Source organism: Ascaphus truei, chromosome 4 (assembly GCF_040206685.1).
Source record: "Ascaphus truei isolate aAscTru1 chromosome 4, aAscTru1.hap1, whole genome shotgun sequence".
Taxonomy (NCBI): domain Eukaryota; kingdom Metazoa; phylum Chordata; class Amphibia; order Anura; family Ascaphidae; genus Ascaphus; species Ascaphus truei.
Window position 1 is genome coordinate 79,996,000 of NC_134486.1, and position 72,089 is coordinate 80,068,088.

The window sequence follows — 72,089 nt, forward strand, 5'->3', positions numbered from 1 at the left end:
TGTCTGACGTTTCAACCAAATCAATGCATGCCCCATCTTGGAATACATTTTTTTTAATGATTAAAAAATTAAACAGTACATCTCATCGGATTCTTGATACAATACATTAAATATTATTTTGCAAATTGTAATGCATTTTCAGGCAATTTACTTTAACCATTTCAGAGAAATTAAATATTTGAATGAAAATAAATTGGTAACCATGGTAACAAACAACGCTACATAAAAACAACACGTAGATTTACTTTGACATCTACTGTAGGTGGCAGTGATAAGAAAATGGCAGGTGAGAAATTATATTTAACTTATTGTGTTCCGGTTATGGATAGAGAACCTATTACAATTTTTCCAAATTCAGAATGTTGAAAATATTGCTTATATAATTTTGTTTCTTGCTAAAAGCTGAACTAAAAACAAGTGCTAAGCACTAATTATAACAAATATAGAGAAATTGCTTGAAATAACAATAAACCTGTGCCAAAAACATACAAAGTGCATATAATTAATGCATATCTGTGTATATCAAACATGTGATAGTCCATGAGCTGCCTGAAAAGATCGTTGATTTTCTTTGGGAAATCAGAATAAAATACAGTGCTGGAAAGAATGACCCTTAGGTAAAAAATATAATGTTACCAAATTAGTGAATGGAATGAAACCCAACATCATCTGGCACTCTGAGAGATCTTGATCTGCGTGGCGGTATGATTAACAATTCCCTAGGTCATGAGCAGGTAAGCAAAGGGCGGCGGAGTTTGTGCTTGATTCCGACTGATCTGCCTGGTGTGCTGCAGATGCGCTGCTCCGTGCTCTTGATTTTCCACTACAGTCGCGTGTGCATACTGGCCTCTACAGATGATGTCACGGAATTTCTCAGATTGAATCTGGGGAACCTCCGGATTACTTCTTCATTAACCCTTCACCCCACGCGTTTCACGACTATGCGTCACTTCCTCAGGGGTTTTGGAGTTGTTGCTAAAAGCTGCTGATTGGGTTTAGAACTCGGCTTGTGATGTTCGGATAAAGCAGAACAGTGACCATGAACACATACTGTAATCAAAGCAAAGTTTACTTGCCCATCCTACAACGTGGGTATACACTAGACCGTTTTCCTAATTATTAAAAAATACACAGAATTCTGTTAAATTAAATTGTATCAATGAGGTATTAATGTTAAACCAACTATGCCTCATCTTTATATGTATGGAGTGCCATAACAACCGTTATACATATTATGTACAGTTTATGAAAGTTTGTTAATCTAAAAGTGTGACGCACAAAAAAACTATTTCAAATATGACTTTAGTACATAGGCACCAAAATGTTTACTAATTGTATATGTGCCTATATAAACAGTATATATACAGTATGAGATACTTTATCAGTATAAAAAGTAGATAACGTTATATTTTCAGTGCAGTGATATTATATTAAAATAGGGGATATTAAGGTTATGAATTTCCTTTCTTTTTTTCAAACAACTTTTCATGTTTCAGCAAAATGCATCACTTCATTATCAGACATAGCCCGCGTAAAGCATAGTACAATTTATTTAGAAGCGCACTATTTCTTCATATACAGTTACTTAGCTTAGTAAATACAGAGGTATCTGGCAGAACATACTGTGTAGCTTGTTTTGAGTCAATCCTTGACTATTTTTTTAAACTTAATGTTTAGTTTCAGCAGCTAGTACAGTATATCTGAGTTTGTTTTTGTTTGTTTGTTTTGACCTTGTCTTGGGAAGATACTGTACTGTATAAACTAAAAGTAAATGCCTTGGGGCTGTTTAGTTCCAGACATAGCACTTGACACATAGAAATAAAGAATTGAATGAACCGTCTTGGTCCCATTGACGCAGTTAACTACTAAATGGAAATCATAAATGAAAATGAGATCATCTACGTACTGGTGAGTTGGAAAAACTTTACTCACAACAAATAATAAATGTTATGAATGTTGTCTGGTTTGCTTTGATGAGCGTGAAGGTGCTGAATGATTCTGTCCACTTGTTTTCTTGAGCAGACACAGATGCAAAGTGTACATGCCAGATTAGTTGTGTGTGGTTTCCATTCTCCTACTAGTCAGCTGTGTTATTATGTTATCAGGACCACTATGGATATAACATTTGTGATTTGTTTATTTCCTAAACTGATGCTTGAAACTTGATGTTTTGTAATGTAGTTAAATTATGATTGATAAGTTTATAAGTATATTGGTGGATAATAAAAAAAATTTCAAACCTTTTTTTCATATGAACATTTATAACTGGCTAATGATAATATTAAATTTGTATTCTCAAGTGACTTATGAGCAAATAACAAAACCACACCTGTTATACACAAAACAGGTTAAAGTACGCTGCAGAACAAAAATGCACTTTAAAAAGCTCACATGAATTTAACCTAGCAGAACAAAAATGTAAAATAAAAACAAACTATTTAATAGCTCTGCCTTCTTTCTCCACTGCAAATATAATTACCTCCAATTATTGCTTAATAAAGATTTAAATCATCTATAAATCTGTTAATCTATAATAATACATTGGATTGTTTGTGTTCCAAAATGTTGAAAGCAAAATGGTACAATTGTTTTATTGCCTGTCTCAATGTGGCCAGAGCACCCACAATACTCCTACCCTTCCATTGCCACATAGAAAACATGTCCAAATAAGTTTATTCACACACAACATCATACATACGTTAACAAGATCTTGCCAGACAAACTTTTATAGTAGCCACAAGCTAAAACCAGCTCCATGGGCCTTTACAAACACCATATCCAACAAGTTAGAGTATCAGAAACCGAGGGGACCCAGAGCTGAAAATAGAGTGGTTTAGCTCGGACATATCCCTCAAATAAAATACTATAAAAAACTAACAAAAACAAGCTGCCAGGATTGTGCTTTCACCCTGTACCTGAAGCCAAAATAAAGGTGAGCTGAAGCAGGAATGCCGTACCAGAAATAGTGGCACTAGCCTTTTTGAACCACAGAGTTCTGGCAGTAAATAGAACAGTCAGAGCACCCTTGGGGCAGCAAGCAGTAGAATACAAGCAACAGATGACTGGGTAATGTAGCAGACGTGACCACGCTTGCCACAAGGAATTGCAACGGGTGGCTAAGTCCTTTGAATACCCGGTTGCATCCAATCCACCATGTTATAAACACAACAAGGGAACAACAGAATGAAATGATAGTACAATTAAACAAATAAAAAAACAATGCTATATACTGTACATTGCAATTGAATAGGGGGCTATGCTGGCAGTGACAGTTGCAGCAAGCTGGGCTGAAACCTTAATTGGAAAAACCCGTTGTCTCCCACTGCCACAGTCACCATTTAACCATCCAAATGTGTAGGATTGTCTCCTGAAAAGTCAATTGGTCACAATTCATGTTTTAAGCAGAATTCATGTGCAAAAATAAATTAAGAATTAAAATATTGGTTCCTGTTTCAACAATGAAGACTAATAAACTCATGAAAAATATTAAATCAGATTTTGATGAATAAACAGTTGAACTTTTTTTGTGTTTAAAGCTACTTAAAACCGTTCACATAAATAGTCACCCTTTGCCAAATGCTTTTAATGGTTGGATAGTATCTCTGTGTAGCCAAATAGTCACAGCTTTAACTTCCAAATAGGGACGATCCACTTTCCTGCATTCCAAATGATAACTCAAAAAATAAATCAGTAAGGGAATATGTGCACCAGAAACCTCTAACCTCTAGCGCTAAAGTCCTCTTACATGGCACAATGTAGAAAATCTGGGCATCCCTGATACACATGCCCTGCTTTGACCATTTACTGAACTTGATAGTTAAGAGTTTGAGGAAGTGCATTAAATATTTTCAGTATCTTGAAAACTCGGTGCTCACTTGAGCCGCTCTTATACAGTTCATAACGCCTGCAGCAGTCTAACAACCTGCCACTTCTCCTGAAGTAGCATACCTGATTTGTGAAACGCATAAGGTGGTCTTTAGAAGGATTATCACACAGAGGAGGACCCAAGCAGTAGCAAGGGAGATGTGGGGATGACCACAGGCTGAGGCGCTGTGTGTGGTAATGTCCCGCACACTAAAATATTTGTTTGTGAGTGTAATTTCAAACATTTCTTCTAAATTGTATAGGTAAACTACAACAACATAAGGATATTTCTCTCTGTCAGTATTTCTAGATCATGGCTTAACAGAAGAAGAAGGAGACTGGCAACTCATATACTGTATAAACATCTGTTTAAAGAGTAACAGATTTTCCCTTTGTGCAGAAAAATCTCTTGGTTGTAGGGTATTCTCTCAATTAAATCCCCGTTGCAGCTCTGTCTCTATGGGCACAATTTAACCCAAAAGGCAAAATCCAGCTGGATCTCAATGAAAAAAAGAAAGAAGGAGACAAGCGCACCAGTGGTAAAAATCTGTGAGGATCGGTCTTAGGTCCCGCCCCCACGACAGGTCCCACGACATCACAGGTGATGCACCGCAAGCTACGGGAGCTTCGCGCAGGCGCTACACCATCAGACAAGGGGATACCACAGGGTTCGGATTTAGGCTCTGCCCCGTAAAACGTCCCGTGATGACACGGGTGATGCGCCACACGCGGAAGAAACTACGCGCAGGCATTGTGCTACCATTATCATGCAGGGGGTTAATCCCAATACACAATGCTTACCCAGGATCACCTTTACTGCCTGCACCTGAGACATACTCCACCTCTGACGACCGATTGGGTGTATGAAGATTGAGTAGACGGATTATGTTAATCTCTGGCCGCTGCTTGTACCGTGCTCATTGGCTACCTGTCCTTTATATGCTCTGCCAGCCCTCTGGCATATTGGCTGAGCATAGATCTTCGTTTTTAACGTAGTGCATCTTGCTGCATTGTCATGTTGCCTTGTGCATTCTGCTCTTGTCTTGTTCTCTTAGTGTTTTGACCTTGGCTTGTACCTGGACCCCCGACTTCTCCAATCCTCGACCTCGTCTTGCATCTGGACCTCTACATTCTCTATCGCTTAAATGACCCCCCGTGTACCCTCAATGACCATCCGACTTCTCCAACCCTTGACCATGGCGAGTATTATGACTATTCTGACCTTCTAACCAGGAATCTAACCCAGGACCTTTAATATGCTAGTACCAATTTTCTACCTGCAAGCCACAGGGTTTGTGTGATATCACAGACTCTAAAAACAAACGTAACATATAGTACACAGTATTGAATGTTTTAAAAAAAAAATCCCACATGGTGTACGGGTGTGTGTGTGTCATGTGACACTCCTCTGTGCTCGAAAGTCTATGTAAGTACTGTGCACATGGACAAGCCTGATGAAGCACGGAGTGCTGCAGATTGGAGAGAGCTGCAGATGCCGGTAAGTCCTCGCGCAGCAAAATGTTATAATGCGATACCGGTTATAACACAGTCTCATTCTGTGGACCCCGAGGACCGCGTTATAACGGTGTTCAGCTGTATTAGCCGACAAATTACATGTACATTACAAATGACATGTGACAAATTCCCGATCTAATCGGTCTCCTCGGTGGATTTGTTCGACTCTTATGTATTTTCAGCAAATGATACATAATAGGAATACTAGGATCCCAAATAAATACGTTTTTGAATTCAGCATAATTTAATGTACTATTTGTTTTAACTCGTATCAGAATATCCTTCAATATTTCTAAGAACTGACTAGTCGGATCTTTCTTTAAAGAGACATGTGAATGCATTACCTATACATTTTAAGGCATCACGTTAATTTAAAAACTACTACACAATATATTTACAATTTTCCTTATTCTTTCCCACTCACTTCCTGTTCTCTGCATTCAATATGTTCCCTGGAGTTATTTTGAACCCTAATCCCTCTGGACTGTACCCTACACCCTGTCACATCACAACTCAAAACAGAGGAACCTACGTGGTGGAATGTAATCCTGTATGTGCTAGAGTGGCTCAGCAGCAGAAATCAGTGAATGATTACAACATGGAGAACTTCAAGCTCATTGGGGGGCATACGTGTGGTCAACCAGTAGCATCTGATGGGGGAGCTGTATGGGCTAATAAGGCTACTTGAGGAGGTCACAGCTGTGGTCAGCAGTGAAAACAAAACTGATATCAGCCAGGTTATTTAACTTATATTCCTACTACTATTAGATAGCAACATTTGTGTGCATTCAGCATGAATCTGAGGTTGATGATAATACAGAATTCGTACTGTATGTGTCTGGTGGTGGAGGATATGCTCAGGTGCCTGAGAAATTATCCCAGTGTTATATCTGTGATACTAAGATTGATGATTTCTCCACAAAACTATCTATCCACCACAAACACCAGTATCCACTGTCCACCCCAACACTACCACCACCACCACCACCACCACCACCACCACCACCACCACCAGTAGTACCACCTGATAATTTGCCAATGTATACCAACATATACTGTACATATAGCTCAGTTGATGAACAGTGTCACTGTGTCACCTGTACTAGTGCCACCACCCCCAACAACCTGTGTCTATTCACCCCCTCGCCCCTTCACACCATTGCCACCACCTGAGACTTTTGGACACACATTTTCCAAGTGGGGATGCCCAACGATATCTACTCTCAGAGCCCGGTGGGAGGAGGGACAGGGGAAAGAACTCATGATGATGATGGAGGATGATGGAGGAGGCTGACCCTGTGTCCCTCTCCCTCATTTGACTGTGTCCCTCATACACTGTGGGATAATACCTGTATGTATTATTTTGCAATTAAAAGCTGTATGTTCAAATATCCATCCACAGAAACTAGGTACCTCTTGTACTCCATACTTCACTTCAGCTTCACCATTACTGGTTTACCAGTGAGGCCACTGAGAGGATTTACAGTTCTATGGTAAACTCATGATGCTGCTGAACTCCGGATAAATTGCGCACAAACAAACACAAAATACCTCCATTGAGCATCCCTTGAACACATCGTCGGTGGCGAGTGAGAACTGGCTCTGCTCATACCAATACCGCTGTCCGGGTTCTACACAACTTATATGCTGCTGTTTTGTGCATTGTCTGGTCATAGCATTTTGCAAGAAACAAACAACAAAATATGCTAAAAATGTTCCTACTGTATTTTGGATAGTTCTGCACACCTTTAGTCTTCCATAACATTGTAAACTGCGGTGGTTCCCAGGACACATTATTACCACTATGACTGCACAGTAGCTTCATTAGGAGTCCACTATCCCTCACCTATCTCTCCTCTCTGTACAAGTTGAGTTGATGAGGGTTGCATAAGTGCTGGTATGAGGGAGTGCTGCTCAGTCTACAACTTGAAGACTTATGTTTGACAGTCTGAATTTAAAGTACAGTAAGCATAAGTATCATTCATGAACATGTCCTCGAAAATATTATTAATGCGCACCACCACCAACAATTTCATCCCTCTAAATCATTGTTGTGAGGGACTGAAGTATTGTTTGTGGTTTGTATTAACATTCTGTACAATTCTGTGTTTTGCATTGAACTGGTGTTTCTGTTATTTATTTTCGTGTTGATTTATTAGTATTCGTAAAAAACAAACAAGGCTGCACAAAGATATAAGAAAAATATTTTACCTCAAATCAAAAATAACTAATTCCTGCAAGGATGGATTATATCATTGGAGTTTTTTCTGACTTCTGCTCAATTCACGCAGCACTATGGATTTTTTTATGGTTTCACATAGCCAGTAACCAACATGGTACTGATTAGACCCAAAAGGTCGAAAAAGCTGTCTGTGAGTACTGTAGGTTACTGGCTATGCTCTTTTTTTTAACCCAGGCTGTGCTAACAAGCTGTGTAATGTAACAGGCATAATCTTATAGGGTTCCATGTTAAAGTGGATAAGAAGTAAAGAGTGACACACTATGCTTATTCGCATGTCATTACCCAGAATCCTTGGTTGCAGTGGAAGCACTGTTTGCTAAAAGATATTTGTGGAAACACAGGGTTGCAAACCTGTCTGAGACATGTAAATGCACCACAAGTGGTATTTTTAATTGCTGTACATTGAATGGTGGAGAGTTTTTGTCACATTTGCAACCCACCATAACTCTTTTAATGTCTGGTAAATTCCTTGAAAATTTCTATAAACTGTTGCCAAAATGGCAATCTTAGTAAATGCTTCTGCAGCAGGTAGTCTTGACCGTTACATAGTTAAATAGTTACATAGTTACATAGTTTCATAGTAGATGAGGTTGAAAAAAGACATAGGTCCATCAAGTTCAACCTATGCTAAATTTAGACAACAGATACTTTATCCTATATCTAGTTTCTCATTATGTGTATTCATATCACAGAGCTATAAAATACTGTACCTTGGATAAGGAGGAGTAAACAAAATGTAGCCCTCATCAATGTCTGAAATTACATAAAGCTGTTGTTGGTCTTTGTAGGGTCTAGTACCGAAGTGGGCAACTCTGTTGCCATTCGCCACTTGTGGCGAATTGGCAGGCAAAGTGTGGCGAATTTTATATTGAATCTAGTCTAGCCCTGCCTTCCCCCTCCAAGAACTCCGTTCTGTGTTCTGCACAGTCTAGCTGTGCGAGGACCCATGCGGGGGAAGCATTCCGTCACCAATCTGTCTCTCTCACCTTCAAGGCGCCGCATCAGGAGGGGGTCAGGTGGGGGTATGGAAGCCGATTGACCAGTTGCGCAAGCGCTGTGGAGGGGAACACAGGTATCACTCCAGCAAAGCATCACTCCATTCAAGATCTTGGAGAAAAGAAGGGGGTAATCCCAAATTGATGTTACAAACACTGAGGTGTCTAGTGATAGCGATGAAACTGTAAATTTGTAGTCATAGATGTAAAGCTGGTATCTGAATAATAAAGGCTTAAAGTCCATTTGCTAAGCCAAGTATGTGTGGACAGGTACAGCAACCACCTCACCTGAACTCCGAGTGGAGATGATCCACATCCAGATGATCCGCACAGCCAGATGATCCACACCCCCGTGACCAGAGTCCTGTGTTGAACAGATCTCCCTTCTCTCACCGGGAATCTGTCTCCTCCCGCGATGTTGGTGCTAGGCTTTGTCCGGGGGTTCATTCCCGTAGTGAACCGCCAGATGGTCCCCACCCTCGTGGCAGAGTCCTGCATAAGCAGATCCCCCCTCTCTCTCTCACCGGGCACCTGTGTCTCCTCCCACGGTGTCACTGCTAGGCTCCATATGGTAATGGCAGCTCATGGGGGACAACCAGATGTCTGCACCCTCGTGATTGGAATCCGGTAAGACAGATCCCCCTTCTCTCACCGGGCGCCTGTGTCTCCTCCCACGGTATTGCTGCTGATGAGTGGAGTACCGTAGCTACACTGGCAAAGAAAGGACCGGGCCGCTGCTGTGGAGGAAATCCTCATGATGGATAGGCAGCTGAATGCCGAGCAAAACCAGACGGCGTGCTTCAATACGAATGGGTAAACAAAATTAGAAAGGGTAGAAAGTAGAGCACTGCAAATATAAGTAAGGGCTGGAGGTAAAAATCTGTATAACTATTTATCGGGCATATATGCCAAAAATGAAGACACACAAATTAAAAATACTAAGTATTTCAGAGTATTTTTAATATGTGTGTCTTCATTTTTGGCACATATGCCCAATAAATAGTTATACGGATTTTTGCTTCCAGGCACTTGCTTATATTTGCAGTGCTCTACATTCTACCCTTTCCATCTCAAGAAATTGCCTGCTGCTGCTCCGTTCCCTGAGCCCAATCTTCTGACTATCAGGTGAGTGCGGCAGCGGCTCTGTTAACCCACCCCCCCTGCTCGCTGCACGGTGTATAGCTGAATGAACATTTGTATTTGTTGCACTGTTTCCCCCTGACCTGTCTCCCCCCTGGTCTCTCTCCCCCCATGGTCTCTCTCTCTCACCCCCCTGGTCCCTCTCTCCCTCCCCCTGGTCTCTCCCTCTCCCCTGGTCTCTCTCCCTCCCCCCTGGTTTCTCTCTCTCTCCCACCCCCTGGTCTCTCTCTCCCGCTGGTCTCTCTCTCTCTCCCCCCCATGGTCTCTCTCTCTCTCTCCCCCCATGGTCTCTCTCTCTCTCCCCCCCTGGTCTCTCTCTCCCTCTCCCCCCCGGTCTCTCTTTCACACCCTCCCCCTGGTGATGAAGGGTGCTGGGGGAGCTGGTGATGAAGGGTGCTGGGGGAGATGGTTATTGTATTGTATTGTATGTCTTTATTTATATAGCGCCATTAGTGTACATAGCGCTGCACAGTAGTAATACATGTGGTAATCAAATAAATAACAGATAATATAAATAACAGATCATGGGAATAAGTGCTTTAGACATAAAAGTAACATTTCGGAAGAGGAGTCCCTGCCCCGAGGAGCTTACAGTCTAATTGGTAGGTAGGGAGAACGTACAGAGAGAGTAGGAGGGAGTTCTGGTGAGTGCGTCTGCAGGGGGCCAAGCATTATGTATCGTGTTCAGAATATCCACAGTGCTATTCATATGCTTCTTTAAGCAAGTGTGTCTTAAGGTGGGTCTTAAAGGTGGATAGAGAGGGTGCTAGTCGGGTACTGAGGGGAAGGGCATTCCAGAGGTGTGGGGCAGTCAGTGAAAAAGGTTTAAGGCGGGAGAGGGCTTTAGATACAAAGGGGGTAGAAAGAAGACATCCTTGAGAAGAACGCAAGAGTCTGGATGGTGCATACCGAGAAATTAGGGATGAGATGTAAGGAGGGGCAGAAGAGTGTAAAGCTTTAAAAGTGAGGAGAAGAATGGAGTGTGAGATGCGGGATTTGATCGGAAGCCAGGAGAGAGATTTCATGAGGGGAGATGCAGAGACAGATCTAGGAAAGAGTAGAGTGATTCTGGCAGCAGCATTTAGGATAGATTGTAGGGGAGACAGGTGAGAGGCAGGAAGGCCGGACAGCAGGAGGTTACAGTAATCAAGACGGGAGAGAATGAGGGCTTGAGTCAGAGTTTTAGCAGTCGAACAACAGAGGAAAGGGCGTATCTTAGTTATATTGCGGAGGAAAAAGCGACAAGTTTTAGAAATGTTTTGAATGTGAGGGGCGAATGTGAGAGAGGAGTCGAGTGTGACCCCTAGGCAGCGTGCTTGGGCTACTGGGTGAATGATTGTAGTTCTAACAGTAATATGGAAGGAGGTAGTAGGGTCAGGTTTGGGAGGAAGTATGAGGAGCTCTGTTTTAGCCATGTTGAGTTTAAGGCGTCGGAGGGCCATCCAGGATGATATAGCAGAGAGACATTCAGAAACTTTGGTTTGTACAGCAGGTGTAAGGTCAGGTGTTGAAAAGTATATTTGTGTGTCGTCGGCATAGAGGTGATAATTAAACCCAAAAGATGTTATTAGTTCACCTAGAGAGAGTGTGTACAGAGAAAAGAGAAGAGGTCCCAGGACAGAGCCCTGGGGTACCCCCACAGAGAGATCAATAGAGGAGGAGGAGGTGTTAGCAGAAGAGACACTAAAAGTACGATGGGAGAGGTAGGATGAGATCCAGGATAGAGCTTTGTTCCGAATACCTAGAGTATGGAGAATGTGGAGGAGAAGAGGGTGGTCCACTGTGTCAAATGCTGCAGAGAGGTCGAGTAATATGAGCAGAGTGTAATGACCTCTGTCTTTGGCAGCATGGAGGTCGTCAGTTATTTTAGTGAGGGCTGTTTCGGTGGAGTGAGCAGTGCGGAAGCCAGATTGTAGAGGGTCTAGGAGAGAATAGGTGTTGAGAAAATGGAGCAAGCGAGAGAATACAAGACGTTCAAGTAGTTTAGAGGCAAAAGGCAGGAGGGAGACAGGTCGATAGTTAGAAAGACAGGTAGGGTCAAGCTTGCTGTTTTTGAGTAATGGTATGACTGTTGCATGTTTGAAGGAACGTTTATGAACAGTGCCGGGGCACACTATATTACAGCCCTTACTTGTGTGGCCCGAATCTCTTGTCCTTGGAGCATTTCAGCCCTTCTCACTTTACAAGTTGTGCAGGCCTGTTCTAGCATAATGGGAAGCATGGCGGCAAGCGCGAGTATGCCGGCAGCGGTGGCGCTAGTGCTGAGGGGACGAGTGGAGGAGAAAGAACCATTAAGTAGAGAGCGTGGGGGGTGGAGCACACACCCTGCTGGCAACCACGCACAAACTCCTGTTCCTTGCATCTGTTTTGTTGGACGATTTTAACATTTTTCTCTGCTTTACAAAAAATGTTAGATGGATAAGTGAGTGATTCGAAAACGAAGTGAACCAGCAGCAGGTGATAGTGCTGGGGTGAGTGAAGCAAACGAACTCAGTGATTCGGAACCTAGTTGTAAAAAGCAAAAAACAAGAGCATGGAAGAGTGTGACACGAAACTTTCAAGATATATGGGAGCTAAAATTTGTAGTGATGCAAGTAAATGAAAAGCCAGTGTGTCTCCTGTGCAAAGAAAGTTTCAGTGACAATAAGGCAGACAGTTTGAAGAAGCACTTTCAAAATAAGCACAGTGCATTCAACAATAAATTTCCAGTTGATGGTCCTAGTCGTTTCCGTGAAATTGCCCATTTGAAATCACAGTTTCAAGATCAGAAGAGCAGCCTGAAGCAGTTTCTTTTGTCGAATGAGCTGGTGACGTTAGCTAGTTATAAAGCAAAACATACAGGACACCTACAAGCTCATATTGAACCCCCAAAATAACCACAACATATATATAAGCATATAAGTGTCACAGAGGAGTGCTACTGAGCATGGCAATATATATTTAAAACCAGAGACAGAACATGAAACAGAGACAGAGCTCAGTGCACATCCAGTGAAACTTATACACGGTACAGTGCCTAAATATATTTGTATAGATATATATTAAATAAAATGGTCTTTTAGTTTAAAATTTTGGCCAAAGTGTTGTAAGCCCTTGAGCCACTACATTGCAGACCTCATCTCAAGGGTACCTAACACTAATATACATTCTTAATAACCTGTGCATTACCAGGAGCTTGTAGGTGTCCTGCATGTTTTACAATTCTTGGTCAGATGGTCTTAGCTGATTGGAGGGTGGCTCCTCCTACCTAGTTGAAGCTCACTCCCTCCCACATTTAAATGGTTAAAAACTCACTCCATTGCATCTCCCACTCTCAGGGGAACTTGCTTGCTTGCAGTTTGATTGTGATAAATCTAATACAGAGTGCTTTTCCTGGTAATGTACAGGTTAATAAGAGCTTCAATCAGACTTAGAACTATGCAACTAATTTTGACAGATTTATTATAAATCATTCTTCCTGGTAATGCACAGGGTATTAAGAATTTATATTAGTGTTAGGTACCCTTGAGATATGGTCTGCCGTGTAGTGGCTCAAGGGCTTAGAACACTTTGGCCAAAATGTTAAACTAAAAGACCATTTTATTTAAAAGATATCTATACATATATATTTAGGCACTGTAGCATGTATAAGTTTCACTGGATGTGCACTGAGCTCTGTCTGTGTTTCATATTCGGTCTCTGGTTTCAATTTTTTTTTTAGTTATAAAGCAGCCTGGATTTTGGCTCAGAAAAAGAAACCATTTTCCGATGCTGAGATGGTAAAAGATGTTCTGGTGACGTGATGGAAACTCTATTATAAAACTACGAATCGAAGGTGAAGAATGATATCCTCCAAAAAGTGCAGAATTTGCAGTTAAACCATAGGACGGTTGTTCACAGAGTGCTGGAATTATCTAATAACATTGAAGAACAACTGCTTTAACAATTGAAAGTCTGTTTGTGTTTTTCCCTAGCGCTGGACGAGTCATCCGATTGTACTGACACAGCGCAATTAATATTTTGGTTTCGGTTTGGGCTTCCCGATTTTACAATTCGTGAAGAAATCCTTGTACTTTGTGGACTGCGAGGCCATAATTGTGGAACTGATATACTCGAACAAATTTTTGAAGCTTCAAAAAAATGTGACACAGATCTGATAAAACTCGCTTCTATTACAACGGACTGTGCACCCGCAAAGGTTGGAAGAAAATAGTGATTTGTTTCTCGTTTGAAGCAGCATTTGAGTGAAAAACATGTTGCCCTCCTTCCATTGCATTCTGCATCAGGAGAATTTGTGTTCAGATGCTCTGAACCGACATGTCGAAAACTTTGATGGACATGGTTGTGAAAATCGTGAATTACATCCGAAGTGGAAGTTCCCTAATCCATCGACAGTTTGTTGAGGCCTTGAAAGAATTCTGTGACTGTGATTTCGAGGATCTTACTGACTATGCAAATGTGAGATGGTTGAGCAGAGGAAAAGATCTGGAATGGTTTACCTATTTGCTTCCTCAAATTCGAGATTTTCGTGTTGAGAAACGTCAGATAGAAAACATTTCTTACGTTGAGAACCCTTCATGGCAATGTGATTTACATTTTCTGTGCAATATCATGGCTCACTGAAATGAATTAAACGCGAAGCTGCAGGGAAAGGGTAAAGTAATATGGGAGCTGGCACAGCATATTCAAGAATTTAAGTCAAAACTGAACCTCATTCAGGTACAAACTGAGAAGGACGATTTGACCCATTTTGCAAACCTGAATAGATTTCTAGAAAAAAATGAGGAGTGTGGTCTACTCGATGTGAAGCGGCAAATCTATGGAAACTGGATAAAAATCCAGTTATAAAAAAATTTGAATCGCGTTTTTCTGATTTCAATTACTTCAAATTGTCTTTTAAATTCTTGCGCGATCCATTACACTGTGATATTACAAATTCAAGCAACGAAATTTCCACCCTTCTGTCTTTGGACAAGCGCGGGCTTGAAGATGATTTGCTTTCTCTTCACAGTCTGGAACACTTGAAAATGTACCTGAATTCTTCAGTCACAGATATGTGGAAATCTATTCTGACTGACAACTATCTCCGAACTTTGAAATCGGGCATTTCAAAATTATTGTCCATGTTTGGATCAACGTGGTTGTGTGAATCGACGTTCTCTACGATGGGATTCATCAAGTCAAAATACATATCTCGAATTGTTGATGTCAATTTGGTGGCTGAGCTAAGATGTGTGTTGAGTTTAGATATTCAGCCAAAGTTTCTGCAACTTGTCAGAAGTAAGTGTAACGGCTGGACCCCCCTTGTCTGACCCACCCAATCTCACATTGGCCCGTGTTGTCTAACCGGTCCCCATTACGTGATCGTGTATGGTGGTGCACCTGCAAGTAACAGGACTCCTGAGTCTCCCGCTTGATGGTATTAGGGGATGTCATCAGGACAGGTAGCTGAGGTAGTGGGTGCGAATCCTACCTATATCATGTGCAGCACCTCCACCTAATCAGGATCTGTGCTTCCGCAGGGAGATGGTCCTGGTGAGGAACTCCTTCTCAGTGGTGACTGCCACTGTTGAGTAATCTCACACTCACACAGTGGGGGTATCTTTGAACAGGGCATCTTTATTTGCATGGTATGGGCAAGCTGCCCCTCACAGCCAGCAGCTCAGCCGCTCATCTCTTTGCAGCACTCCATTAGGAAGGTCCCTTCTCCTCTAATAAATCTGCTTTCCACCTCTACTCTCAAACAGATTCCCCAGCTTCTCTGTCTGCTGTAAGCTCCTCTCTCTACCTCTGCATCTCTCTCTTGAGCTGCTCTGTCTCTGTCAGCTCCTCTAATTCTGCTGCGTATGCTCACTGACTCACAGCTAGCATGAGACCACTGCAACACTGTTGCAGACCTTCACGTGCCTCTCACTGAACAGAGGCAGCACAACAACAGGAAACTGAACTCCTAACTTTAGGCAGTGCTATGTCTTATATCACCCCCCAGAGAACAAACATGATCTGTATCACTAAGTGTGGACACAATGCATGTTGTCACTTCCTTTGGGATATATGGCACCTCACAAGGGTTTGAGGGCAAACCTCCATTGATTGTTGCTGGCAATCCTGCATACTTACCAGGTTTACTGCCAGCATGAGAAAGAGATATGTACACCAATCTTACACTTGGCTACATTCTCCCCCTGGTGGAATCCCAAAGACCCGGCTGGGACCTACATTTTCGGAACCTTCCTTCAGGTAGCACTGCAAAACATAACAACACATTATTACAGTACATATCTTTTCTCATAAACATTATAACAGATACATCCTAACGTAGATGTGTAACAACCAGGATTACTCCCTGCTGGAGTATCCAGACTGGTACTACCATACCCTCTTAAGGTGGCCTGCGCACAGCATGGTCCACTGGGTTTAGAGCAGAAATGCTGTAACACTCATGGGGACATACTGGACACCCACAATCAGCCCATAATTCCTGCATGGATGCTAGTGGACTGAGAGGATCATGCCCATACATTTCCCTAAGGCCTCTCCGGGAGATGTAGACTACCCCCTCTTGACTACACCACTTCTCGTCTAACACACCAGGATCCCAATTTTCTTCCCCTGATCCTTCCTCTTCATCAATGCCATATCCTCTATCCTCATCAAGGGAACCCATTTCGAACTTAATTTCTCCCTCCCATGGATGGTGAAAATTAAGTAACAACTTTTGGCGATCCCTAATAACTCTTGCCGATACTGGAGGCACATAGGGGTTTCCCCGAGCAATAGACACAATATGAGCAACATTACCCAAATTCCCAGATGAAACTCCCAATGTCCCTGGGAACCCAAAATTTGACCCAAGGCTCTTAGGATCACACCCCACACTAACAGTACTATTGTCATCATTAGTGCTGTATAACATTCTTTGCATAGCCATTTCCCTCCCCGATCCCTCATCGGAGGCAAAACAGTTACCCCAGTCCAGATTTTCCCCTGTCCATTCTTCAAAAGTGGCTCGGGACTCCCCAGACAACCCTTGGCTAGACTGGGACCCATAGGAAAAAGTGACAGGGGCAGGGGTTTTAACTATGGCCGGGGATTGGACATAGAGAAACACTGCCGGCATACGCAGGGCTACGACCCGCAACTTCTCGCTACCTTGCCCGGTACCATCGGACTGGCACTCCGGTTCACCCGTGTCCGTGTTCCCAGGCTTCCGCAGGGCCTGCTGGCTCTTCCTGGACCCAGGCGACCTGGTACAGCTGCTTGGCCGCGAGGACACGGCCATCTCGCTGGACTCGCCGCCATCTTGCGTTGGGTTCCCAACCGGAACCTCTTCCTCCAGAATGACATTCGCCACCGGAAGTGATGGTTCTGCTCTCCACTTCGTCCGGGCCTGAGCTAGGTCTTTCTCCGCCGTTGCCACCACCGGCGCCTGTGGGGGGTTAGGAGGTTCCTCGCTACTCCGCTGGCTTGCGATGGGTTCCTCTGTGGTAGGCCGGACTGGCCTTTGTAGGGCACACGGGCCTACATCAGGGTCCGCAGCAGATGGGATAAATGTCTCTTTATCTTCAGCTTCACTTGTGTGGTCCGCCGGCTGGCGCATCACCACAGCTGGTTGACTACTGTCTTCAGTAGTACAGGATGGGGGTAGGGACATCTCCGCAGGGGAACAGCGTCGGGACGCTTCGCATTCGCTGGTGGCCATCGGCCTGAAGCGGTCCTGCTCCGCCGGTACCAGTGGTAGCGATCCCCCTTCTCCCTGGGCAGTCACCTTACCCTTCGTTGATTCCATCAGCTGTGGTTTCATCATCTGGGGTTCCGGTTTTGGAACCGGATCTGGAGCCGTCTCTCTCATCGGGGCTTGGAACTCCTCAAGCTTAGGCAGAAAAGGGCTAGACACAAGATGGTTTGCTCCTTTCACAAAGAAAATAGCTCCCCAAACAAGTTATTTTCCCAGAAATACACAATCAGAGCCCAAACACCTCAAGCTGGTGATCCCGTCAGTGGATACTTCCCGGAATCCTCTAGGCAATGAATAATAGGCAAAGTCCATATCGCCCTTCCTCACTTCATGCATACACGGGCACAAAAGAAAGGGGTAACTCACTCCTCTGGCCCGCCATGCCCCTGGTAGCTGAGGTTGTGGTTTGCTGCATTCTGTTTCTTTCTTAGGGGGAACAGAAGTTGCTACTGGCAGTTCACTGTGCGCACTCCCCCTGGTGGACTCTAGAGGAGGGGCACTTTCTACCAAGGGATAATTTTCCTCCATTCTTGCGGTCGCCATTCTTTTCTCTGTTATCTCACAGGGAGCTCCTCTCTGCAGGGCAGCTGCCACACCGATGCAATAAAATGCCCTGTGCACCACCTTGTGTACCTAATGTAGATCTGACACGTGTTGGCACTACCTCAGGCTAGGCTCACTCTTTCTGTGTCTACTGTAACTCTTTCCTCCAGTCTGTGCTCCTTGGTAAGTGGTCTGGAATGGAGACTAGAGTACTCTGGCTCTTCCATGCAGTACTTTGGGCGTCTACCTAGCCTAGCGCGGTTGGCGCTAGGTTGGCTAGCCTAGCGCGGACCCTTCCAGAATTCCTGCCCTAAGTTACTAGTTTATCCCTTCAGGCGTCCCCCACCAGCACTACCTCAAGGCGACTAGAACAGCAATAGCCCCCTTCTCCAGACCCACTAACCCCTTGCAGGATCCCAAGGCGTCTGTGCGGTCTGCAGCTCCAGCAGCTCCCCGACTACCCCTGGCTCCGTCCCACGCAGCACAAAGTGGCAGCAGACACTCTCCCTGTTTCCTAGTGTGTGCCTAGCAAAAGCCTGTCCTGTTGACAGGTATCTCAGCAGTGCCTCCAAATGTAACGGGTGGACCCCCCTTGTCTGACCCACCCAATCTCACATTGGCCCGTGTGGTCTAACCGGTCCCCATTACGTGATCGTGTATGGTGGTGCACCTGCAAGTAACAGGACTTCTGAGTCTCCCGCTTGATGGTATTAGGGGATGTCATCAGGACAGGTAGCTGAGGTAGTGGGTGCGAGTCATGTGCAGTGCCTCCACCTCATCAGGATCTGTGCTTCCGCAGGGAGATGGTCCTGGTGAGGAACTCCTTCTCGGTGGTGACTGCCACTGTTGAGTAATCTCACACTCACACAGTGGGGGTATCTTTGAACAGGGCATCTTTATTTGCATGGTATGGGCAAGCTGCCCCTCACAGCTAGCAGCTCAGCCGCTCATCTCTTTGCAGCACTCCATTAGGAAGGTCCCTTTTCCTCTAATAGATCTGCTTTCCACCTCTACTCTCAAAGAGATTCCCCAGCTTCTCTGTCTGCTGTAAGCTCCTCTCTCTACCTCTGCATCTCTCTCTTGAGCTGCTCTGTCTCTGTCAGCTCCTCTAATTCTGCTGCGTATGCTCACTGACTCACAGCTAGCATGAGACCACTGCAACACTGTTGCAGACCTTCACGTGCCTCTCACTGAACAGAGGCAGTACAACAACAGGAAACTGAACTCCTAACTTTAGGCAGTGCTGTGTCTTATATCACCCCCCAGAGAACAAACATGATCTGTATCACTAAGTGTGGACACAATGCATGATGTCACTTCCTTTGGGATATATGACACCTCACCAGGGTTTGAGGGCAAACCTCCATTGATTGTTGCTGGCAATCCTGCATACTTACCAGGTTTACTGCCAGCATGAGAAAGAGATATGTACACCAATCTTACACATGGCTACATAAGGATTGTCAAATTTCGCATTAAATTATCTTATATTTTCAATTTGAACCATTTTCATCGTTTGCGTCTGACGCAGTTGTAAGTGAGTAGTCAAAGTGTTCATGTTTTGAATAAACTTGTTCAATCTGTGTGTTGTTTTAAATATTCGCATGTGCAACAAAATACCTTGATTTTTACATGGTGTGGCTATTTTCACTTCTAATTCACCACACCTGTGGCTACATTGAAAAATAGGTTGCCCACCCCTGGTCTAGTGCCTTACCCATGAGGCTACCATATAACTGTTAGCTGAATAGATGCAGTTTGCATAGTGTCTTTTGTCGCTTCTTGTGCTACAACTATTATTATGATGTCTTTTATGTTTTATTTCCTCTCTTCTGAAGCAAAAATAACAAGAGTATAAAACAACATAGAAAATATGTTTCCAATCGAATTACAAGAATGATTATTTTTCAGAGGTTGATTATGATATAAACTTCAGCAACCACCACTGATTTGTTTAGAAACTTTTTGGCAGAGCATCATGCATTAAGCAGGATTGCACTGTGGCACTCCAGTACCGTTTGCATGCTAATCATTCTTGTAATTGATCTTTTTAGCTTTCTTCAAGCATTGTAGGAGGTTGTCAACTGCTTTCTTTGAAGTAAACTAATGATCTTGTGAGCAAGGCATCTTAGATAGAAGCCAGGGTCACATTAGCATTACAGAAATGTGAGTTCCACATGCTAACTCTCCTGTTACCTTGCACTGCATTATTCCGGTCAGCGTGCAGGTAAAATGGGTTTCATTGTAATACTTATCCACTATATGAGGGCTAGTCAAGTTTATTGTTATCAAAATGGCTCCAAATTTTTTATGCCAGCTCAAAACTGGTATAATTATAGTGTAATGTGTTGGTATAGTAGTTGGCATCAGACCATACTTTTTCTCATCACACCTTTCAGTCGCTCAGTTATTTTGATGTAAATGTACACTGGCGACACACTTTATTCGAGCTCGGCTAGTCCCACGAATTCGGGTATACCCGGGTGTATTGAGGTTTGTGACTGTTTTCTGCCCGAGTGCATTGAGGTATTTTCCAAGCAGGGATTGAAGCATTTTATTCCCGCTGGCTGCAATACTGCACAGTATATATATATATACTGCATTACAATTCATGAATTTATGCCATCTGGTAGACACGCGAAGCATTGCAGCCTATTAAATCCTAATCATTATCATTTAACAGATCAGCCGCCCGTCAGCCAGGCATGAACCCAGGCTGGGAAGGCAAACGCAACGGGGCTTGCCAGAGGTGAGGAGCGGCGCATTCCAGGTATCTGCCAGGTACATACTGGGTATTTGCTCGAATAAAGTGTGTCGGTGCAGTAAGAGGTATAATAAAGCCAGAGAGCTATAGACATACAAAGCAAAGTGGATAAAAAGGACACTAGTGTGTGTTGAGGTGCGTTAAATGAGAAATACATGTGGGTGTAGGTATATATATGTGGACAGAAATACCTTAGCGCATAAATCTAAAGATTCAAAATTAGATTGGATTCTACAATACAGTATATGAATCAGCAATTGTGTTTGAGCAAATAGGTCACTGAGTGGTCTGTGTGGGGAGAACCAGGACAGCGGTGCTCAATCCGGTGGTGGAGACCCGTTTTCTGTGAAGGAGCCGCACACTTGGTGTGTTTGGAGCTGGCGTCTTGAACCGCCATACCATCAGACGAATGGAGGCACTGCTGGGAGAGGACCGTGGAGTACAGAGGAGTCCCTGTGCTGAGGCTACGATCCAGCGCCTTGGAGCTGACAACCCAGAGTATGCCGAAAAGGAGGTGACTGGAGGAGGTTACGTTCCATGCAGCATATTCCCGCAGTAAAGTGTACTAAGGCATTGGTACTAGCAGGAACACGTAATTGATAGAGGTGGCAGTCCGATGTACCCCGGTGATACTACTTTTTTTTAAAGCCCACTCAATGATCTGGGAGAATGTGAGTAAAGAGATATATCTATTTCTTCAGGAACCAACAGCTTCCAATAGAAGTACTCACCTTACAGGTAAAACACCTCTCCACACATATCACCTTAAGGGTGTCATATGTAACATCAATGTGATACTAGCTTCAATCAAAAATCAATATACAAAATTGATATACCATCGCTAAAGAAGAGGTTAATATCCCTCTCCCACATACTTGGCAAAAGCCAGGTACAAGACATAAGTGGAAATTTAAATATAACTTATGAGGATACTATCAACAATCTGTGGAATCCGCAATGTTGATACACTATTCCTGTGTGTGTGATATAGCCCTGTTCAATATCCAATCACATTTTTGGACACATTGCATATACAAGATATATATATATATATATATATATATATATATATATATATATATATATATATATATATATATATATATATATATATATATATATATATATATATATATATATATATATATATATATATATATATATATATATATATATATATATATATATATATATATATATATATATATATATATATAGCTAGCTCAGTGAGTAAAAGAAACTGACTGACACTGAGATTGCTGCAGGGGAGCCTGGTTCAATTCCCGGTGTCGGCTCCTTGTGACCTCGGGCAAGTCACTTTATCTCCCTGTGTCTCAGGCACCAAAAACATAGATTGTAAGCTCTACGGGGCAGGGACCTGTATACCTGCAAAATGTCTCCGTCCATTCTTCCATTTTGTCCAATCCCTCACTTCTTTTCCTCCCCTATTCACCCCCCTCCAATTCGTCTCCTGCCCCCCCTCCCTCTCCCCTGCACTCCCCCCCCTCCAATTCGTCTCCCTCCCCCCGACCCCCCCTCCCTCTCCCCTGCACTCCCCCCCCCTCCCTCATCACTCTGTTGTCTTTTGTACTTTGGCCTCTCTGAATCTCTGTATCATTATCTCTGTATATGTATTATCTAGTAGAGACCCATTTATTTAAATCACTAGGATCAATGTTATCTCTCTACTAACATCTGTTTATTATATTATTATATGATTTTGTCGATGATACAATATTATATTGTATGACGTTATATTATATTTTTGTTGTAGTATTTAAATGTATTTTAATTTAATTTGTTAAATTGTATGTTATCACATGTATCTGTTTATTTGGTCACTTATTTGGTATTGTTGGTCCACTTTGCCCATATGTGTTCTGGAACATATAGGGGTTAATATTATCCTTACATTGACCCTGTGTACCTGATTAGCAATTAGTAGTCTTCTTGGCCCTGATTGGTTCATCTTACTATAAAACTGTCCCCTATCTATGCTTTTAACTCCTGATGAAGTCTCTTTGAGACGAAACGCGTAGAGTGTTGTGTGGAGGTGTACTGCCCAGTTTTATTATATTTCCACTCACAGGCTTGCTACAGCAATTTATTGCGTTTTTGTAAGTATTACTCTCAGCTGTCCACTCGTTGCATACATGGGAACTTTTTCCGGTCGAATCCACTGACGTCACTGAGTTCTCGCGGTATCTGGAGCTTAGTACTCACTGTGTGACGCAGGATAGAGAGGAAGGCGGCGTCCCTCGTGTTCCCCGGGCTCCAGAGGTGTTCATAGAGGCTGCTGCAGTGTACCTACACCGGACACTATACCAAAGTCATCTGCTACCGGGTTCCTGCGTCTGGCTGGCTGAGTTTTACTCAAAAATGCTTTTTATTAAGCTATGTTTGTGAGTATGCATTTTTAAATTAAATCCTTGACTCCATAAATATATTGTTATACCTTTTTACGCTATGAGTGCGCCTGTTTTTTCTGTGTTTTTATATATATATATATATATAAGCTGTGACCATGCAGCAAGCTTAAGCCTATATTGAACCATGTTAAAAATGGTTATTGAGGCAAAAAGTGACACTGTGTGCTCATTTGCATGTCATTTCCCAGAATCCCTTGCTGCAGTGGAAGTGCTGTATGCTGGGTGATAATTGGGAAAGTCGGGGTTGCAGACCTGCCTAAGACATGCAGATGAGCATACAGTTATATTTGCATATTTGCTTTCCTGTGGAGGGTTTTTGTCACTTTTTTTACTCACCATAACTTAACTCAGTATTATGGTTTAGCCTATCCCATAGCCTCTCTTGCATTCCCAGTAAAATCAACCCCACACTGATGAGACCCATCAAGGTCGAAACAGGTGTCTGTGGGTGGTTTTCTGGGTATGCACCTTAACCCTGGCTATGCTCAAAGCTGTGACCATGCAGCAAGCTTAAGCCTATAGGGAACCATGTTAAAAATGGTTATTGAGGCAAAAAGTGACACTGTGTGCTCATTTGCATGTCATTTCCCAGAATCCCTTGCTGCAGTGGAAGTGCTGTATGCTGGGTGATAATGGGGAAAGTCGGGGTTGCAGACCTGCCTAAGACATGCAGATGAGCATACAGTTATATTTGCACATATATATATATATATATATATATATATCTGCAGGGGAGCCTGGTTCAATTCCCGGTGTCGGCTCCTTGTGACCTTGGGCAAGTCACTTTATCTCCCTGTGTCTCAGGCACCAAAAACATAGATTGTAAGCTCTACGGGGCAGGGACCTGTAGACCTGCAAAATGTCTCTGTAAAGCGCTGCGTACAATTAGCAGCGCTATACAAGAACATGCTATTATTATTATATTTGGACTTGAGTTGCAATTTCTATTAGCAACTTGGTAAAATTGTATCAAGTTTCAGGCTTTATTAATGTGATATTATTCATGTAATTGTCAACATTTTATTGTGCTTTATTCTGTATTTTAATAAATGTCAATTGTATGCATATATTAGTATTTCATGCTCTGTCCCCAGGAATCTCGGTGACCTTTGTTCAAACACCATTGCTGATTCATACATTGTAGAATGCAATCTAATTTTGAATTTTTAGGTTTATGCACCAAGGTATTTCTTTCCACCGTCTATTACTTTAGGGAGCTAGAGACCCCCTTCACCTCGGCTGCAAAACAACACAATTTTTTCTGTCTACATCAAGGTAAAATAATAGACTATAGTAAATTTGTAGATTATTCCCATTAGCGCCTTAATTTCTTTTTCATCGTATGTACTAGTATATATATCCCTATCAGTTTGGGAAGAAAAGTGGAATATGAAAATACATAAATATCACAGAATAAAAACATTTGATATGCAATAAATGGCAATCGAAAAGATAGTCTAATAGTACAACCACTGACAGAATGTCTCCCTTTAAGTACAAACAGTAGCAAATAAAATTGTTGGTAAGTGTGATACAATGATTGGAGTTGTCTAATTGTAGCCACACAAGGCAAGTGCTATGAGTTTGATTAATTGTAGTATATCGTAAAAGTAACTATATTCACTGTCCCACAATTAAGTGACAATAAAGTCTATATATGCTGCCCCAGGATTCAGGATAACCACTCCTCTTCAGATATTGTATCTTAAAAAAATAAAAAATAAATTGTGGGTAAAGACAGTGTAAAATCCTTTATATTGAAAAAAATCAATGACTGGTTAAAAGAATGCACTCACAAACATTGAATACGTGTATAGTTGCTTGTGTTTGAGGCCCAAGTCTCTAACTGCCTCCGTAGATGATCAGCTGTTAGTCTTCTTATGTGCAGTGTCTGGCGCTCAGGAAATAGACCGCTGGAGTCTGTGTGGTCTGCTGGGGGATGGAGATGTCCTCCGGAACAGAATGGTGACCCCCATTTGCAGAGGTTACCCCTCTGCCTTGTGTAGTCTCCTCACTTCCTCGACGGCATCCTTGTTGTTGCAGTGACCTTCCAGATGTGACGTATATGTCCCAGAAGTGCATCTTCAGGCATCTGACGAAGTCACACTTAGTGGAGAAACGCATGGATACAGCAAATACAATTCCGGTACATTTCTGAGTAGCATCCACCCGGTACTCGGCATTAGCTGTCTGCCCCAGCTCTTACTGATTCTAAGCGCATGCAGGGAAGATGCACTTCCTGGACGTATACGTCACATCCGGAAGGTCACCGCAACAACTAGGATGCCAGTCGAGGAAATGAGGAGACTACACAAGGCAGAGGGATGATCTCTGCAAATCAACGGCGTCGCCATTCTGTTCCGGAGGACGTCTCCATCCCCAGCAGACCACACAGTCTCCAGCGGTCTATTTCCCGAGCGTCAGACACTGCACATGAGAGGAACAGCATCTGATCATCTACGGAGGCAGTACGAGACTTGGGCCTCAAACACACGCAACTATACACATATTCAATGTTTGTGAGTGCATTCTTTTAACCAGTCATTGAGTTTTCTATATAAAGGATTTTACACTATGTCTGCGCCCCCTATTTTTGTTATTTTATTTGAGGTATAATACAAAGCAAAGTCTTGAGGTTCTCCCTATTTGACATTAAAGGTATCATTACCCTGTGCATGTTTATTTTTTTAAAGATATATTTGTTATACTAAGCAACGATGTGTGTATTGTCACCGCTCTAATTCTGCATTTTAGTTTAAAATGAGCCCAAAACCAAAATTGCCATGAAAAGCCCGTCCCACCATATGACATCACTGGACTTCAGGAATACGTATCAGAGAAGCTCAGGATAACATTGTTTCTCTGATAAATCTCTTGGATCGCTGCATGGCAATCAGCTATATGCTGACTGTTGGGTGGAGCAATTTAGAATAAGTTGCCATGGGAAGAATGTACGTTAGGCTTGGGGCCCTTTTATATAAAAATGCAAATAAAAATAAACAGCTAGGTACAAATAAGGTTGGTGATCTGCTTTAAACAGCATTACAGTGTGCTCATTTCTAAAGAAGAGGGAAAAAAGTCATTTTCGATGGGAAGAGACTGTACCACTACACGTTGGAAACAAGTCTTTTCATGCTTTCCTTGCTGATTCTGTTCATGCTGTCGTACATGGTAAATATCTGTTTGCAAATTGTAGACTACTTATAAAATTGCTCACATTTTCTCCCACAGCAGAATTATAATGCCTTATGATTTCTAACAGTTGTTGTACTGTAACCCTGTTAGTCCAGTTGTAACTGGTTAAAAATATGTGATTACTTTAGCACAGAAGTAAAGTATTGATCTGCTGGATCTGAGGAAGACCGGATATTTCTTGAAAGCTCGTTTAAAAAATGTTTTTATTTTATTTTACTGATAATAAAAAAAAGCTGCTACAGAGTGTACTCTTTTTGAAAAAGGATGACTGTATTTAACGCGACCCTGGACCCAACGGACAAATCTGAATTTAACTATATTAAACCAGCAGCTCTGTCACTATCTACTTTTAAGACAACGCGTTGCAGCAAAGAGATTAAACTGCACCACAATAAACACGGACATTACTCATAAAGAGTACTTGGTTTTTTTTCACAATGACCCCACATTTATAAAGAAAACAAGTAATATATTTATTTGACAGCTGCTTTGATCCATTGTTTAATTTTTCTCTGAGGTTAAAGACAGATTGGGCATAAAATACAAATTATATGAAACAAAACATATTAGTCTAACATATCCATATTACACATTCGTAACATGTCAGATACTAAAAATATTAAGCTCACAGTCTAAAAGATTGGTGTACATCTTAACAACATTTTACATTTGTTGAGGCTACTGTAATGTAGTGACAGACTTGAACAATATGAGGCTGCATGGTTGTCATCAACCTATATGTTTCTAGTGGACCAGAGATCCCTTGCAGGTGTTATTTATATAAGCTTCAGCCTCAACAGGGAGTCCATAAAAAAAGAGATTGATGTTTGCACCATATGTGTTGGGTGAAAAAGCCAAGTACCCTACTGCTAAAAAGGAACAATAAATGTTTGGTGTGCTTCTTTGCTTAAACAGAGAACATGTAAGAAAGAAGGGGATTAGTTTCATGACGTAAAATCAATTGTGATGTCATAATGGTAAAGCTGCCTTGTTAATTTAATGGTCAGTTTTCAAAAGGATTTTATTTCAGTAATTTAGTTCTCAAGGAGTTGAGTTTATTCCTCAGTTTTCCCATCGTCATTTACAAAATAATAAAACTTTTATTAAGAAGAATAAGCTTAATATACAAACACAGTACCTACAGTATGTAGACAATACCTGTGAGGCAATTACAATGAAGGGGTGTTTGTATCAAAGATTCACGGCTGAAAAACGGGATAAAAAAAACCTGCACCAGATCTAAACAAAGAAATAGGTCCCATAGGATACAATGGGATTTTCATACATGTGATGCAGAATTGTGCTCCACTTTTGTAGTTGGGTGACCGTGACAGATAGCCTCCCCCCTAGACTGAGCTAACTGTTGCTGGATTTTTCAAAACTCAATTAATCCGTCTGTACTTTTGGGGAGAGTCCTGATTAGGATGTTGTAAATCATTTAGGAAATATTTATGGATTTTTTTGAATGATTTACATGCATTTCTAATCAGTGCACTTTTATGATTTTTTTTTTAAATTGTAATGTATTCATAGTGAAATGTTTTATTAGAAGTCTTTATTCTGACATCATTGTTTCTTATTGGGAAGTTTTTTTTTATTATTATTATTACTGTTTGCATATTTGATTTTTAGGCTTATAAATGTAAATAAGAATGTATTCATTAATTAACATTTTTATGAAATCAACTGTTACATTGTGCAATCTCTACCTTAAAATAAAAACATGCACATCACTATTGGGATTTTGCATAATAAACTGACATCAGTCAACTTAACATTTTTACAAATGCAATTCTAAAGAGAAATAAAAATCTTCCATTCCATGCTCATATTTAAATTCCTTTATGGCTTCTACTACATTAAATTGAGGCTCCTGGAATATATTGAAAGTCTCTGGCCTGGGAGCAAAACCCCAGAGCCTTAATTCTGCACCACCCTTTATTCAAAATGTCATGTACCACAATATATGTTTACTCTTGCTCAGAGTATTGGAATTCTATTCCCATTTCTACAGTTAATTAACTCTCGTCCCAAGACTTTATTCAAATGACTCCCCCCCCCCCCGCATTCTCCCAATATGATTTCTTTCCTTGACTGTTTCAAGGAATGATAACGTATTGTTTCTTTTTTTAAATCTGTACTGTGCTTTGAACAACCCCATTAGAATGTATATCTAAATAGTTAATTGTAAATATGTAATATTAATGATGTTCATTGACAAAGGAATTTTTTCATGCAGGATGCATAATGCGATAATTGAATATACAGTATATGTCTATCTTTATTTGTATCGCGCTATTCATGTACATGGCGTTTCACAGCAGTAATGCATGTGACATAATAATATAACACATAATGGGAATAAGCGCTTCAGACATTAAAGTAACATTAAGAAAAAGGAATCCCTGCCCCCAAGAGCTTACAATCTAAGTATAATTGTATTGTATAATCTTTAAATCGTCACAGTGACATTTCCATGCTGCCCATTCAGATATATTCCTGTGGAAAAATAATAGCTTTTAAGAAAGAAATCTTTTTTTTTCTTGGTTTCAATGTTACTGCCAAGCACGTTAATAACGCCCATTAAATTCTACTTTGCTGAGCAACAAACATGGCGAGTGCTAATGTATTTGTTACACAATTGTATTTTTTCACATGAACATGCTTCAGACTAAAAGGACATTGCTCACACAAAGGAAGACTCTGGTTGGTAAAAATGCTAATTTGCCACGTATTTCAAGGACGATGTTTAGAGTACTTGTTTAATTAAACTTGATGACGGGATTTTCATTTGCTGGTAAACACAGTAAACTAATATTTTAACCTTTAGTGCTTTGGCCAGTCTCATAAACCATATTCATAGATGGTTCAATGAAGAAAGACAACAGGAGGGATATTATTATTTCAGGGTGCGGTAAATGCCACTGAGATGAAGCTGTTTAAAATCTGGTGTTCACTGTGTCACACTGAATGCATTGACATTTACTTTGCTAACTATCACCTCATTTCCAGTGTCCCTTCCAAAGCACCCGATGCTATTGTTTCTGTGTGTACAAGAATACCTTTTCTCCTGCCTCGGTTTTCTATTTGGTTGGAAGTTAACGTATTGGCCATAAACCATTAAATGCATTACATGGGATCATTTTTATAGGCTTGGCGGAAAGTGAATTGATGAAACCTCTTTCCTCGTTTTTTCTCATCTCATATATCTCTGGCCTCACCAATACGGAAATGTGTTGGAAATATTTTAGGAACCATTAGCAAATTAAACCAAACCAAGCCCTCATGTGTATCTGAAGCAACATCAGTTATCATCTCAGCCCCGTTTAAAAGCAGCGCTAATATGTAAGAAGATATTGGAACATCAATTAAACGTGTTGTAACATGTAACAAACTGAAAGGGTCAATCATCTGTGTGATAAATCAGGTACATTATTTATTATTATAACTTGTATTTATTTTATGATGCCTGCATACATTATAGCGCACTGTAATATGAGAGAAACACCATACCATACATATTGATTAAAGAGATCTTTTGAAATCTAAATACTCAATAAAAATATAATGCATATTTATATTACCTTATCAAATCTTAATTTTAAATAAAAAAAATTGAATATTATACCCATACAATATTTAAAATCTGTTGTAAAACCTGTGTTCCTAGAAATTCAAATATACACAAAATAAAAAAAAGAAACTAGTTATAGTTTTATTACATTTATACATGTTTACATATGGGCCCGCAAAGTACAGTATTGCTTTCTAGTGAACCATAAGTAATTTTCAAAGCAAAAATAAATAAAATCACACAATGTTTATTAATTGCTTTACTTGTGGTGAAATATGTAACACTAATGCAGTACTATATCTCACAAATTAAGTTTATATTGCAAAATTAATCAGCACAGTTATTTATTATTTAGGGTCAGCAATATTGCAATCATTTTTAAAACGGTGTGTTTAATTCAAGCACATCCGTATCTATATCTCGCTTTATTACTCATAGCTATTTTATTCCCTTCACTTGAAAATGTGCTTTGTAAAGTGCCACTGTCTAGTACACAAGTGTTAGTTGGACTTGTTAGTGTAAATTCTGTTTCTGGATAAAATACAAGGTACTGTAAATTAGAGAAGCTAATGTGGATAAAATACATTCCTGTGTTGCAGCTGTGTATGGTACACATCCTTTTCAAAGCCCCATTTACACTCTGTCTTATTCATTCAGTGAAATGCAATCCAATGCCACCCTATGCAGCACAGAACACAGTACAGCTGCTATGGTATGTAGCAATGTGCCAAGCTGTGATTTTCCTTAAATCTGCATGTAACATTCCAGCAGGTGTAATGTAACACTGGCAACCTCAAGTCTCTCCAGCAAACACACTGCGTGGCTGGATGTGGAACCACAGCATCAGAGCCAAAAGACTGATTTTCCAATTTCCTTTTAAACTCTGCCCAACTGGCATAGCTGGGTGTTGAAAGATCACACAGAATACAAATATTTAAATTACCCTAAAGTGACAGAAAGTATTTCTCTTAGCTTGTCTTACTGCTCCTGAGTCGTATGTAAATGATAGTCTATAAAAACACCCACTATGTATTTACTGTTCATACATACTGTAAAAAAAAGACATGTATTTTTTTTTCTTATGGAGTATTAACTGAGTAACCAGTAATGATGAAATACTAAGAATTATCTTAAGAAAAATATGCTGTACCAAACATGGAAGAACGTCACGTTTCCCAAAATGTTGCAGTTTTTAAATGGGAGTATGATCTTTGCAAGCATTATGCCACGTTACAAGTCTGGAATAGTTACTGCATTGCAGTGGAACTGTATCAACTTTAGGCATGTGGGCTGGAACAAGGGGTGGGGGTGGTGTGGCAGGGGGGTTCAGCCCCCACTGAGTTTATACATTTTTACATTATGGAAATGCATGTATTTTACTGATTTCATATGTACAGCATCCCCACCCCAAAAGTAGTTCCTGCAAGCCTGACTACATGGAATTGCTAACATAAGTATGCAAATGTTCTGCATTATAGTCACTTTTGTATCTAATTCCAACATACCTTCTATTTTTCTCTTTAAGGCTACCAATAAAGTTCCTTTGTACTCAGAATGTATTTATGATGTGGACACCTGCCAAGTGGGAACTGGACCATCAACGTGCTAAACTTAGGTCTCTAGCAGCTGTTGGATGATAATGACTTTCAGTATGTCTTGACCTGAGCTGGAATTTAACCCTGTGACATGAAGTTCACAAAGGCCTATGAATCGGTCTATATCTGCCTGGCTTTGATGTTATTCAGACCTGGGCTATGATGAAGTCCACCAAGTATTTCTGCTACGAAAACGCTCACAAACTAAAAGCTTCAGTGCTCCTACTTGATAATAAACAATGTTTAATGTAACAATCTTTAAGAAACATTCGTATGCTTTATATATATATATATATATATATATATATATATATTTCTTTTCACAGAATGATATTCTAGAAGTTGATGGCAGGTAAGGGCCAATATGACTACCTACTCTGCCTATTTTATATTGCTGTCATATAATATATCCTATCTAATCACCAGTTTAATTCTCCATCTACGTCACAATGGACCAACAATGAGTTTAAAAAACAATATTGTAGGCCACCATGTCTTTGCACAAATATATCAAGATCAATGTGATATTAAACTTGAATATTTTATTATTTTTTCAGTATATACTTTATGGATTCCCCTGAAATCTGACTATATGAATGTAAGGAATGAACATTGTACATTGTTTCCTGTTCTTTTTGTTTTCCATTGGTACTGTAACATCTTTAATAACGTATTGGTCCAGGCACCCTATAGCTTATTGCAGACAGATGATATTAGTTACATCCTTTGGCAAATTCTTGTGGAGTGATTTCATTCACAAACATTTTCATTAACTATTCCAATTAGTCATCCTTTGGAAAGCACATCTAATAAATGAATAAACTTCAGTTACGACGATTAGATAAAAAAATAAACTTTTAAATAATGGAGAACATGTAGTCCTAAACATGCATGGAATCAAACACCTGTATCTTTTCTCAAATCCACCCATCTAAAGTTCAGAGCAATACAGAAAAAGTATATTAGGTTTATGAGCTATAATTTAGTAACATTTTCAACAGGAATGCAATAATCTTAGAAACACATCACAAGTACAGTATTTTATCAACACATCTTTGCAGAAAATGTTCTGCCATGCAAATCCGATTCTTATATTGTTTGGATATTTGCCAGCTAACCTTTTTCCATTTGGGACTTGTGAACGCTTGCTGTTAATCCAAAGGTTTTGCAGGATAACAGTGTTCTCGGTGTTCCTTTTTTCTGATGGAAAACCTTAAGTGATACCTTCATTGATACCTTAACCTTAATTGATACCTTTTATTTAAGGTTCTTTTTCATTCTATACTATTCTGCTATTTGCATCAATGAATCAATCATTACGTATATATTTAATATATGGATTTATTTAAATACTAAATTGTTAAACTACAAAACTATCAGTTGTGCATCCTTACAAGTGATAATTTAATTAATTATTAATGTTAAATCCATTGAGCTCATCAGTATAGCGAAGCTAGAATGCCCATGAGAGTATCTGCATCAGAAATGGCTATGCCTTCTGGGTGATCATTTGCACTACCCATAATCCTTGTCTGGAGTGAAGAAGGCAGGTAAGTACAGTATTCTATCTTTGTCCCTTTTTTTAAACCCACAATTACCTAATAATGCCATAATGAGGTTATTGTGACACGGTGTAAACAAAACAGCATAGCTCTGATGGTTCACATATACCCTTGATGAGAATATACTGTAGTCCTATAATATAAATGCTCCATTCCATTATTATTTATTAGAAAGGAAGAAAAATGGCAGAGCACTACTATAAGTATCCAGAAAAAAGTAAAGAGGAGGGTGCGTATCCCATAAAAAATTGTTTATTGGTCATGGAAAAACGGGCAAAGGAGAGCCCCACCAACGTTTCACGCTTCTCAGAGCGCTTTCTCAAGGTATACATATCACAACTTTATTAACATATATATAGGTACAAGATGACATAATCAACCAATACTCACAGCCCCAAAGTGGTCCGCCCTCTCTAATTGCTAATACTCTCCTGGTGTATGCATATATATATCCTGTGTCCCTGCACAGGGTTGACGACGACTAGCCCTGCCCCTAGCTACCAATCCGGAGGCATATGAGGTCTATCAACCCCCCGTGGTACGTGCATGCGCAGTGACCAACTGAGGGGAAGTCCTCTATGTCAATGGAGGCTGCGAGAGGTGGGGGAAGTGCGTGATCATAATATCCTAAGTGCGCACGTCCCTGGGGCTCCGAGTGCGCGCGCGTCTACAGTATATTGCCCAAACATTAATCCCTCCCTGCAGCCGGAGCAGACAGAGTGAGCCGCGGACCATAGGAGGAGTGCGTTTGCGGAAAACCAACCACCAGGGGCTCATAGGGGCTCACAGAATACCCCGAGTGCAGGGTGGGAGAGTGACAAGGGGAATACAAGATCCCGCACAACACGGAATTGGACCACAAAGTGTGCTGTGAATAAAAAGACAACAAACATTATTAAAACTTAATAAATTAAAAAAATATGTGTTAACAAAGAAAAACATATTTGTAAAGACCCCCCTGTCTAACTCTATTACGACTAATGTTAATCAACCAGAAGGGGTCAAATAAAAAAATCACTTGACATATGTATAGTCAAACCTAAACCCTTATCTATTAGGGAGCTGAGGGTAAATGAACTAAGTGGATGAAGGATAGCAAATGTCAAGAGGTTTGAATGAAGAAATTAAAAGCAATATACTTGTAAGCTATTGCATAGTGTAGCCCCGGTCCCCTCTGGCTCCCAGAGACCCCCTCCTTTGCCTCACCACGGTCGTGGGTGCCGCCGGACCCAGCGACGGACCCGCCGGCTGTTTCCAAAGGTGGGGGCCAGAGCAGGGAGCATTTTGAGTCTCGGGTGGCTCGGTGGCGCACCCTGCTAGCGGGGGCCGCCATGATGATTTTCACTCGCGGGCACAGTAATTGCGCATGAGCAGTGAAGTGCGGGAGTTGCGGCGGCCATTCCAAAGTCGCGCATGCGCAGTGCAATTGCGCACGTGGCCCCAATGTTACAGCAGCCTCCACGGGACTACAACTCCCATGAGGCCTAGGGAGGAAAGCCCCAGGTGACCCAGAACAGCCAATAGGGCTCAAGGATTCTCGGCAGTTGCTTTTAGATACAGTTGGCAGTTGGCAGTTAGCAGTGGGAGCAGGGAGCTAGTGAGTGAGGGTGCAGGGGAGCAGTAGCCCCTTGCATTAGGCCAGATAACCCCCCAAAGGCCCCAGATAACGGTTACCCTTGCCCCAGTTTGTTGGTTGCTTCAGGGACAGGCCTTAGAGAAGGAGATCTGCCCCTTTAGCTATTTGGTTAAGTAAAGATACACTCTGTGGCGCGCAGCCTGATTTCTGGGTCTGGGCTCAGACCCCTCTATATATACAGACTAGGTACGAAGGTAATCTGCGGTTGCACCGGCCAAAGCTACCGAGTGACTCTACGAGTAGAGAAAAGTCCGCTACTTCGACCAAAGGACATCCTCAAGATGAACTAAAGAGAGCAGCGATCGCAAAGGCCAAAGAGATCGAAGGTGAGGAGGATTCCCCTGTTCATAAAACTCCTATTGCTGCACTACACTTCCCCAAGAGGGAGTCGGCGGCATCCAGGACTGGGACCTCTCCGGGGGGTCAAGCTTGCTTCAGGTGCGGCCAAGAAGGGCACTTCGCTAAGACTTGCACAGGGACAAGAAAGGTCAGGACCGACCCACCCAAAGCCATGACCTGCACGGCGCAGACTGAAGAAACTCCTTCTCCGTCCGAGGGCCCCACCCCACCGAGCAGTGGAGAAGCCGTAACCACAGACGCCTACATTCGGGTGGGTCCAGCTGCTCTTATACGCATCCTCGTGGAAGGGATTTACGCAACTGCCTTGTTGGACACCGGATCTCAGGTGACCATTGTGTATCGCTCGTTCTATGATCAACATCTGAGTCACCTGCCATTGCAAACTGCGGACGCAATGAAACTCTGGGGACATAGTCAGGAGGCCTACCCCATTGACGGCGTGGTGAAACTTCGGCTAGCCATACTACAATTGAACACTGGCAAGTCCCATCCAATGGAAGTGGAGGTGCTAATATGCCCCAAACCTCAGGAGCCTCCCAGTGCCCCAATTATCTTGGGAACAAATACCGATGTGGTACGGGCAGTGTTCCGAGCATACTTGGAAGAGGCTTGTGAATTACCCCTCTCGGCTCTACCCATACAACCCAGTATGAAGGAAGACGAGCCGCCGAGTACGGATGAAGTAGAATACGGCAACTTATTCAATGCTCACAATGGAGTGACCGTGATTCCCCCAGGGGGAGTAGAAGTTATGTGGGCGGAATGCTGCTATCCAGAACGAGACGAAGCCGATCAGCTCTTCTCCTTAGAGAGTGCGCCCGAAGAGGATGCCTATCGGGGTTACCGACTTGTGCCTGAGATCCGAGAGTGGAAGGGCAAAATGCCTCTGAACGTCAAGGTATATGTTCACAACACCTCTCCCTATCCAATGCCCTTAGACTATGGGCAATGATTGGGACAGATATACGTGGTTACCTCTGTCGATATGATGTCCGCCCAAGTAGATGATGCAGCCTCCATGGAGCAGCCCACAGAAATGGCCTTTGACTACAGGGAATCCGCCTTGTCTGCGGCATGGAGGGCACGGCTGACTGCCAAGTTGGAACAGCGGAAGGACATATTTTCCACGAGTGACATGGATGTGAGTTGTAGCCGAAATGCCCAACACACTATCCGGCTAAGTGACACTACTCCGTTCCGAGAAAGATCTCGTCTTATTGCCCCTCGAGACGTGGAGGATGTGCGAAACGTGTTACGAGAGATGGAAGCAGCAGGCATTGTGACTGAATCCCGTAGCCCCTACGCCTCGTCGATCGTGGTGGTGTGAAAGAAGAATGGGTCAGTGCGATTGTGTGTTGACTACCGGACCCTGAACAACCGTACAATTCCTGATCAGTACTCAGTGCCACGAATTGAAGAAATTCTCAATGGCCTGGCGGGAAGTCAGTGGTTCAGTGTCTTGGACTTGAGGTCTGAGTACTACCAGGTGCCTATGAGTGCAGACGACCAAGAGAAGACGGCTTTCGTATGCCCTCTGGGCTTCTATCAATTCACTCGCATGCCTCAAGGTATTTGCGGAGCCCCAGCAACGTTCCAACGGTTGATGGAAAAGACGATCGGGGACATGAACCCCCGAGAATGCCTCGTTTATCTGGATGACATCATTGTTTTCGGCAAGTCGTTGGAGGAGCATGAAACGCGACTCATGAAGGTGTTGGATCGACTGGGGCAAGAAGGCCTAAAGTTATCCTTGGATAAATGTCGATTTTGCCGTACCTCAGTGACCTACGTGGGACATATAGTATCCGTTGAAGGGATAGCCACGGATCCTGCCTAAATTGAATCAGTGATGGAATGGCCAAGACCCGGAAACATCATGGAGCTACGCTCCTTCCTAGGATTCTGCGGATACTACCGCCGTTTTGTATAAGGGTATTCCAGTAGAACCAAGGTTCTTAACAATCTTCTCAAAATATACCCAGAAGATACGGGCCGACCTGCTACATGGGCGTGTGCGCCATCGATGACAAATGGACAGATACCTGTGAACAAGCATTCCTTGATCTGAAGAAATGTTTAACAGAGACACCCGTTCTCGCATACGCCGATCCTGAACTACCCTACGTCCTTCATGTGGATGCAAACCTCAACGGGCTGGGAGCCGTACTCCATCAGAAATATCCGGCTGGTCTCCGACCAGTGGCCTATGTCAGCCGCAGTTTAACCCCCAGCGAACAGAACTATCCCGTCCATAAGCTGGAATTCCTTGCCCTCAAATGGGGGATTGTGGATAAACTCCACGATTACTTGTATGGGGTGCAGCCCCAGGCAGGTACCTTTAGTAGTGCACTAACACTTAAAGGGATAGCGCTATCTCCAACAGATTGAGTGGGTGTGGACATAAAGGGTTCACTCCTTATTTCTTGATGTTCGGGCGAGAAGTGAGACTTCCGGTGGATATACGTCTGCGGGTATCTACCGATGGGGTACCCAATATGACGCACTTCCGATACGTACAAAGGCTACAAGACAGTCTGCAAAACGCCTACCAGTTAGCCGAGAAAGCTTCTGCTCGTTTGAACGCTGATAACAAAAGACGTTATGATCATAAGGTCCGCCATCATGAGATTCGTCCTGGCGATGCCGTTCTACTCCGAAACCTAGGAGTCCCCGGCAAACACAAACTGGCTGATCGCTGGCGTGACGGAGTCTATGAAGTCGAATCACAAATGCCAGGGCTCCCAGTATATCGTATAAAAGACAGTGATGGCCGGGTAAAAAGCTGGCATCGAAATCACCTCCTCCCTATTCCACAAATGGAGGAAGGAGATACAGAGATACCGACTACATCTTTAGATGGAGAGTTAGAACCAGTAGAAGCTAATGAGGAAACTAGTCTGGTCAGAATGAAGAGCCCCTCTCAAAGGGAACCACAACACTCCGCGGCACCTCCCGGCGGAGCTATGGGTAAAGAGCCTCAACAAACAACTTTTCATAAAGGAACTCCAATGAGTAGACCCCTGGATACTCGAAGCCCATGCTTCATGCCCCAAACAGACTTTTCAGAGACATTTATACCCTCAATGGGAGAGGCTGAGCCTCAGGACTATGCACATTACTCTCCAGAATAAGTAGAGCCAGAGCTTCACAGAAGCCAAAGAATGAGGCACCCTCCCAATCGGGTAGCTTACGATTCAGTTGGGGCACCCCACTATGAGGCTCAGCAGTGGTCACGGGCCAAGATACAGGCCGTTATTGTGATGTTCACGCAATTGTGTAATCTCATGTAGAGCATTGCACGGTGTTACGTTATTTAATTGTACTACATTTTTTTTATTATATAATTTCTGTACATTGTTATGGTTGCTACCCAAGCGAGGTCGTTGGGATTTTACCAGGGGGAGTGTAGCCCTAGTCCCCTCTGGCTCCCAGAGACCCCCTCCTTTGCCTAGAGCGTTTTGAGTCTTGGGAGGCTTTGCGGCGCACCCGGCTAGCGGGGGCCGCCATGATGGTTTTGACAGTAATTGCGCATGAGCAGTGAAGTGCGGGAGTTGTGGCGGCAATTCCAAAGTCGCGCATGCGCAGTGCAATTGCGCACGCGGCCCCAATGTTACAGCAGCCTCCACGGGACTACAACTCCCATGAGGCCTAGGGAGGAAAGCCCCAGGTGACCCAGAACAGCCAATAGGGCTCAAAGATTCTCAGCAGTTGCTTTAAGATACAGTTGGCAGTTGGCAGTTAGCAGTGGGAGCAGGGAGCTAGTGATTGAGGGTGCAGGGGAGCAGTAGCCCCTTGCACTAGGCCAGATAACCCCCCAAAGGCCCCAGATAACGGTTACTCTTGCCCCAGTTTGTTGGTTGCTTCAGGGACAGGCCTTAGAGAAGGAGATCTGCCCCTTTAGCTATTTGGTTAAGTAAAGATACACTCTGTGTCACGCAGCCTGATTTCTGGGTCTGGGCTCAGACCCCTCTATATATACAGACTATCTTCCCAGAGACTAATATATATATATATATATATAGACTATCTTCACGGCGGCCACGCTAAGCAGCGACTGCGGCCTGCCGGCTGCAGACAGATCCCCTTCAAGGTACAGACGTTGCTGAGCAGCGGTGATATTTTCCATGCCGGAATTCACCCCACGCGTAGGAGGACATCACGTCGGATCCGGCAGATCCAAACCCAGTTGAATAGCGGCATCCGTCGGCTGGAGCCCCGGGCAAGTACCTTTAGTAGTGCACTAACACTTAAAGGGATAGCGCTATCTCCAACACATTGAGTGGGTGTGGACATAAAGGGACATAAGGGGATTGGTGCCCAGCACCCAAGTACTTTGGAGGAGGGAATATTTATGGTGATGTGTGCACCCAGTGCACTTCTATGTGTATGACTATATGCATTATTCTGTGTGGTACAGGTACCGAAGTTATTAGTATTAGCAATAGTAAACAGTTATTAGCATACACTGTGTGCGTGTTTTATTATTGTGGTTCCTATAAGAGGACCATCCCACTAAGGTGGGAGCCCTTACAGGTGGAGGCACTGTGTTCAACGAATGATCATGTAACCCCAGGCTCCCAGTGGCAGAGGTTCAGGCCTTCTGTGAGCCTATCAAGTAACGCACCACACCCGGTAACACAATTGTATTTCCCCACATGGTCCCCATCTGCGATAGGGGGGGGGGGGGGGCAAAAGGTGTTACAATAGTAAGATACTTTATCTAGAAAAGTTCATCCATACATATAAACTCATGTTTGCTTATCGTCCAAATCCACATAATAATCCTAGCTGGAACATCCAACTACTAGAGCATAACAAATGTAAAGGTACTCTACATATAGAAAAGCGGGACAAAAATGCTCTGTAGGAACTTCAAGGAACATCTTAAGACCTGTTTAGTAAACAAAGAGCAAAATGTATACATGGCAACATATTGAAATATTAAAGGGAGGGGTGTGCAACTTATTGGGAAGGTAACATCTTCACAAGAACACCATATTGAGAGGCATCATATTAAAAAACATGTTTGAGAAAGAGGAAAAAGAGGAAAAAGAGGAAAAAGAGGAGAGAGGAGGCGCTTTCAGAACAGTGATGTTTAATCAGTAATCATAAGATAAACCCAATTATATTAAATTCCATTAGATTACATAAAATAAAATGACCACATGCTCAACTAACTCAAAACAACAGATTGCTAAATTCGAAGTGAAGAGAACCCAATTGAAATACATATACAAATTTCTTTAGAATTTAGAATTTGAAAGTATGATTCATGTATAAAGGTACAGACCATGAGAAACTCAGTATTTTGGGGACATTTACTATAAGATCATAACCTATATGATGACAAGACCTGGCCATTGGGTGAAGTGTGATTTAATTGTCCAAAAAAGGACCCAGATCCCAATCGGTATTACGGCCAAAGGGTATCCTAGTCTTGATAGTGAATATCCAAAAGAGTTCTCGTCGATTTAATGTATTCAATTTATCACCACCTCTAATGGAGCAACACACTTGCTCGATTCCCATAAAGGAAAAACCTTCTACACCGCCCTGACTACAGCATGGGAAGTGGTTAGACACTGGGTGGCCTCAATACCGATTGGGATCTACTATGAAATAAGTATGCCTGCTCCATATATCAAGTATGCAAATGACTAAGGTTAATAGATTAAATCATTACTAATGATAAGCAGGTTAATATAACTTGTCTGCTATTGAAATAAAAAATTGATTATGCTTAAACAAATCCTAAGGACAACCCTACATATAATGTTAACAATCGGACACTTGCAGCCACAGTACCACTTCTTATATATGTGGTTATACAGTACATATGTGTCTGCACCCATTCCAACCCTGCATTTATCTCCACATTAGGCTCATAACTCCATTTATGCTCCGCTATATTCACATCACTCAGGCAATATTGCCACATTCTATCAGTTTGGTCTGGAGTTAACTGGCGGACTTCTTTACTTCCCACATCTTTTACTTGCCGTTTTTGGCATTTCCTCAAATTTTTGTTTTATTCTTTCCCCACTTTTTCCCACTCCTCTCCCTCCCCCATATGCCAATCAGGTATATTTCGGTTTATATTTTATATCCCTAGATGAGTGTAGTTTTGTAGCATCCATTCACTGTATATATTGCATACTAGTGTTTCATTATAATTTAAAGTCCTTATTTTGACATATCTCAGTGTTGTATCATCATTTTGACACTCATCTAGTTTTATTCCTTTTTTGAGTGCTGGGAACACCCACCAATTCAATTTAATCTAATGATCATCATTACATGGTTAAATTTTACCAGTTTAAAAAAAAATAGACAAGTATACGTATTTTCTGAAGATATTTTTAAAGATGTCCTAGAAGTGTTGTAAATACGTTGTAAAGTAAAGTAAAGTGTTGTAAATGTAAACATCTGACGCTGAAATGTGGGAATTATTTCCGTTCCCTTATCCCTTTCATTGTGCCTTTTTTTCCCTCTTATTTTTCGTCGTATTCAACTTTTCTTGTTAGTTCTCTCACAGAGAGGGCTTGGTGCAATTTTTGATTATATTACCATATAGGTGGAAGAACCAAGATTCAAATTACCACCCTATTTCCAAACTTTGCAAAATTATGTCAAATTTGTATCATTGCTTCCATGAAATGTATCATTGCCATTAGTTCACTATGATCTGATGTTGAATATACCATATAGAAGTGTTTTTTAGGCCACCTTGAAGTAGGTAACGTGTGATAAGGAGTATAATTGAGAATATAATGATGGGGAACAGGAAATTCCAGTGTGAATAAGAGAATACTTGGAGATCATGTTAGGCGTTGGGGGCTAGAGACAAGCACTATTAAAGAGAGCTTTATTGGTGAAGGCTAGGGTCTTTAATTCAATTATCAAGACTTGGAGAACCAGTGTAGAGAAGCACATACACAACTGGCAGAGGAATAGCAGAAGCATTTCTATTTCCTTCATTGATGAAGATAGAAGAGAGAAGGCCAAGTAGAGGTTTCAATAGATACTTTGCGCCATTTGGGGAAGTGAATTAGAATTTCAGTGGCATTATGTACAGTATCTCGTTCCTAGAATATTCCCCATTGCCTATACTTGCTTAAAAAAGAAATGCTGTGTCGTAATTTGTCATGGTCTTGTAACCTCAACATTTGAAAAGATTGCCATATATTGGCATATTGATGCAAATGTCATGTTTTGGATCTTCAAACATTTTTCAAAATGTCTCTGTTCTCATTAAGGAAGAAACACATTAGCCTTGTCTTATGCGGGAGAAGCTTTAAATGCTTTGCAGATCAATACCTGGCATGATCTCTCTACTATAAATGAGTTAAAACATTAACAGTGTAAATATGCTTTATTCAATAAGGTTTCAGAAATGTTTCTTTATATTTGTTGAGATTGGTCATAGTTCTTTCGTACCCTACAAAGAAAAATGCAGAAAGTAGTATAGCATGCATGCAATGATATACAAAAGATATGCTGTACAGATATAGTACAAGAGCTGATAAACTTTTTTTCTACTGAAACCTGTGTTATGTTTAAAGTAGCAATTAGGCCTACTTGTTTTTTTTTTTTTTTTTTACAGAATTTGAAGCTGGCCACCTTGTTTCCTTATATACTTACCGTTTTAGTTGCCAGTGTTTTCTCTCCCTTAAAGGAAATCAAATCTTGCGTGTCCTGCGGGCCAATAGGGAACCACAGTCATCGGAGGGATAATGTTGCATCTTTCTATATGACGGGACAGCGAACATCTCTAAATGTCCAAGAAGAGAACTGGCAACCAGATCAGAAAATAACTTGGTAACTGGGGGATCCCCAGAGCTAAAAAAGTGTGATCCATCTTGTAAAAAAAATCAATAAGTAAAATGTGCAGGTAGCTGCTTTAATTAGATGCTGTTTAATGTCAATACTTTGATAGAGACAATATTTATTAAGTTAATTTATTGAGCAAGTCGATTGTTATACATCCATTGTACTCATATGTCAAATTCTGATTCTAAGTTGTATTTTCAAATCCTGAACGTTTTTTTTTCACAATACGGTTGAACAAGATTGTAAAATCAGTCTATGAAGGTGCCATGGAACATGTTTTTGCTGGCCCATGGAAACCAGTATGATAAAACTAGTTGGACTCGTATAATAGGATTTGGGGCCTATTCTAGTAGACTCGATAACCAACTCTTCGAGGAGTTTGAGCTGTTCTTGTAAGATAGCTATTCAGAAAGCCTCGATGAGTTGGTTAAATCATGTGGGGAAAGCATTTTCTTGTGATTTCTGGCTTCCGACCATACACATCGTGTGGGAACCGGCGATAAACCCAAACTTACAATTTTGATAAAATCATGCAATTCTATTAGCCTCGATAATCTAATCAGGGCTCTGGAATTATGATTTTAACAAAGATTCTTCTCGCCAGATGACGAAAAGGGGTGGGAGAGAGGGACAGAAAAAATAATATTTTTTCCTTCATCAAAGTGATGCCTGGGGTCTCCGGAGCTGATACACTTTAATATCAGCAATATAATAAATGAATCAAGGGAGGAAGCAATGGCTGGAAAGAGTGGTGCAGAGAGGAGCTGCTCCTTTAAAAATCAATCCTATCTGCTGAGGGAGAAATGCAAGCCGTTTTCAGCACCGGAGACCCCCAACATCAATTTGATGCAATAAAAATGCATTTACAGGCAGCTTCATTACCAATGAAGGGTTAACTACAAGTGCCATGTTTATTGTTGGTAGCGGGGGTGGGTGAAGGTGGTATTTGGCCCATGGGGGTTGTTTAGGCCTTGCGGGGGGTTGCGAAAGGAGCTAACCCCTTAATTACCATAGCGATTAATACCGCTAAGGTAATGAAGGTGTTAACCCCTCCTGCTAGCCACCTGCTAGGTATAAAATCCCACTGCGGGCCAAATACCACCTTCACTCATCCCCGCTAACCACAATAAACATAAAAACACAATACTAAACAATATACCCATTCATTGCAAGTGTGGTTACCTATGCCCTCAATGGGAGCAAAGATAACACCAATAGCAAGGAATGGGCACCCCTCTACCCCCAACTACCATTACAGTACAGTAATGGTCAAAATTACTATTATCCAGATATGGATAATAGTGCATTTGCCCATTCAAAATAAAACATTAGCCAGCCAGCATAAAGTAAATAAAACTTCTACTTACCCCTGCCAGTATGAAGGGCATCCTCATCACCATCCTCTGCATCCATGTTCATCCATTGGCAGGAACTCAACAGTAAAAATACAATCTAATGGCCCCTAATCTCTTACTCACCTTAGTGATTAGTAACCCCTATTTTAATTAAGGGGTTAACCCCCCTCCCCCGCTACCCAACCGGGAGGCCTAACCATCTACCCCAGGGCCCCTATCCCCACCCTCTACCCCTTGATTGGCACAGTGGTAAATCATGCCCATATAAAATGGGCAGGATAAGCCACTATATCAGTCAATGTGCAACCTAAAAAAAAACCAACAGCATCAAAAATACACAACAGTAAAGAAATACACAAGCACCTAAACACCAGAAGAATAAAAGAACTAAAAAGCCGAAACACCACTAAAATTAATCTAACACCAAATCACTAAAATAATAAAATTCATCAAACCCCTAACAGAACAACTAACGAAATTAAACCCCAAATAATCCTAGAATGTTATAAAAACAAGCCCTACAAATACATAACAATTTACTGAAAACAATAAACAGAAATAGAAAACATAACACATAATTCAAAACAACCATTTGCAAAAAAATGCATTAGCCGTCACTCTATTTATCATACCCTAATGGGGCATAGATAAATACATTAGCAGTCAATGGGCAAGCAAATACATAAAAAAAAAAAAAATACAATAAAAAAACCTGAAATTTTTAAATAACATGCATTCAGTATTTTTCTTACCTTTAGAAGTCTTCACCCTCTGAATCCTGGCATATCAGGAAGCTCACCATCCACGACGCCATCCTCCGCCATCCTCTGCGATGCTCTGTGATGAGGTAAAAAAAATCTTTCTTCTATCTTCTTTCTTCCATCTTGAATCTTCTTTCCATTGTAATCCAATGTAACCCCATGGTAAATCCAAAACTGATGTTGACTTGTTGGCTTCTTAAGCTAAAATGAGATGGGACAGGCCTTATATAAGGCCTGTGAGGTCACATTTTAGGGTTAGATGATACAGGTCCAATCCGATTGGATGCTGTACCATGTGACAGCCTTTAAAAAATTTTTTAAGAATGTGACGTCATCTCCAAGGGAGGTATGTCACATCCTAAAAACCACATGGCTACCATCACATGGTACTACAGCCAATGGGATTGAAGACAATCCTATTATTTCTTGTACCATGTGACATGTTCCATTTTTTAAAAAGGATGTGACATCACTTTAAAGAATGCAATGTTTAAATGTTCCATGTCACGTGACCGAGACATTTAAACGGATAGGACATACAGTACCTTCACCCATAACGGGGCCTATATCTCGGGAAGCAGGGGGTCCCTAGACCTGAAATCAATGCGGTTCTGCTCCGGAGACCCCCTGCTCACGTGCACTAGTATTAAACTTTTTATAAAAACCCTGCGATCGCTTGTGAGATATGTGCAGGGAGAAGCGGCTCTCTCTGTGCAGCTCTGCAGCCAGATCTTACAATGGAAGAACTTAGAGTGAGGCTGAGATCTCATCGCTGCTGTCCCATATGGTATTGCCATTTTCCCGCTGCATGGTTTGAGAGGTGTTCAGATTCTTTCCGATAACTGTGATAAATCAATATGCCAAACCTTGCGAGATAGCAACAAACTCATCGTGGCTACTAGAATAGGCCCCTTTGTCTTTTAGTTTATACTGAAATTAACACTTTTCCTTACAAGTGGTAAAGCCAAAAAGATGCAGGCACTACAAAGATCAAATAGTTTAAAAGTGTTCTTTATTAGCCTGTTATGAATATACTAAACAGATTGTCCACTGGGAGGTTTTTTTGGATGTTTTTCCAATAGTATACTGTGGCTTTGATCGTTCACTCAGGGGTTTAATATGCAAACACACAATAGGCTCATAAAAGTTTTGAAGTATTAAGGGAGTGTTCATGCTTTTTTTTATTCACAATTTAAAAAACGGAAATATCTTGAGAAACTTTTCCTTGCTTCTTTATTTTTATTGTAGGATGAAGGACCATTTTCAAAGGCACAACTGACACTTGGAATTATTAGAAGCAACTAATGTTCTACAAGGATGAACTTCAAAAATAGCACTACGGTAACACAACGTAACACACCGTAGTATAGTATACAAAACATATACTTTGGACATAACAAGTAATTCTTTGTACTGTATGCAGTGTTGCAGACCTGTCTGAGACGTGAATGTGCTCATACTGTAAGTGATATTTGAATTTGCGGTATGTTGTAGATGGAGGGTTTTTGCCACTTTTTTAACCACCATAACTTATTTACTGTGTGGTTGAAACCTATTCCAGCTTCACATTGCAAAGCCAATATAACCAGCCTCACACTGATGAGACCCAATAGGTTGAAACAGCTGTCTGTGAGTAGGTTTACTGGATATACTGAAAAGCTATGCAATACAGCAAGCATAAGCTTTTTGGGGTCCATGTTAAAATTGATAAGAAGTATAGCAGGGTACCCTCCCTTGCCTCCTGCCTGGTAGTGGTCCCGTTTTTCGGGAGGGTTTGTGTGAGTTGCGTCGACCATGTTGTTGTTGACGCAGCCACATACATATGGACTATGTGTAAGGCATCTTGTGGTTGGTGCTGCTGGAAGAGGAGGTCCTGGCTGTTCAGGATTTCCTCCGCAAACTGGAGGTGGCTTGATCAGTCCTGGCGGAGCCTGCAAAGGGAGAGGCAGTGTACAGGGAGCTAGTCAAGCCCCCATGACTAGGCCAGACCAATTCCCCCTTGGCCCCAGATAGTTCCCCCTTCACCGTAGTGTAGTGTTGTTGTGCTGGCCAGTTGTGAGGGACCTGCCCCCTTAGTGTGCGGAGAAGAGATCCAGCGATGTAGATGGAGCGGCAGCGGAAGTTTCCCCTGTTTGGGTGGAATGACAGCACGGTGCTACCGGAAGTAAGGAGAGAGGGGATGTGTCGGAGGCCCTGCATCGTGGGATCACGGATGCGGCCTATCTAAAGAATACCCTGGTTTACTCGAGTACCCAGAAAGGTAACCACGTGCACCAACACTCTACGCGGGAGGGTAGCGCTGCCCTCATCTGTACATTTGGGAAGGGGTTGTTCTGCCGAACACCGGGTTCTAAGTACCCAGAGCACCATCAGTATTGTGGGGGGACAATTACTGTTGTTATTGTTGCCTGCAAGTTATTATTGTACTGTTATTGTGGGGAATACTGTGGGACCACAGTAAAGAGTGTTGCATATACCTTGTTCTGGTTGTGATTATTCGGGGTATACCCTATAGGTATACCGGTTCCCGTGAGGGGCTATCCCGCCTATGCTTGGATCCTCGGGTGGAGGTGCTGCACCAGCCACCCCCAGGCTCCCCAGAAGCAGAGGCTTAGGCCTTCTGTAAGCCTAACAGGTTAGCACCATAACACTAGTATCCGCTGTTTCCCTCGGGGGTAGGGAAAGGGTGTTACAGACGCAAAAGGTGACACAGTGTGTTCATTTGCATTTCATTCCTGGCTGCAGTGGAAGCACTGTATGCTAAGAGACAATGGTGAAAATCAGGGTTGCAGACCTGTCAAGAGACATATGATGTGCTCACAAGTGATATTTGTATTTGCTGTATACCTGTACCAGGGGTCTCCAACCTTTTCTGTAATGAGAGCTACTTCTAATCAATGACAATTATCCCAATCTACTAAAACATATATTAAAAATCACCTCTATTGAGCGGGAAAGCAAAACCCTGCCAACACAGAACACCCCACAAACCCTCCCCACACATTATACCCACAAACTCCCCCAAATTCCCCCACACACAATCCCCTCCAAATTCCCCCACACACAATCCCCTCCAAATTCCCCCATACACAATCCTCTCCAAATCCCCTCACACACAACCCCCACCCCAACACACAATACCCCACACACACAAACACACAATACCCCCAGACAAACAAATATAATATCACCCCCAGAAAAAACCCTTACACACACAATACCCCCACCACACACACAGAATAACCCCAGACACACAGAATACCCCCAGACACACAATGCACACTTACCTTGGGGGGAAAGTGCTCAAGTGCCACGCAGATGCGAAAGTTGGGCCCAACTTCTGGGCAGATCCAACTTCCAGCTTGGACCGACAGGAGAGAGAGGTCGGCAGCAGTGGGGGCCTGAGAGCAACTAGAGGCCTGGCAGCTGGACGCAGAAGTTGGGCCCTACTTCTGGCCAGGCCAAAATTCCAGCATCGGCTGCCCCTGCAGCCACCACTCGCCCTGCAGTCCCCATGTCGTTGGCCCAGGTGGCACTGCATAGGGGCGGCAGGGGCAAGCTACTCACTGGCAGTCGGTGAGCTATGGGTCTCTTGCTATCGACCGGTTGGAGACCCCTGCTGTATACTGTATACCCCCTATGTTTTCTAGCAATCCAGAGGATGGTAGGAAATCCTATGTATGACAGAAAAATATCACAGTGAGAAAACGTTGTTAACAAATACCATATCTGAACGAACAGTGCTGTATCAAAATATGAATTCTGTAATGAGTTTTAATGCAGTACCGCAATTCCCTATTGATAAAGAAAGTTTATGTATACAGTATGTCAAGCTCTGTTTGTAAAAGTTGCATTTTCTTAGCATTCTGACACTTGTAATCTGCTCTTTTGTAAAACAGTGAAAAAGATGTGTTATCAAATAGCGCTTAAATCTAAATCTTGATCCTATTAAAATAATAATCCTGTGAATCCTGTGTTACAAGTGATTTCAATAAATCCTATAATACTTAGGGCCTCATGCAGAGAGCATCGTTATTTCAAAACTCGCCATTTTTTGTTCAATTTCCTTCAGAAAACGGCATAAAATGGCGAGTTGCGAAAAACGCGCCATTTTTTTATTTCTATGTTTAAAACTCGCCTCGCGGCTGGCGAGAACCTCCATCGCGCCATTTTTAAAACTCTCCGAATGCAGAGAGGTGCGAACGGCAAGTAGCGGCTGTTCGCGCCAAAAAAAGGCGCGATTCTCGCATTTTTGCCGCGCCACGAAAATATGGCAAGATGGCGCTCGCCGCCTATAGTAAAGGGGAAAAAAAAGGCGCGAATTTGTTTTTACACGTTTCTGAAGCGCGCATCTCGCCAATTTAAACTCGCCACACGCATCCATGTTAAACATAGCAGAATTCGCACTTTTCTGCATATGGAGAATAAAACTCTCCAAAAAAGCTACTTTTTATGAAATTCGCCATTTTTAAAATTCTATGCTCTCTGCATGAGGCCCTTAGTGTTTCTTCAATCAAAGTGAAAGTGATAATGTGAAAAGAAATAATAAATATACTAACAATTTAGTTGGATGCTGCTCAACCTTAGATGAGGAAATCTTTCTTTATCATCGTAGTTAGCCAATGTCCAAGATGATCAGGGAGCGCAAAATCATGAAAAATAGAAAAACATATACAAATGGTGCAATATGTCTAACTGAAATTGTGAAATCCAAACTTCATTCATCCAATGAATTTTGTACTCACAGATTAATCTGTGTTAGAATGTATATAAAGGTATCTTTGTGTTGTAGTTTTCTCCCATATAGCAGCTCCAGTAGTATGCAATATGCAGCCTATGGAGGTTTCTTCACCGCTTGCAACAATTCAATACAAAAGAAGAACAGACATAGTATAGACTGTAATGCAAATTTTTATCTGCAGTAAAATAGTGCTAGTTCCACTCACACGGTTTCAAAGTATAATGCGCAGTTTGATCTATGATCTACGCCACCGGTGGAGGTCCCGAAGCGGCCTCTCTGCTCGGTATACTCGTCTCTCGTCTCTCGTCTCTCGTCTCCCTCACTTCCGGGTTCGCGGGAACCCTCGCGATAGCTCAGGATAGTCAGGTTATGCTGTTTGGAGCTTCCCTCGGTGTAAAACAGCTACCTTTTTAGGTAGTCTACTGAAAACAACCCAGTCTTTCTTAAGCACTGCTCATATATTTTGTTTCAGGCCCATGATTAGATATGTTGTTTGTTCCTTTTTGTAGATTTTTTTTGTGCTAGAATTGGATTTTACTCAAAGAGTATTATAGATGTCAGACCGACGTACAGACCAATCTCTAGGTTTTAACATTTCTGGAATAATTTAAGATACATTTAATTGCTATGCAATTTTGTTTGCCTATAGAGGAAAAATACAACGGGATGTTGGCAACCAAAGGAAACAAAAATAAAAATATAATATGTAATAGGTGCTATGAACATGGAGAGTCAATCACTCCTCCATTCAAATTATAAACAACAGAGAGAGAGAGTTATTGCATAGCAATATCTGCACACAAAAAAACAGGTTTATTACATCTAAATATTATTCACAGATTGCATGCAGCATATCAAAGATAACTTTGCTCCAAAGCCAAACTGCAAAACATAAAATGTGAAATGTTTACTCACACAATACATATTGCTTTTATTAGTGGGTAATGAAGTTCTCATACATAACTTACAAAAGAAAACTTCAGCAATTTCAACTCTCCAGCAATCAACTATGAGTTATAAAGGAGATGCAATGAAATGTACAATAGAGCTATATTTTTAAGGATATTGTGAAATATGTGATCTGGGTGCATGAGGAACAGTCAACTCAGGGAAAAAGAAATGGGTCAAGTAGGTGCAACTATGCCATTACATTACAATTCAAGAAGTACAAAAAGGAAAGGAGTAAGGCTAGAAGCTTATGAAGATTGCCCAATAGTGGTAATTAGTCTTTTTTCAGCTTACATATATATATTTTTTCTGTTAATTACATTGGTATTTTTCATGAAGTGCGATGTCATTTCAGAAAAGCAAAATAATTAAGATGAATAATTTGTGTGGGGTTTCATATTGCCGGGAATTTGCTTTTTTTTCTTTTTGAAATGTTTTCACTTTGTCTTAAAACACAGAGCACAGCGGACATCCGGGGATGGCGCCTACAGGGAGAGATACATAGGGGAAAGCCCTGCTTTGCTCTGGAGGAAATCTTACCTGCAATATCATGCAAACCTCCACAACCAACTGGAATACTTTACAAAATCAGCACAGCTCGTTGGGGTTTTTTACAGCTTCCGACAGAAGTCCTTACTCCAGAAGTCCTTACTCCAGAAGTCCTTACTCCACTACAAAGAACAAGGACAGTCTGTGCCGTTTTCGTGTGCACTGCTGTACTCCACGCGGCCAATTGCCCCAGGCACACGTGTTTATCGCGTTTACTTTGTTTGAATTTCATGGATTGTGTGCAATTAAATGCAATGAAATTAATTAATTGTAATGTGTACAGTACTACTGTGCTACTATCCTACTGTGTCAATTTCAGGTGTTTAAAAGCCAGAAAACTAAAATGCAATTTTCTGCACTCGCCTGCACTCGCGTCTTAAAGGTTGCGCACGGTACTCGCGTACGGCTGGAAGAAATCGCGCGCCATCACATGGGTATTCCGAGGTATACACCGCGTGAAGTGTTTCAATAACAGCCGCAGCATCTGTACATGGAGATTTCCCAATTATTTAGCAGGTCATGAACATTTCCAAAGCTATCTGATAAATAGATGGGAAGAGTATGAGGAAACAGATAAGGAACACATAGAAGAGCCACTATTATATTGGGAAGCATCAAAGGTGGTGCTGAGGGGCCATATAATTTCTTATGCTGCCAGATGTAAAAAAAGAATCAAGCTGAATTTACCTAATCAAGTAATGAACTCACTAACGCATGCAGGGATTTAAAACTCTCTCCTATGCAAAGCAACAAAGAAAAGTATCTACAAAGCCAGGTAGCATGCAAAATCAGGCTATAAAAGAAGTTATGGGAACAAGACGAAGCAGGCTTTTAAGCAATCTACTTAAACATGTTAGAAATTATAGACACATTACCAAATTGCTAGCCAAAACATTAAAGGTAACATGTGAGCCCTAAAAAATAAATGAAACATTTAAAGATTTCTATACACAACTTTACAGAAAAAAACACAATAGAAGAAAGAGGGCAAATATACTTTTTTAAACACATACAGTTCCCACAAATCAAGAAATCTGACATGCAGCTGTTGAACTCTCCAATCAAAGCAAAAGAAATAGCAAAAACAATAATATGTCTCAAAAATTTATAAGCACCAGGACCAGATGGCCTGACAGGTGAATACTTAAAAATACTTAACCTGGAGGAAGTGAAACCATTACAACAAGCCTTCTTAAAAAATGCTGGAAGAGGCAACATTTCTAGATTCAAGTAAAAGGGCATACATTAGCATCTTATATAAACAGGGAAAAGATCCAATGAAACAAGAGTTTGCCCGCCCAATTTCCTTAATCAACCAAGACAAACAATTATACACAAAAATAATGGCGGATTGTAGCAACAATATTGCCTTTACTTATACGAATCAAGCGGGATTTGTAAAGAGTACTGTAGATCAGCAATTAAAAATATAAGACCAGTCATAACAGCAATAAATTGCCTTAATACATATAAATTAACCGCAAAGCTATTGTATCATGAATGGCAAAAAGTCCTTTGATAATATACAATGGGATCATTTACTCGATACGTTAAGTAGATTTGGATTCAAAGGCCACTTCACTGACATGCTTAAAGCAATGTACCCACAATCAAAGGCCAACATAATGGCAGTGGGGCTCCTATCAGAGGAATTCAAATTGTTTAGAGGCACATGCCAGGGATGTCCCCTTTTACCCTTTTGTTCAATTTAGCAATCGAACCACTGGCGCATTACCTTAGACAGATGAAGGAATTCAAGGGATAGAGGTCGGGGCAGTGGAACTGAAGCTGGCAATGTTTGCCGATGATATATTAATGTGTATCTCACAATCGGACAAAAGTCTACTTGCTACACTAGAAACGATTGAGAGATTCGGATAATTTTTCTGGGCTCAGAATAAATCTAACCAAAAAGGAACTTATGTACACCGCTTATCAGAAAACACTAGAGTAGCAAAGAACATACCGCTTCCAATCACGACCAGACGCCTAAGATATTTAGGAATAATGTTCGAGTCAGAATTGGAAAAATTATATTATAACATCTTCAAATCTATTTTAATAAAAGATTATAGATGAATTACAGAAATGGATGGACCTTCCGCTGTCGTTGTTTGGTAGAGAATGTGTGATAAAGTTGATGTCATTTTCAAGATTATTATATCTCATGCTAACCCTACTAATGCTGATACAGCACAGAGACATACAAAAATTAAATACAGCCATGGCAACATTTTTATGGAAATAAAAAAAAGTAGAATAGCACGGAAAAAGTTGTGCCAACTTAAAGAATTGCGGGGCATAAACTTATCCGATCTGTGAAACTACAATCTCGCATGTCTCCTCTGACGTGTCGGAGACTGGATTTGGGAAAAAACTATTATTCATCCATTGTCTTAGAGAAACAAATAGTAAAACCTTAGTGATAGTGATAATAAGGGTCACCATAATAGCTTGGAGAGAAACAAGGAAGAGAAATGGGTTACCTTATGATACATCAAATACCTGCCCTTATAGGACAACCAATCATTTCTAACAGGAAAAAGCCAACATCTTTTCAAATCTGGGAGACAAAAAAGGACAGAATGTCTAACCACTTAATAGACAGAGGAAAACAGGAAAACAAACATTTATCCCTGTTCAGGAACAAAGTGCGAAAAAAGAGCTAGAGTACCACAAACTCATTGGTTCTCTTATATACAAGCGTTAGACAATGGCAACAAAAAGGCCACATTTTAGGAAAGATGTATTACTGAATAAATACTGTACATATTACCTGCGCCCCTACCTTTGTGAAGTATGCAGCTGATAAAAGGATTGGCCGTACATTCATGGAAAACAAAAGAACAGATCCTGCGCTCCTACCAATTTGGGCTAAAATATACTAATCACATTTTTACATTTAGAACTTAAGTCTGAGAAATAAAGGAAAAGGTTGGCAGCAAGCCGGAGCGCCACACCACTAACTTAGACAGTGCAAGAGGGTGAATAAAAATCCATTTATTGCCAAAATAGGAACTAACATGTTTTGTGCCCCAGCGCTTTGACAAAGCGCTGCGGCGCGAAACATGTTAGTGTAAGTTTGCTCTTCCTATTTTTTGGCAATAAATGTCTTTTTATGCACCCTCTTGCACTGTCTAAGTTCGTGGTGTGGTGCTCTGGCTTGCTGCCAATATTTTTCTTGCTCTTTATCTACTACGCTTGGCACACGGTATATTTGCTTATCCTACATTGGACTACATTTAACGGAGCTCTATCTTTATGAGAGTAAATCTTTATTCTATTATGATAAACTTTTCTGATTGCCACATTACCAAAATTGAGCCCCAGTTCTCCCTATCATAGGGAAACTCTCTTTTTGTGTAATAAATGAGTAATTCGGTTGCATTTTTTGATTAAAACATGATTCAAGCCTGCCAACCCCGTCAAGGTAGACTCTGTTTAGCAGGTACCAACAGTGAATATATGTAATTTCTTATTGTCTTATGGACTAAACTTTGTGAAATATGTGAAAGTGCCCGGACAGGGTAAATAAATGAAGCATATGCTTATTTGTGATTTAGTGCGGTTCAAAGTTGGTCAAAGCCAGTAACAAAGTTCCCTTATTATAAAAGTAAACTGTGGGTGCACAAATGCCCTAGTGAGAAATATGAATACTTACACATACAGAGATAGGTGAAAGTATTAATATTTCTCATATTAATAGTCCATAGGACAATAAGAAACGGCATATATTCAGTGTAGGTACCTGCTAAACAGAGTCTATCTTGACGCGGTTAGCAGGTTTGAATCATGTTTTTTATCAAAAGATGCAACCAAATTACTCCTTTGTTACACAGACTTAGGCCTCGGCCATGGTCAGCGCTTACGCGCTGAGCCATGCTGAGGCGCGCTTGCACTTACCTGTGAGCCCCTACAGCCGCAATGAGAGCGCCTTTAGTATGGGCTCACCTACGCTTCCACAAGCACACGGAAGCGAAGGTCTTTTTTTTAAAATAAAGCGCTTGCCGGAGCGCAGGGCCGGTCACGTGAGCGGTTCGCCCAATGAGTGCGAACCAGCTCCGTGATGTCACTGGCCGGCCCCCGGCCCGCCCCCGGCCCACCCCCTGACGGGGCACAGGGAAAGCACCTGCAAGGCCAGGGAAAGCACCTGCTTTCCCTGAGCCTCAGCGCGACTCAGCACGCCAGCGGGAAGCTTGGCCAAGGCCTTAGGTTTTAAATTTAAAAATATATTACAGAACAACAGATCTGATGACTACTTTGACCATACAACAGAAAATAGACACAATATTTCAGAACTGTACAATTTAGTGAGGGATAATGGACAGGAACGAATATTACAAAACACCTTAATACGATGGCAGAAAGACTTCCCAGAAATACAGGACATAGATGAACTTCTAGTGGGATTAACAAATATATATAAATTGACACCATCGGAGATTTGCAGAGAAGCCTAATTTAAAATAACGCATAGGGCATAAATTGCATTCAACAAGAGTCTTCACCCATCAGCAGGGACCATCAATCAATGCCCTAAATGTTAAACGCTAAAGGCGGATCTTAAACACTGCCTATGGTTGTGTGGCCACATTAAACATTTCTGGGATGGCATTATCGACTATACTGTATAACTTTAGTATTAAAAATCACAAAACACAAGATTCCAATTGTGTTAATATTTGCTAAAATAGAAACTTGGCTAGACGAGGCAGGCAACACAACCAGAGCAGTCAAGGCTTCTGATGGTGCTACAAGCAGCTAGAAAAGCAAGCATGCTGCAATGGATATCCGCCTCACCTCCAACATTAGATATAGGGAAGGCATATCTATTTAAATTGATGACCAATGACAAAACAGAGTCGAGCTTCCATAAAGAGCTCAAGACCAATTTTTGTCCCCCAAAAATGGGGTTGGTTCATTAATTCTTTATTGGACAAGACAGCCATAGAAAACATGTTTGCGGACACGACATGGGGCTCTATGCAGTAAGCGGCGAAAAAGTGCTTTCGGCAAGTGTTGCCGATAGGCATGATTTTGGCGATTTGCCCTCGCAGTATTCAGTAAGGGTCGAATCCATGCTGATCCCTGCCGAATCACTGCGAAAGCAAAACGCCGATGAGCCGGCGATAAATAAAACTGGCTCCCGATAACCTGCCGATAGGCTGTTTCTGCCGATATGTGTTTGCAGCAGAGAGAGACCCGCCGCTCTCTCTGCGCAAACATCGGCAAAATAAAAACATATCAAAACTACTTTTATTCATAGTGTACATGTGCAGGGGGTCTCCGGAGCTGAACCGCATTGGTTTCAGGTCCGGGGACCCCCTGCTTCCCGAGACACAGGCCCCTTTATGAGGTGCCGGTATCCCTCTGCCTTTAAAGGTCCCGATCACGTGACCGCGGAATGTAAACAAAGCAGAGGGATACCGGAACAGTCCGCGGTCACGTGATCGGGACCTTTAAAGGCAGAGGGATACCGGCACCTCATAAAGGGGCCTGTATCTCGGGAAGCAGGGGGTCTCCGGACCTAAAACCACAGCGGTTCAGCTCTGGAGACCCTCTGCACATCTACACTATCAGTAAAACACACATATAAATAAACACTCATTCCTTACCTTTGCGGCTATGTGCTACGGTAAAGAAGCAGCATGAATGTATTTTTAATAATAGTGTACTGTGAGCAGGGGGTCCCCTGAGCTGAACCGCGTTGCTTTGTGGACCAGGGACCCCCTGCTTCCCGAGTTACAGGCCCCGGTATGTGTCATCGGGTGGCAGTGTCACCGCCATCTTTATTGCGTCCCATTCGCGCCGTGTCCGCTATAAATATGGCGGCGACACTGTAACCGATGCCCCAAACCGGGGCCTTTAACTCGGGAAGCAGGGGGTCTCTGAGCCACAAATCAATGCAGTTCAGCTCAAGGGACCCCCTGCTTCCGCACAATATTATTAAAATACATAAATGCTGCTTCATTACCATAGCGTATAGCCGCTAAGGCAATGAAGGGGTTAAGCAGAATAGCATGTTTATTGGGGACATTTGCCCCCAATAAACATTGCAATAAACAACATACACCACCTGTGTATTTAAAATACATAAACAACAATAAATACATTAAATACATATAGCACTCACCCATTTCCGGCTGCCACGATGAAGGCCATCCTCATCTTCATCCTGCCCATGCCCCCTCTGCTGCTGCAAAAACCGACACAAGAATGAAAACATCCAATGTAATGTCCCCTAACCCTTTAATCACCATAGCGGTTATTAACCGCTACAGTCATTAAGGGGTTAACCCACCCTCACCCACCACTTGGGACGCCTACATACCCTCCCATACTAACACCCTACCCCGTGAGGCCTAACCACACTCACCCACTACCCACAAGGGAGGCCTACCCACATACCCTTTGGGCCAATACCCCCTCCCCCCACCCCCAGTACCCACAATAAAAACAATACACTGCCTCACAATAAACATTATTCTATTTATTAAATACATTGCCCACCCCCTGTGCCCCCCCATAAATACATGATTTATCCTTTTACATACAGGGTTCATACCCCAGCCCCACGCGAGTCCCCGGCGGGCTGGCGGGTCACCTGACAGACCTACAGGGTACCAGCAACTTGTTTCACACAGGTTCCAGAGGCCTGTTGGTGGGTCCCGCCAAGCACCATGGCCCCCAGGTGGTCTCCTTGGGTCACCGTGGGCCACAATTGGGTACCCACGGTAGGCCCGTGGATGTCTGGGAGAACCGGGTCAGACCCACAGGTGTCTGCAGGGCCTCGGGTGGTTCTCACGGGGGTCTGGGGAACTCACGAGTGCTCAATATGGGTCCGCGGTGCCCCCACGGATGTGGGACCACCGCTTCATCCCCGCAGGTGTCACCCATGGAACCACCAGCCTGATACCCGTGAGATACCCGAGGAGACCGCAGGTGGTCTCCAGAGGTCTCATGCAGAACAACTAAACAAACTCTGAATGTAAAAAAAATAAACCTGGCCTATACATTCAATATATACACACCCCCCCAACACCTACAGTACAATAATGTGCAAAATAACTATTATCCAGATAGGGATAATAGATTATTTGCTCATTATTAAACACATTAACTAGCATATTAAAATAAATAAAGTACTACTGACCTCATCAATAAGAAGCCCCCATCACCAGCAACATCCTTGTCTTTATGTTGCCCACAAAATACATAGCCAATACAAAGCCAATACATTGCAATTACATTCAGATATCAATTAACCCCTTAAACACCTTATCGGATAATAACCGCAAAGGTAATTAAGGGGTTAAGCCACACTGGCCCAATACCCACCCTTCACCCTTTCATTTGTACAGTGGCTTCATCATGCAACTATATATACGATATATAGTTGCATGATGAAGCCACTGTACAAACAGTCAATGAAAGGTTAATGGGAATAGCAAATGAAGACAGTAATCAAACCCTCTGCACTCCACACGAGCACAAGGAGCAGAGCCAGAGGGTTTGATTACTGTCTTCATTTGCTATTAACCATTAACCTTTCATTGACTGTTGTGGACTCCTGGTGCTTCTTTGCAAGCTGCTTTCTTGCAAGCTGTGTTCAGCCTTTACTCTACCATTGCCCACAGTTTCTTGTGGTACTTGAACTACTGGCATTGACTTTAGTGGATTCTTGCTGTCCTGCTATTAGCTGTTTAGCTGTATTTAGCCTACACTGTATGTTTGCTATCTATTTTCAGGGGTGTCTGATTTGACCAGTTATAGGGGAAGGGAGGCTTAGGGAAGTACCTCTGGGACCTTTTGGACCAGGAGGAATGGGCCAGATGAAGAGGTAGTCCCTCGAAACGTCGCCCCCCTAGCTTACTTGCCGTTCTCCGTTTTTGTGTATATTCCTTGTGTTTCATGTTTTTTCCCCTTTTCCTTTCCCCCCCCATCCCTCACTTTGTGACATGCCCATTTGTGATACTGGTTTCTGCAAACACATTTGATTTATTTCTGGTTCGTTTTATTATTAAATGTTTATTCTGAATTACAACTGTTTTCATCATTTAGCTATTAGACAGTGAGTGCTGGTACTTACGTAGATTTGTTAGTACTATACAGGGGAATAAGGGTCCCCTTTTGTTACGTGCACCCTGCAATTGCATTAATTTAACACTATCAGAGTGCTGTCTATCATCCCCTTTTACCCTTATGTTATTGTTCACATACATTTGCAGAAGGTATATGGTGCATAGATTGTATGCATCAAATATACAATGTAAATGCAATGTTTTGATTGTCATTTGTGGCTTTTGATTGGCATTTGAGGATTTTGATTGGAAAATCAGATTGGATTATTAAAGGAAATTGATTTTATTGTAGTGTGTCTGAATGGAGAAGTGGTATTTGTAGTACAGCATGTTTTTGATCACCCTTCTACATTTATTTGTATATTGGTTCATCATGTGTGTGTGTGTATATATATATATATATATATATATATATATATATATATATATATATATATATATATATATATATATATATATAGTTGCATGATGAAACCACTGTACAAATGAAAGGGTGAAGGGTGGGTATCGGGCCAGTGTGGCTTAACCCCATAATTACCTTTGCGGTTATTATCCGATAAGGTATTTAAGGGGTTAATTGATATCTGAATGTAATTGCAATGTATTGGCTTTGTATTGGCTATGTATTTTGTGGGCAACAAAAGACAAGGATGTTGCTGGAGATGGGGGCTTCTTATTGATGAGGTCAGTAGTACTTTATTTATTTTAATATGCTAGTTAATGTGTTTAATAATGGGCAAATAATCAATTATCCCTATCTGGATAATAGTTATTTTGCACATTATTGTACTGTAGGTGTTGGGGGGCGGGGGGGGGGGGGGGTGTATGTATTGAATGTATAGGCCATGTTTATTTTTTTTACATTCAGGGTTGGTTTCTTGGTTCTGCGTCTCCTCGGGTATCTCACGGGTATCAGGCTGGTGGTTCCACGGGTGACACCTGCGGGGATGAAGCGGTGGCCTCACATCTGTGGGGGCACCGCGGACCCGTAGTCCCAGCACTGTTTATACATCTGCACTTAGAGCTTTTTTATGTTTTTTTCCCTATGCTCCCCCTGGATCGTGTGATACATGTAAAATGTACTATGAAAATGTGTTGAAAATGTTATCTGCTGTGATTGAAATGTGCAGAATGTTTTAAATAAAATAAAAGAAAAAACAAAGAGAACATCATGTACAATGTTAAATCAGCTAAGCACAGCCCAGTAAAGGAGAACAGCACATAATTTCCCCAGATTTATCATCATATTCTCTATGCTAATGATATAAATAGGATATGATTTGTACGCAGAAATGACCATATGAACAATTAATTTTGTGATGTTCATATGATCCTTTAGGATAAAGATCCCGGGAAAAAAATATCTAAAAAAGCATGCCTTAAAAGATCATACCAACACAGTTTAACACTAGTTGGATAATGTTAATATTAGAAAAAATTGTGACTAATTGTAAATATACTGTATAATAAATAAATACAAAATCAGTAAGCAAAAGACAAAACATTGTGCATTTGTTTTAAGTATGTACATTGAATAGAATCTTGTAATAAGATCTAGGAGCATTGGTTCCCAATTTAACACCAAAGATAGAGAAACCATGACTGCATTTAGATGTCTTCCACAGGTCTCCCAAACCAGCTTTATACATAGTTACATAGTTACATAGTAGATGAGGTTGTAAAAAAACGTAGGTCCATCAAGTTCAACCTATACTAAATTTAGACAACAGATACTTTATCCTATATCTATACTTGCTTATTGATCCAGAGGAAGGCAAACAAAAAACCCCAGTGACATATCATTCAATGATATCTCATAAGGGAAAAAATAAATTCCTTCCTGACTCCAATAATTGGCAATCGGATCAATCCCTGGATCAATATCCTTCCCATGTATACTTATTTGGTATATCCCTGTATACCTTTACCATCTAAAAAGATGTCCAACCTTTTTTTGAAAAAATCTATTGTATCTGCCATGACAGTCTCCATGGGTAATGAATTCCACATTTTAACTGCCCTTACTGTAAAGAACCCTTTCCTTTATTGCTGGTGAAATCTCCTTTCCTCCAACCTTAAGAGATGGCCCCGAGTCCTTTGTACTGCCCGTGGGATGAATAGTTCTTTTGAAAGCTCCTTATATTGTCCCCGAATATATTTGTATATAGTTCATATCCCCTCTTAGACGCCTCTTTTCTAATGTAAATACATCTAATTTAGCTAGCCTCTCCTCATAAGTTAGATTGTCCATCCCCTTTATTAATTTGGTGGCTCTTCTCTGCACTCTCTCTAGTTCCATAATGACTTTTCTTAGGATTGGTGCCAACCATTGTACTCCATTGTCACGTCATCTAGCGGAAACTGACAAGGATCCTGGGTCGTGCTCAATGAGCACACTGGGTGTGTCACTCTTAGCTCCCTATCTATTAAAAAAAAATAATGAGGGTAGATGAGGGTATTTGGAGCATTAAAGGATTTCTGTAAGTGTTGCTTGATGTATGAGTTATAATTATGAGATATATGAAGTTTTGCACCTGGAGGAAATATTAGCAATAACCTTTTTGGGTGATAAATCAGTGTTTAACAAAAGAAACTTGATGAACAAGTCTCATACATTTGATACACAAAAAGGTTAATAAAGAATGTAAAAGTCTGATGTGTGTAATCAGCTTTTTATAATTCATTTGACATTTATTTAAAAAAATAGTGCACCCAGTTTCTCAAAAACATGTATATCCTTTTTATATATTGGTGCAAAATTGGCTTTTAATCGGGACGTATAAAATGACATTTTTTTATAATTCTCCCTCAGACCTCTGCAGTTGGTATTGAAGGGGTGGTTTCCCCTCATCTGCTGCTAGAGAAAAACAAAAAGTCAAATGGTGCCTAGTAGAGGGGAGTCTAAGATAAGAATTACAAATTCCATTTTGAAAATCAGCCGAAAAAACAACAAAAGGAATTTTAATGACATCCCTGTGGAATTTTAACAAGGCCAGAAGTAAATGTACATTTTCAAAATCATAAGGCTTGTCTCATTCTACAAATGATGGTCAGGTCAGGCTTATGAAAATGTATAGTATTTTGTGCAAAACAAAACCTTCAAAAGGACCAGATCCACAGAGGTATGTTAAATCCCTTAACAAAACGTTAATCTAAGTTAACGTTAACGTGTATCTTCAAGGCTCAATAATGTTAGGGTAAGTTATTAATAGTGATACCTGGGAAATATGTTAATTGGGAAATGCAAAGTATATTAAAATGAGCATATTTCTCAGGTATCTCAGGTGAGTATCTCTCCCCCTCTCCACCTCTCTCCCCCTCTGTCTCTCATTCCCCAGGTATGACTTAACTCATTTATTTATTTATCAAATGTTTTACCAGGAAATAATACATTGAGAGTTACCTCTTGTTTTCAAGTATGTCCTGGGCACAGAGTTATGATAACAATATGTGGTTATAATAAATGAACAGAGATTATACAGTCAATTTACAGAAATTTCATGGACAGTTAGAGATAATATGATTATGGGTGTATGTAATAGTTACAGTCAAGATTAAAGTTAGAGACAACTGAAGTCTAGAAATTACTTATATGGGTGGTTTTGAGTCTCAGGTAGGTTGTTCCAGTCATAAGGTGCACGGTAAGAGGAGGAGGAATGACGGATTACCTGTTCAACCTTGGAACCATGATTATTAGCACTAACGGTTGTTATACTGTAGTTAACGCAGTGCCCTTTCAAGATGAAAACATGACTTCACCTGATGTTATTGAGCTTTGAAGATGAACATAAACTGAATGCTGTGCTTACTTTACACGGAGTTAAGCTTATGCTCCATTGAAGAGATACAACAAAACAATGTTGTCAATTCGACTTTGTCTTTTAAACAGTCAGGTTTATTATTTGAAATTACATAACCCTTTTTTATGTACTTCCTTGATAAGAAAGTAAAGTATTTTTATGTTCTCAGTTATACTGAAACACTTCCAAGCACACTTGCTAGACACGGGTAACTATGAAACAAATGTATTTATTTAACATAACAGAGTATTAAGAGATTTGCCTCAGGAGCTGCAGAGAGCTCTGTCTCATTCCTACAACAGCAGGTTAGAACTCCTCGTTCCAGGATGGTTGTCATGCAACCTCCATTCTACCTTAGTCATTTCTCTTAAAGGTACAGTACTTGCTTGTATATCAACTCATCTTTATTTTAAATGCTCTTTTGATTTCCCCTTTCTTAGCCATACAAGTCTGCTACATGAGGAATCATTGATCAGGGTGCGAATCACAAAGGTTGCCTTTTCTAAACAAAGGAAAAATAACTTTAGATCAAAGATCCCAATATTGAGAAGTAAGTTAAGTTGCAGAAACTTCAATTCAAGTGTGTTATTAAGAATACAAAAATTGGGGTGCAAACACAAACAAAAAATAGTGTAAAGGTGAGTGTTCAAAAAAAAGGGGATAAGTGTGAAAAAAATGGCTTACATCAGGTGAGAAAAAGTGGGCTCTTGATCTGCAAAACCTTAATGAACTTCCACTTGGGAAGAGGAAGGAAAAAAGAAGACACAATAGTGTAATACAGTTGTAGCGTTGTTGCAGTAAGCAACTCCCTAGTAGTGAGGGGGGGGGGGAGGAGGGTGGACACAAGGCCGAGGAGCTGCCAATAACTGGGGCTAAGACCTGGGAACCTCCCCTGATAACTAAAAGGGTTTGCAGCCCAAATGTAGTGGTTCTCTCCCCTCTTCCCTAAGGAGAAGTGGGATGTGTGTTCTGTGCTGAGCCAGGGACCTAGAGTTGAAGCACCTACCCCATACTCCACCAGGGAGTATGGGAGTTAAGGAGAGACTCCTGGGGCCTCAAGTTCCTTGGGTTGGCTCCATGGAGAAGAAGATGTATTATATGTCAGTATGCTGTCTGATGTATGCAGAATAAAGACCACCAGTTATATTTTACTCCTGCCTGAGGATGCAGTCATTCAGGGGGAGGGAAAGAGGTTTCCTGCAGGGACTGCATCTATCAATGATAGGCCCTGTTGGATGGAGGCGCTGCACCGAAGAGTAAGAGAATCAGATCCGAAAATCTGTCCTGTTTATCCCCATAGGCCCTGTTGGATGGAGGCTGAGAATCCTGAGAGCCTAACAGGTGAGCAGCACTACACCCGGTAACCAGAATCAAATCTCCCTTGTGGGGGGATGGGGGTTACATCTATAATAGAAGAGCACAGAGAAATACCTCTACTTACTGTACGATAATAAAACATTTAATAGATGTTCCATGTTTGAGGATCAATGTACTGGTGATGATGAAATTCTATGGAGGCAATCTGATATTGTCGCTAGTCATTTGGGGACTAGACCAAAAACATACCCTCACCATCTTAGCCAGAAGTCGCCTCCTTTTTTAAGGAAACTGACAGATTCCCACTTTCAGGGGGTACAAAAAGGGTACCCACAGTGGGAATTAAAACATTCACTGATGACCCCGGCAAGGAGAAAAGAGAAATCGAGGAACTAGAGCAGAAAGATCTATTCAGGGAAAAAGAAAAACAAAACATTAGTGGAACAAATTACGTCCAATGAAGTTGATAACATCTTCCCATATTCTAATAGTAGATCAACTACAACTATTGAGCAAAGGTTTGAGATTTGCACCTAATTCAAAACTGAACACATTTTACCTTTTTGCTGAACTGAACAAATTTATTTGGAGTGTTACATTAAAATTGTTATTTGTATGATTGCCATTTACAGCTCAACCCCATTATAGCGCGATTTGTTAAGGTGCGGATCTGCTTATAATGCGGTTTGAGCGTGGCACCCATTTTAAAAGCAAAATTAAAAAAAAAATAATAAGATTTTTTTTTCTAAAGCTTTATTGCTAACGGGGACACACACACACACACACACACACACACACACACACACACACACACACACACACACACACACACACACACACACACACACACACACACACACACACACACTACTCCCCTGCACATCACATCACATCCCCCCCTGGCCATCACATCCCCGCTTCCTGCACATCACCTTCCCAGCCTGCACTTTACTCCCCCCTGCACATCACATCACATCCCCCCCTGGCCATCACATCCCCCTTCCTGCACATCACATCCCCCTTTCTGCACATCACATCCCCCCCGCCGGCACATCACCCCCCTGCACATCACATCCCATCCACCCCTGCCCATCACATCCCCCTTCCTGCACATCACCACACACACATACAGTACATCCGCTGTATTACTACTTTGAAGCACTATGTACATTAATGGCGCTAAACAAATAACGACATACAATACAATACAAAATGTATTTTTTCTCTACAGAAAACTAGAAACTGTATTGGTATGTTCAATACACAGGAATGGGTGGGAATGTATTGAGACACTCCCTGCTGTCTTGGCTGAGTCCAGCCCTGTTGAGAGCATTGATTGCCTCGATGGTAGTTCATATGTAAATATAGACATGCCAGATGGTATTGCTGCTATTATCTATTCACCATTTGCACCTACAGTAAGTCACATTATCGTATGGTAATTTTATATATTTTTATAAATAATTTTGTAAATAGTTATTTCCCATCTTAGACACCTCTTTTCTCATGTAAATCAATCTGATTTAGCTAGCCTCTCCTCTTTTCAAATTCTCCATTCCATTTATTAATTTGGTGGCTCTTCTCACCACTTTTTCTAGTTCCATAATGTCTTTTCTATGGAGAGGTGACCAAAACTGTAATCCATATTCAAGGCGTGGTATTACTATTGCCTTAAATAGTGGCATCATTATGTTTACTTCCCTTCAATCCGTTCCCCGTTTAATGCAAGATATGATCTTATTTACCTTTGCTGCTACTGCATGACATTGGGCACTATTGCTAAGCCTGCTGTCTACAAGCACTCCTAAATCCTCCTACATCAAGGATTGACCTTTTTTTTCCCCATTTAATTTGTAAATTGCCTGTTTATTCTTTTTTTCCCAAATGCATTACCTTACATTTATCTGTATTAAACCTCATCTGCCATTTACCCTATCCAGCATCAAATGAAACAGCAATGAATCAAAGCAGCAAACAGTCTCGTCAGATGCTGGCTAAGTATATCCATATGCCAGTATTTCTCTGGACTGTTTGTTTACACGCTCAACGCTGCTGCTATGATAGGAGATTTGTCCTGCTCCTATGTGTGATTATTGTTGATTCTGCAGCTCAGAGTATATCTCTGATGTTTTTGCTTGTGTTGTCTGGTCATGTACACACTCAGGCTGAGGACCCGGTGTCGGCGCTGCACACGCGCCTGCCAGGCTGGCTGCGCATGCAGCCGAGATCCCCGGTCTGCAGTGAGCTGCAGAGGGAATGACGGGGGGAGCTTGGCGGGGGGCACGGCCATGACATCACCCGGCAGGTTCCCCTCATTGGCCAGCGCTCCGGCGTGACCAGCGCTCCGTCGCAAGTTGTGAGCACAGATTTCCTGTCTTCAGGCAGCAAGCGGCCTGGCCCCATTGAGGGGCGTTTCTTGTCCTTGCAACGCCGGCCATAGCGGGCACTGCAGCAGGCACTGGGGACCTGGCCTCACTTCTTTTGACTTTCTACACTACATTGCCAGGCTTCACACTTATATTCTATCTACACTTATTTAGACCGGCCGGTCGAGTTGGTGAGGGGCAGTTGCCTTATACTGATTAGACTTTGTTCCTACAGGGATTCTGTTTCTTTTTTACTCCCTGTATGCAGGGGTCAGGTTATTTCCTGTGTATTACTATAGTGTTTGATACAATACAGAGTGATTATTTTAATTATATTTTTTATGATGTTGTTACTAATTCATTTGATAATTTTTCATGTACATATTTGAGTGCTCTTTAGGGGACTTCTGTTTCTTTGTTTTCATATTAATCTCATCCCTGAGCACCATTGGGACCTTTATTTACAGCTTTATATTTCCTGACATATAGTACCTTTATTGTGGATGTGTTGCAGGTATTATTTTCATCGTTAATATATATACTGTATATATACATGTTATTTCCTGTTATATAATGTTATATATTCATTTTATTGTATACATATAACTTATTTATTTATTTATAAAATATTTTACCAGGAAGTAATACATTGAGAGTTACCTCTCGTTTTCAAGTATGTCCTGGGCACAGAGTAAAACAAATAATACATGGTTACAAGTACAGTTACATAAATGAACAAGGTATACATTATATACAGAGACAACCTTGAATGGTTGTGTTTAATATGTTTTTATTATATAATTACTCTTTATGTACATTTTAATCGTATGTTTAGATATCACTGCATTTATGTTGTATCATTGGTTTGTGTTTGCCATATATTTTAGGGTATTTATGCTGGCCTGATTGAATATAGCATGTGCTGATGAGTTTCCATACTGTATGAAAGAATAAATTCCATAGGGGATGCATTTTATTGTGCACCTGCAGCCAGGTCCCCTCTTACCTCCAGGCCAGGGTGGAGGACGGCTATGGAGGTGCACTGTGTGCTTCTGGAGCTGTGGGCAGACCTGGCTGCCTGCGAGGAGATGCTCCAATGTGCCGTAGCTCCGCGGCATACCAGGCAAGCGGGGGCCGCCATATTAGAAGTCGCACATGCGCGACAGGAGCTCTGCGCATGCGCAGAAGATTGACAGATGCAGTGGCCATGTTAGGTAATTCAGCAAGAAAAGCAGGGGACTACAAGTCCCAGGCTCATCTAGGGCTAGCAGCACATGACAGGAGAGCCAATGGGAGCAGGGAATCCACAGAGCGCAGTAAAATATACTTTTGGCGTGCTGGAGACCGCACGCTTAGTTGGAGCAGGAACTGCGAGGGAGTAAGTAGTGTCCAGATGGAAGTGGCTCCTGGACTAGGCAGGAGAACCCCCAGATCCCAGCTAGGGACCCTGTCAGTTTGTTGTGCTATAGGGAAGGCCCCCAGATTGGGACGCTCCCCTTAGCTCTTATTGTGACAGGTGTAGCACCAGCGAAGAGACGCCACACGGTGAGCTGGGGCCTGAGGTCTGGGACCAGACCAACAGCATTAAGAGATATTAAGGGACACACTCCAGTGGGAGCTTCCTCAAGAGGTGGATTGGACACACAAGGAGCGGAGTGATTTCGGAGGCCACATGTCATGGGATCAGATGGATCCTTCTGTTTCCTTCAGTGGTACCTGGGTACAGGAGTGCCCACGGAGGCATAGTGCACCAACAGTCCACAGGGGTAGTGCTACTCCCTACACTTGGGTGGGATTGACACTGGGGAAGGACACCAGGGAAGTTGGTGCCACCGCACCTTAAGTACGTTGGGGATATATACCCTGTATTATTATTGTGTTGTACTGTGGTACTGTTATATTGTGTTATAGAGTGTGTGTTTAGTAAATACTTCATATATACCCTGTGTGTATTTACTGGCTATATTGGTTCCTGTGAGGGGTTATCCTGCTGCACTAGGATCCCTCGCAGATGGAGGCGCTGTAATCCGAGAAACAAGACAACTCCATGTTCCCAGTGGCGGAGGCTTGGGCCTCCTGTAATCCACGCAGGTAATCGTTAGCCCCTTAGTCGCGGGGAAAGGGGGACACACACCCTTTTTCATTATGGTACACTCTTCCCATTGTGTTGCATCTGGTTGGAGGTGCATGCATTCAACTAAACAGTACAGGGAATTTTTGAGTTGTTGCCAGGCAAATGTGTGACATCACTCAGGTATTTGCCCTATACATGGGACATTGAGCTCTAGTCCTGCGCCATGAGGAAGTCACGTGTACTCTGACGAAACACGTTGGTAACATCTGTTGTGTGTGACTTGTCATCACATTATTGGGAGCGAGTAAGGTACAGCTGTAACATGCGCCATGAGTGTCTGTATGGATCTCAGCTGTCAAAGGATAGGACTGATCGGTCCATTGAACTTGCCAACAGCTTACCCAAACATTGGACAAGGATTTAAATGGTTGGGCATCAGCTGCCCATTTTCGCGTTTTTGAGATTTGATCACAATACTGCTGTGACACACTTTATTCGAGCAAATACCCAGTATGTACCTGGCAGATACCTGGAATGTGCCGCTCCTCACCTCTGACAAGCCCCGTTGCATTTGCCTTCCCAGCCTGGGTTCATGCCTGGCTGACGGGCGGCTGATCTGTTAAATGATAATGATTAGGATTTAATAGGCTGCAATGATTCGCGTGTCTACCAGATGGCATACATTCATGAATTGTAATGCAGTATATATATATATACTGTGCAGTATTGCAGCAAGCGGGAATAAAATGCTTCAATCCCTGCCTGGAAAATAACTCAATGCACCCGGGCAGAAAACAGTCACAAACCTCAATACATCCGGGTATACCCGAATTCGTGGGACTAGCCGAGCTCGAATAAAGTGTGTCGCCAGTGTATGCTTCTTATTCTCCTATCCTAGTAAGTGCAAACTCCCTTTGGGCTTTCTCCTTTGTTATTAAATCATCAATATATTTTTACCCTATGTGGCACACACTTTCTTTTCTTCTTTCATAGCTCTTATTGTAATAAATACAATAAACAATATTACATTTCTTAATTAAAAGGTTATATCAAAGGCATGCAGAAGTACCTAGACTGCTAGGTTTCCAAGACCTCTCTTGAATAAATGTATTATTTGGGATACAACAACAGTTTGAGGTTTATTATGTTGATATCCTTTAAGTGTATTTGCTTAATTCAAGTGTGAAAAAGGATTACACTGTAAAATTTAATTATTTGCATTTGTTGCATAGAGAGTTATAAATTGAAAAAATTAATCATTATTTGCTGTTTGTTTCATTCAAAATAATATTTTGGACCTTTCGGGAAAAAAAATCTTTATGATTCTAAACATTGCGGGTTTTGAGCAGAGTTAAGCAGTTGGGGAGCGGAGTAAGTTCCATAAAGTATCTTTAGATGTAAAAAAATCTTTGCTTTTTGATATTAAAATGTAATGTGCCTGTACTTTACTTATTAGAGCACATTGTGTAATCACTATATTGGTACTGTATAAAAAATAAAGATGTGAAACATTAAAGAGAGATCTTCAGAACATATGAGAGCTATTAAAGATAAGGGATTCCTTACCTTTTCGCACAGCAATTTGAAAAAGACTATGACATCAATATAATAAAATTTAAGATTATCTTTTTCGCACATGTAGAAATAGATAAAAGAGGGGAAGATTGATTGCCTAGACTCTTAAGGAGTGATACCTTTTGTACCTCTATGATGAAAGCCTGTCAACTATGATGTATGAAAAAAAATATGGCCTAACTCCCTTTTAAATCTATATTAGTGGTAATAGCATCTATTAAGATTTTAATTTGTCTTCTAAATTTTACTGTGAATATAAAATGTTGTAAAAAAAAAAAAAAAAATATATATATATATATATATATATATATAAAAATATATATTAGAAAAGAAAAAAGAGAGAGAGCGCACGCCCCATAGCATAATACAGTACATTTATTGGGAAACGGGAGGGGGGTGGGTAGAAAATCCACTCACAAGGGTAGGTTAAAATCAAGCAGTGTGTGAAATATATCACCGCCAACTCTGGTCACTCAGCCTCCAGACCCTGCAGTCCAAATCTCACTTGAAGCTGCTCGTAGATGTTCTCTGGTGCATGAGTAAAAAGGCTCCTTAAAATCAATGATGCAGTATTTGAGTTTTAGGAAAATCTCCAATCTCTGATGGCCGCAATGTGTAGCAGCGCTCAATACGGCCTGTCATGCGCTTGCGTGATGACACAGTTCTGTTCCCTAATACGTTTCGTCACGTGCTGTGACTTTCTCAAAGGGTGAGCAACCCTTTGAGAAAGTCACAGCACGTGACGAGCGCATGACAGGCCGTATCGAGCGCTGATACACATTGCGGCCAGCAGAGATTGGAGATTTTCCTAAGACTGCATCATTGATTTTAAGGAGCCTTTTTACTCATGCACCAGAGAACATCTACCAGCAGCTTCAAGTGAAATTTGGACTGCAGGGTCTGGAGGCTGAGTGACCAGAGTTGGCGGTGATATATTTCACACACTGCTTGATTTTAACCTACCCTTGTGAGTGGATTTTCTAACCCCCCCTCCCCTTTCCCAATAAATGTACTGTATTATGCTATGGGGCGTGCGCTCTCTCTCTCTTTTTTCTTTTTTAATAGGTATCATCTGGATGTGGTTCATCCTATTTGAGAGCTGCAGGAGATCCCCTCATACCAGGACTATTTTTTCCTATTTAAGGATTTTCACTCAAGGACTGGTTTTTATATCAATTTTTCTTTTTGCTTGTACAGTATTTTATGTTATCACATGTTTTTGGAATGTTGTCTCAAATTGTTTTTCACGAAATAGGAGCACATAATATATGTTATATATATTTATTTTAAATTGTAGTATACACATCTATAATTTTTAGTGATTTTGCCTATTTAGAAATATTCATTTAGATTATCATTAATAATATTTTTACACTATTTCAACACTTCTTATTTGGCGCTACTTCACTCCCTTTTCTTTTTTATATATATATATATATATATATATATATATATAAAAAAAAGAAAAAAATATATATATAAAAAAAAAGAAAAAAAATATATATATATAAAAAAAAAAAAAAAAAAAAAAAAAAAAAAAAAAAAAAGAAAGGAGGCGCAT